Source organism: Falco cherrug, chromosome 7 (genome assembly GCF_023634085.1).
Source record: "Falco cherrug isolate bFalChe1 chromosome 7, bFalChe1.pri, whole genome shotgun sequence".
NCBI lineage: Eukaryota > Metazoa > Chordata > Aves > Falconiformes > Falconidae > Falco > Falco cherrug.
The window spans coordinates 33350452-33421958 of NC_073703.1; the positions used below are offsets into that span (position 1 = coordinate 33350452).

The 71507-nt window shown below is 43.9% G+C and overlaps 2 protein-coding genes across 5 annotated transcripts; one reads left to right on the forward strand and one right to left on the reverse strand.

Annotated features, from left to right (window-relative positions):
- The first annotated feature begins 1751 nt into the window (after positions 1-1751).
- On the forward strand, positions 1752-13882 carry CCDC198 (coiled-coil domain containing 198). 2 transcript variants are annotated; one of them, XM_005437915.3, is made up of 6 exons: positions 1752-2097; positions 5274-5350; positions 9219-9305; positions 9988-10086; positions 10502-10667; positions 13100-13882. In XM_005437915.3, the coding sequence occupies exons 1-6, from the start codon at positions 1881-1883 to the stop codon at positions 13342-13344; spliced, it is 891 nt and encodes a 296-aa protein (XP_005437972.1). In that variant the 5' UTR covers positions 1752-1880; the 3' UTR covers positions 13345-13882. The 2 variants fall into 2 exon arrangements, with proteins under 2 accessions (XP_005437972.1, XP_027659322.1); XM_027803521.2 differs by having other exon boundaries at positions 10595-10667.
- Positions 13883-32176: 18294 nt separating this feature from the next.
- On the reverse strand, positions 32177-53627 carry NAA30 (N-alpha-acetyltransferase 30, NatC catalytic subunit). 3 transcript variants are annotated; one of them, XM_055717241.1, is made up of 5 exons: positions 53532-53627; positions 52344-53249; positions 44740-44863; positions 42636-42691; positions 32177-35498 (listed from the first exon to the last, which is right to left on the reverse strand). In XM_055717241.1, exons 2-5 carry the CDS (start codon positions 53244-53246, stop codon positions 35361-35363), a joined length of 1221 nt encoding a protein of 406 aa, XP_055573216.1. In that variant the 5' UTR covers positions 53247-53249; positions 53532-53627; the 3' UTR covers positions 32177-35360. The 3 variants fall into 3 exon arrangements, with proteins under 3 accessions (XP_055573216.1, XP_005437971.1, XP_055573217.1); XM_005437914.4 differs by lacking the exon at positions 53532-53627 and having other exon boundaries at positions 52344-53489; XM_055717242.1 differs by lacking the exons at positions 42636-42691; positions 44740-44863.
- Between the last annotated feature and the right edge of the window lie 17880 nt (positions 53628-71507).

Below are 71507 nucleotides of genomic sequence, written 5' to 3' on the forward strand. Positions count from 1 at the left end.
GCGTTACATCAGCACCACCGGTATCCTCAGCCTTGGCTGGGATAAGATGAACATCCCTTGTTAATGCAAGTGACAAGCAGCAGAGAGAGGAACAAGCCATATTTCTTAGCGTTACAGATGCATAATAATGGGATCTATTAGCCACACCAGTACGCATTCCAGCCAGTGAAACAGTGCTAGATTATTTCATTGTTACAATTCTTTCTGCTTTACTCACTGAAGATTTGCATAAAGTCCAGGTGTTATTTTGGCAAAAATCCATGCCACCCAGCTTCCATCTCCTCCTGTGCCTGTGTCTTTTGTAATTTAAAACTCATTTTAAGGAGTAGTTTTAAGGCAGAGGCAATCTGCTCTTGCAGTTGGATGTGAGACTGGTGCCCTGTGCTGAATCCTCCCCCTGGTTCACCTTTGCTCCATGTGCAGGTGAGTAAAAAACTCTGCCCCTCCATGGGAAAATCACAGGACCCCAGCCTGGTGGGGCTGGAAGGGACCTCTGGAGCTCACCCAGCCCACCCCCTGCTCAAGCAGGGTCTCCTAGAGCGGGCTGCACAGCCCAGGCGGGTTTGGATGTCTCCAGAGAAGGAGACCCCACCGCCTCTCTGGGCGGCCCGGCCCAGCGCTCCGGCACCCTCACGGTAAAGACGTTTTTCCTCACATTCAGGTGGAACTCCCCGTGTTGCAGCGTGTGCCTGTTTAGGGATTTGCTGGGTGATACCGGTCATTAACTGATGCAGCATTAAGGTGTTGTGCAGTGCTGTCAGGCTAACATCCTTGAGGCACAGAGCTGTACTGCAGCAAGGGGGGTGGGACCTGGCACTCATGATCCAGCCAGAAGGAACTGCATCACCTTTAACTGCAAGGAGCATCTCTTCGCTCAGAGATTAAGTGCTTGGAGCAGTATCAACCCCAGGTATATCCGTCCCTTTGCAATTCCCTTCCCTAAATCACTGTGCAACAGGCTGTGGTGCCATCCTGCGTGGCAGGTGGCAAAACCCATATGGCTTGGAAAGAAACCTGGCCAAGAGGGGGGCTTCGGTGGCATGTGGAGCAGGGGAACCCTCCGAGGACTTTGGCAGGGCCAAGGCCACAGCATTGCACCCAAGGTGAAACACCCAAATACAGCACAACAGACACTAGCTTTAACATCCACGTAGGTTTTCCACTGCTCCGACACATCCATCATTGCATTTAATTCACAGTTTTCACAAGCTGCTTAACAGGAATTACCTGTTCTCAGCAGGGGAGGGGGAAGGAAAAATAGACATTAAGCACTGAGAAACTCAGGAGAAAAGCAGGGTGTTGATTTTGTATTTTCATTTGAAAATATGACTCACTTTGGCCTGGATTTTCAGGTGGGTTTGTGCTGAAGCTGCATTTTTTCTGGCAGGAGCAAGGGTGGGTGATGCTCCCTGGCCAGCCCCTGTCCCTAGACCGCTTCTCCCATGGGGGGTGGGAGACAGTTTGACCCTTCTTGTTCTTCAAGGATCGAATTTCCCTTCCAAACCCTGAAGATTTAGCAAGAGAGCTGCTTGTAGAAATACCTGCATCTCACCCAACAGTCAGCTAAGGTGGTGCTCCTGGTTGAAAACCACTTGCAGGTGAAAATCAAAGCTTCCCTGGAGCTTGGTGCTGGCTCCTTGAGCTGCTTTCCACTTCTCTGTTAGCAGCAGCTTCCTCTCGTCCCTGCGGGGGAATGGCCAGGGATGGGTCAATGTTTAACTGACCTGGGAAGGACGTGTGAGCATGTCCACTGGAGCCAGCCCCAGCCTTGGCAGGGAGCTCCTCCGGCTCCAAAGCTGCTCACAAAGGCCCCTCCATGTTCAGGGAGGACAGTGTGTGAGCGGATTTTCCTTCTCCTTTCAAAGCCACCGCCCTGCAGAATGGGCCTGAGCTCTTCCAAGGCGCACCCCAAGGTGACCAAGGTGGCACCAATGGGTGCTGGGGAGGACATGCCTGCTCTTGCCACCCCGTACCAGCTCCCTGGTGTGCTGGGACAGCCCAGCCTGCACCCGCCAGCTGCAGCAAAGTGGGGAAAACCCACCTTTCACCAGGAACTTCCACCTCTCCGGGAAACCTGGTATGGGAGAGCTTCTACAGGTAAGGAGGTCATCACTGAAATATTGCAAAGTGCAGGGCAGAGAACCAAGGGGGCTCAGCTGGGGCTGTTGGTTTGCTTGCTGCAGCATGGGCTGGGTGCAGGGGCGTGCACATGCCATTCTGCATCAGCAGCTTTTTGCCATTTCCAGGACATTTTAGCTTTGGGAAAACTCATTCCCCCAGACCTGTTTCAGAAAGCATCTGGGTCACCAGATTTCAGGATCCTTACTCCATCAGTCATCCCTCTGGGCATGGCCCCACTCCCCAGCATCGTCCTGGCACGCAATGACCCCAGCCTGAGTCTGAGCAAGCCCTTGCACAGCAGCCCCATAACTCTTAGCCATATATGCATCCTGCTCACCTGCAGCTGCTGGGTATATAAAATCATTAGCTTAATTAGAATTCGATTCTGGGTAATGTGCTCAGCAGGGTAAAACTCAGCATCAAAAAAAATCATAGCCATGTCTTGCACAGGGCTAATTTCATAAGCCAAGAGGCAGAGGAAGGCAGACACTATATAGCTGTGTGTGTTTTTCTACAAGTGGCGCTGTGCAGCCTCTCCTGCAGCCTTTCAGAGCAGGGTTTAAATTCCATCCATACCCAAGCCCTTCCTGGAGGTGAGGAAGGAGGTTTGGACCCATCTGAAAGTGGATGTGTAGCTCTGTACAACGAGTGGGATGGTGACGAACGGCCTCCCCAGCCGTGTTAGCTGGGCGTAGGGAGAAATGCCCACGAACGCCGGTGTGGTTTGAGAAAGGGCAGCGCAGAGGACGCAGGATCAGCAGCCCTAGCACCCTCCTCCCTGCTTTTCCATTTCCAAAAACGGATTTCTGACACACACCGAGCAGCATTAAGCAGTGCTGCTTCACCGGGGGGTAGATATTTCCTTCAGGGTCATTCACCAAGAGGCATCAGGTAAACTGTGAAAGCAAATAAACCTCTGGCACAATAGAGTGACGTTCCCAGAGCTGGAGGTCTTGGAGAGAATACAGATCAGGTCTGGCTGTACAGCAGGGGGCTTCAAGTACTTCATGACAGCAAGTACGACCAAATATTCCTGTTCTGGAAAACTATCATCACTGGGCATTTAACAAGTGCTTGTAAAGAACCATATATTTTTATAAAAAGTTTTAAAATCCCTCAATAAATGTCATTTTCTATTACTTTTCATTTTCAGAAATAAAAAGAGTATGCTCAAGAGTACTTGAGCGACGTATTAGCTTGAGCTGCTGTCTAAATAAGCAAAGCCTCCAAGAGAGTAAGTTTTGTTTGGTTTATGATGGTTCATCCTGACTTGTGTTAAATCCCACTTCCTCCAGTGGGGAGAATCTGCTGCTACTGGAGTGCAAGGGTGAAAAATAAAAGCCATGAGAACGCCTTCAGCTCGGGCTTGGCACTGGCAGCACGGTACAGTGAGGCGATGGTCTCTATTGCTGGCATCATGCAGGTGTGCCAGGGACCATCCCTGCACCAGGAACAAGCAGGTTCGGGGACAGCAAGTACTTGGCCCCCAGTTCTGTGTCTACAGAGGATAAGGGCAAGTCTCATACAAGACATAAGCATGGATAGAATGAGTGGAAATAATTTAAAACAAACAAACAAAAAACGCCAAACCAAACACACACAAAACAAACCATCAAATCTCACAAGGGAGAAATTCCCCAAAGCCATACCTCTCACCAGAACAACCTTCTTCCGAGTCCCAGCCCCTTGCCTGTGCCATGTTCCCAGCACCACAAGCCACCTCCTTACATTGTACTTCCCCATTAGAAATTCCCTATGCACCAATTTTTCCTGCAGATTGAGAAGCAATAATTTAATCACCCTCCTCTTGCTATTACAAGCTGCTGTTTCAGTACATGTTCCTCAGCAGCTGAAGATTGTCTATGGAGAAGCCTCCTGCACTGGAAATTTTCACTTCAGGGACACATTCCTGCATGTGTGGAGCAGCCGCAGCTTTGCTCAGTGGTTAATCATTGCTGGTGCTCTGCAGAGCCCAGCAAACATTTATCTGATGGAGTCACCATCTCTTCCCATACCCCAACATGCTCCTTCACCTCCTCTGTCTTGTCCAAGTGCCCTGCCTTGGCAATCTTCCATCGGGCTCATTTAAAGGGACCACTGAAGTCCCCATAAGGTCACCTCCAAATTATTCTTTTTAATATAACTATTACATTTAGCATCAGCTATAATGTAATTCCTGCACCTTATCCCCAAGTCTCCTCCCCTGTGGCCACCTTGGGGCTCCCACCACACGGGAACAGAAGCTGCTCAGCAACAACTCACTTGACTCCACCATATAAAATGGCATTTCAATGACCCAGGACAGTTTTTTTGGAGAGCAGATGGAATAGAAAAACTCTTTTGTAAGCCAAATACTTACTGCGCATGCAAGTATTTATTTGCGCAAGGGGCGGGAGGGAAAGGCAGCCAGCTGAGAGCATCAGTGCAGGACAGACCTGAGCTCAGGTCACATTCAGGCCTCAGCAAAAGCACTGCTTTAATAACTAACAGGCGAGTGCTGGGGGTGTAGCACCTTATTTCAGGCTGATTTCCAAAGATGAGGTTCTGTGATTGTACCACTTGTCCGACTGTAACCCACTAAATTCTGAGCGCACTGGCTGGCTGCATCCCAGTTCTGCTGTGGTTGGTAAAAGCATCAGAGATATTTTTTTGGTGGAACTAAGAAGTAACAGTTATAAAGTCTCAGGCACTGAGCAGCAAAGAAAAGACTCAAACTGCTGCCTGTTCCCTGCTTCAAAAGGGCAGGCAGTGAGAAAGGGGCAAAGCTCAGAGGTTTCTTGGCCAGCTGACGGTCACAGGTTGTGGCAAGAGAAAAGGACCCTTGGTCGCACGTGGGACCCAGGGAGTTGAGGAGGCCACAGGAGTTGCAGAGGATGGTTATTGTCACATACAAGATGAATGAGAGGTTGTAGAGGGAAGTAGGAGAGGCATGTGGCAGACATTTTTTAGATGCCTCAGGCACAGGTACATCCTCACTTTATTTCTGCAGCTAATAGAATAATTTTTATACCACATGTTCCTGGAGTACGCCAAGAGACACTTTAGTAGGACATGTCAACTAAAAAATAGAGCAGAAAAACATTGCTGAGTACAGCCTAGCAGCTGATGATCGCCCAATAGTTACTTCATCCACTTTTTCTTTCATCTTTAAGGGCCCCTTTCTTTCAACACCGTGCCAGAAAAGGGAGAAGCCAGCATCATTAAGCAGCACCCACCTCGAAGACCTCAAGTAAGGTGAGTTTGAAAAGCTCCCTATGAGTTGCTCTTATCGACCTGTTGACGTGGGCTTTCTCGGGGACATGGGCACAAGTCACAGCACCACAGAGGGGAAAACAAATACCATACAGTAACGCAAGCAGGAGGTCCTGCCTTTAGATGATCCTCCCTAGATGAGCTTTATCACCACCCAAGTTTGTTATCTGGGCCAGAGCAGATATACTGACCGCAGAGAAGTTATTTTTGGTTCCTTAGCACAAGACAAAGGCTACATCTTCTAAAACAGCCAAAGAGGGGCCAGTGCAGCCAGGCCCTGGACTTTGCCCACCTGCCCGACTCCTCGCTGGCCAGCCCTCACATGCTATGGAGGCACCCAGTGCAGACACATGCCCCAGCCAAATTTTAGTGCTCCCATGTGGCTGATGTGGCCAAGACTAAGCCCTTGGCAGAAGGGGTCCAACTTGCATCATGTGGGGCTGGGTTTGCCTCTTCAGGCCAAATATCCCACCAGTGTCTGGTACCAGCAGACAGACGCACTTTGCAATGGGGTCGGTGAAAATACAGAGCAAGTATTTTAGGATTCCATATTTGCTATGCACGCTATGTACCCACACATACCTTTACCTTCTCCTCTCAACAGCATGGTATATACATATGCATACACACCCCTGTATATCTAGAGGCATAAAAAAAAATCCCCCCCAAAAAATTTGTTCATTCCTCCTTGAATTCCTTCCTTTCCCCTTTTTACACTTCCCAGATCCCTTCCCCTCCCAGCCCTGAAACCCATGACTCTGCCTGACCTGGCAATTGGGCTTTCCCCCCCAGGAGTCACCATAACATAACTAGCACTCTAGAGATATATTTATATCCATATAATTTACTGCAGAGGAGGAAAGGAGACACAGCTAACATACCATGCTGCACAAAGACTAAAGTTGCTATTTCATTAAAAGAAAACTAAAAAACAACAGTGACAAGAAGCCCTCCACATGCGTTTTCTGTGCTGTTATTTTTCTGCACTGATGCTTACATACAATACAAAACTGGGGTGGGGCTCAGGCCTTGGAGACCCCCCACCATGTGCTCGCAGGGCCAAGCTGGAGCTGTATTACCAGGATCGTACAACTCTTGCCATAAATCCGGTTATTTAAAACCCAAAGCCCGAGAATCACACTGCTTTCTGTGCTCCACCTGACTTTTCATTGCTTCTCCACACCCTCCCATACCCGCCAGCACACCTTCCAACATTCAATCTCTTACCTGCTCATCACTGAGGATGCAAAGCTGCCAGAGTTTGACTCAGACTCAGTTCTCCCCTCTTCCCTATGTGCCCACAGAAGGTCATTGTAGACACCAGGTTCAGCCCTGCTCTGGATTGCCCCAGAGCTACAGCTCTTCCACTTTACTCCTCAGAACTTTCTCTTTCAGAACTCCTGCTTGAGGCTTTTAGCTGTGTTTCTTCCCTGCTGCTTGACCCAGGTCCAGGGGCTTCAAAACTGAGAGCAAAGAGGTCTCAGAGGGATAAAATCAGGCAGGGAAAAAGAACCACTTGTCCAAACCCCTCCAAGCACAGGTGCAGCAGGGTGTTTTACTTGGGAAACCACTCAGCTGCTGGAAATAACCACACGCCCCCACCCCTGCTCTCATGTAGGCAGGACTTTCAATTAGAAATTAAAGACCAATGTTGTACCTGCTGCTGAGACCACTCTAAAAGAGCCCAGCTGTAATGGGACGTATCAGCAGCCTAACTAGGCAGCTGGAGGGAGTCCTCGGGGTTGGGGGATAAATGGGGCCGAACACAGTTCCTGGCTGTTTAATCTCTGGAAGAGATGTACGTGTCCCACCTGGCTGTGTGCCTCTGTAGCACTCCCGTGGGTCCTGCAGCTTCGAGCAGCCCCGGCACTGCTGTGCGTTACAGCAGCAAAGAGCTGCCCACACTGGTAATCCTCCTTCCCAGCCACCTCTATTACCCCTTGCAATTAAAATCCTTAGGCAAACATCTTGCCTCCCTGCACTGCTTTGAGACACCCCTGTTTCTCCCTGAGAGCATCTCCGCTCTCCCAAAATTTGGTGACAAACCTGCTCCATATGTTGCCCAACAGCACACCTGCTGAAGCTGGGGTGCTTTGCTCAAGCCTTCCTTGAGGTGATTAAGGTCTTTTTACTATAATAAAGGACAGAATTGCCACCAGACAGGGTCAGTTAAACCCGCTCCACTTAGGGCTGTGGCTCTGGCCATGACTGGTCGCTTCAGAGAGCATGGGTGGCCACCAACTATTGAATAACATGTCCCTGGATTTGGTGGGAGGATGAGGCGGCAGCACCTGGAAGGAGCCCAGCTACGCCGTGTGAACTGTCACGTGGAATCACAGCCACCTTTAGAAATCTCCTAACTGCACGTAATTTTTTGTCATTGATCTTAATTCCATTATGGCTGTATTAATGTATTATTTAAACACTGATAATACTCACTGCAGGATGAAGACACTGTTAATCCTACCCCATACTTCTGCCGTTGCTGTTAGGGACTGTAAACAGCTCCAGCAAAAGGCTTTTTTCCTATGGGAATATTTTCAAAGACAGCAGAGCAGGATGACGTGTCCTTCTCAAGGACTTTTAGAGGATTTCGGTCAGAGCGTATTTGCAGAGAAAAATCCTGTGAGGTTCACAGAGATGAAAGAAAAGAGTCAGTTTTCCAGCCTGTGACAGAACTTTATCCGAAAGCCTAAAAACTGGCTTCCCTGCCAGGCACAGCGAGATGGGCAGATAGATGTGGGAGTTTCTGTGCCTTCAGTGACCTGCCGCTGGCTGCCTTGATGGCACCTCGGGAGTGATGCACAGCCCGGACCACAGTTTGTGGTGTCACATGCTGCCATCTAGTGCCATTTTTTTAAGTTTCATATTCAGTTTTGTGGGGTTTTTTTTTTGATGCTGAGAGACAGGTGAACTTGGTGTTGGCTAACGGGAAATTCCCCCTTTACATGATGCTGCTGACTTCTTTTCTCCTGCATTTTTGCACTGATTTAGAGGATGCTTCAAAATTATAGCTCAGGCTTTGGCAGCAGTTCAGTGCACGCAGAGACATGTCACCATTTATTGGACACTAGTTCGTATTCAAGGAGTTAATGATGTCCCTCATAAAGTGTAAGTCAGGTCTTACCGATGAAGTCCTTGATGCTCCCTTTAATTTTTACGGAAGCCGTACTGAGCTGCCATCCTAGAAGGGGACACCAGCAATATCAAGCCATGAAATGACCCAGTATCATCTAGTAGTTTGGCATCATCTAAGGAGGTAACTTAGCTCCTTAAGATAACAATCCATGCTCAGAGCAGTCTGTAAAGCAAGTCTCTGCCCACTTCCATTAGCCTCCAGGAAAGGCACTTTGTACCACGCACAGTTCTGCAGGGAAAGGTCTTAGGTTAATGTAAAAGAGATTGGTTAGACACTGGGGACGGTGCTCTGGGTCTCAAGTAACTGGGATCTACCCTTGGATGACCTGCTAGGAGACTTTCTATTAAATTATGATATGTGTCCACGCTTCAGCTTTGACATGAAGCAATCCCAGCTGGGGTATGTCTTCACCCTGGTCTTGGGCACTGTTGAGACTCAAAGAGAAATACCTACAGGCATGCAACTAGTGTCAAACTGGGTTTTTGCTGCTTTGACTGTAATGCAGGAGATCCCCCCAGTTTTGTCTTCTCCTGAAGGACCAAAGTGTTCATCTCGCTGAGCATCCACTAGAGATGTCAATCTCTTCCCTCTATTCTAAGCAGCTGGGCCAGAATTGGAGCTAGAAAAACGTCAAGGTAGTTTCATATCAGTTTTTATGATTGTATGGAACAACCAACGCTGAATATTATAAATATTGGACTTGCAGAGGCTTGAACCTGCTGGTCCTGTGCAAGCAATTGCTCCTGCAAAGCCCTGGAGTCAGCAAGAAGTGTCTCCAGTCCCCAGAATGAAGGTAAGCACACAGGTCAAGCCCTGTGCGTGAGTCATTGCTGGCTGCAGGCTCCTTTCCCTCACAGTTTGGGCATCCCAAGGAGTTCTGGTTTGCACTGGCTGCACTACTGTCCCTGGCTGAGCCTGGGAACTTGCTGAAACACTGGTGTGTGGGTGAAAGGAAACAAGGGGAAAGCTTCTGAATCTCCAGCGTGACAGTTGCCTGAATGAGGACCTGCTGAGCCAGGACCTTAAATATTTTTGAGGCTAAAGGTTTGAGGACCACTCTTTAAACCTGAGCAACTCGAACCCGTCACTTGCAGCTGGCAGGGAGAAGACCGCAAGCGCTGTGTGCTGTAACCACTGCTGGCAGTCCCAAACGTGCAAAAGTGTTTCCTTCCTTTGGATGATGAAATTTTCTTGGACAGCCGGCTCAAAGTAGTAACACCTTGGGGGGAAGAAGCATGTGTACATTGTTTTAATGACGATTTTTTTTTTCCATCATGCCCCAGAGCTGTGAGATAAACTGCAAGCACAGTGGAAATCTGTGATAAATTTCTGCAAGTTGGCTGCACAGGGAGATGCTGGCTGCCTTTATCTGGGGAGGCCCTGAGGGGCTGGGCGTGGGTTTGCAAGCTGGCGGCTGTTCCGTTCTCTTTCAAAACCTGCAGGTGTATTTATTTACATTTTTTAATACCTCGTAGGCTCTGGAGAAGAGGGGGCAAAGCCCAAGACACCTCCCTGGCAGACGTCAGCACTTGCACAAGCTGCAGATGCTGGACTTGACCCGCAAGCGCCGAGAGGTAATGCTGAGATGGATTTGGGGAGAGGCTGGGTATACACTCGTATGGGGGTCTGCCCATCCCCAGTGCCTCTCCCACGGACTGGGATGCTTGAAGCCTCTTGCTGGGAAGGTCAAACGAAGCATTCCTATGGCTCAGGCAGAGGAGAGGTGGGGAGCTTCCCCAGGGCCCCTGTATATTTGTGGATTTTCCAACATTTTGCCCTCACTTAGCTGCGGCTCATGGAGAAACCAAAAATCTCTGGCCGGCTCATGCTCTATCACATACCCAGTTTGGCAAATACTATTTGCTTGGGTTCAACTACTCAGCTGTGTAATTATTTTCAACGCTAACCCCCTAATGATATGCTGCATTGAGCTGTTAAAATGTGTTTGCTCCTCTGGTGCTTGTGTTGACGACTCATTTGCAAACCCAGGCAGAGCTGAAGCGAAATCTCCACAGGGAGGCAAAAATCAATAAACAAAAAATCAAGGAATTCAGCCCAAAGAAAGTTCTTGACACTTTCCAGAGAGGCAACAGCGCCGAAAGCCAAGACCTCGTCCCTGCTGAGCACAATCAGTGTTTTCACGGAGACGATCGTGGTAAGTAGAATAAATTTCCAAGGCAATGTAGAACTCGCTAGTCTCTTAAATGTCGTCAGAGAAGTTTCCCCATGGAAGCTGCTTGCACTGCTCCATCTCCTGCAGTGGCACAGTGCAAGTTCAAAAGACTGGTGGGGGGAAGGCGGAGAGATGTGTTCATAAGACAAAGCGTTGGGATGCCTCAGAACAGGACGCAGGTCTCTGGTCTGGTTCTCTGACAGCACCCAAACGGACCCAAGCAGATGCGAGTTAAGCGCCATGGACTGGCCATAGGGGCGTAAAACCAAAGTCCTTAGGGCCAGGCCCCTGCGGCAGCAAGTTCTCACTGACAGGAAAGTCTTAGCTTGTCCCACATGTCCCCTACACAGCAAACTAAGCATGAGGACAGAGGGTGTCCCTGGGGTCCCACGTCTGTGGAGAGTCAGGGAGTCCATCAGGCAAAACTGTCCCAGGTGGTGAACATACAGGATGCTGCAAAGGTGAGCATACACAGGCTGGGGGGAACCTCTGAAGCTCCACCAACGTAATGGCCAAAGGGATGAAGGAGAAAAAGAAAAAGGAAAATGACTGCCTGAAGACCAACCCTTTTACCAGGTTTTGCCCCCTGCCCTCTGCCCCAGCATGGGACACCTCCTGCCTGAGCCTGGGGTGTGCTCAGGTGGACACAGGCTGTGACAACATCACAGTGGTGACTCTGGCAGCATTGGCAGTCTCTGATTAAAATGTGCCCTGACAGCTTTCCTTCAAGCACAAGACATGAGTTACTCTGGCACAGTCTCCACCACAACACGCATCCATCCTCAGCTGGGGAGCTGAAGCCAAGCCCAGCCCCACGCTGGCCCATGCGGGCACAGAGCTGGTCCCTTCCTGGAGGGAGTGCAGGGCTGAACTGGGGCAGCTGCAGGCACCCACGGGTACGCAACTGTGCTGTTCCCTGGCAGACGTGGTGCACAGGGTGCAAACAGCCAGCTCACCTCTTCAGCTGGGGTCCAGCAGGGCAGGCTTCAGAAGATCTCTTCTACTGCACCAGGCTGGTCACATACCAAAATTTTCTGCTCTGAAAAAATGTGTGATGTATCCCTTGCCGCAAAAAGGAAACCTGGATGATTACAGATCGCTGGGTATTTTCAGGGATCTTTTGAGACTGTTTTTTGGCAGAACAGTCAGCCTTGCCTCTCCCCTTTGACATGCATGAAGGACTGAAAGAGGGTACCCACACAACACCGCAAAAAAAAATGTTCAACACCTTGCAGTAAATCTTCTCTGGCAGACCCTTGGGCACATTGGGAAGCTGGAACTGGGTTCAGCAGAGGGAAAAAAGTGGAGAACGGACTGCTCGAGCAACAGCTGCCAGAGATTTGCTCCTGGCTTCAGCATTGCGTGGTCCACCGATGTGTTGCATTCACATGCATGATGTAGCCTCTGGACATCTGCCATTCTTAAATGACCATGGGGTAAATGTTCACAGTCACTGAGGTTACTCACGTTTCAGGTTTAGTTTTATTTGGAAACCATTTCACACAGCCCAGGGCCAGGCAATTTCCATCGCAGATTTGCATCCCTCTGGGTGATATGTAATTAAGGTGAGATGCTCCCGGTTAGATGATTTCCAGCCATGGCTCCGTGTTACTTCAACATCTGATGTGAAAACGCATCAGGTACAATTCATTTAACAGTGACAGATCTCAGGCTCCCTTGGGCACGTGGTCCATCACAGGAGGGAGCATGGCATGGTCAGCGCGACGGTGATGCCAGCAAACACTGAGCAGGGGCTTTTCCTTCCCCCGCCGGCCCTGAGGACAGGCGAGCAGCAGGAACAGGGGTAGCGTGAATCTGGAGTGCTGACCTACCGTCCTTCGTGCTTGCGCTGGTTGATGCAGGCTGGGGGAGCAGCCGGGGGGGTTGAAGGTGCTAAGGCACGTAAGGTGACCTCACTGTCCCTAATGAAGGGGAAATCAAAGCAAATCTCAGCTGCCACTTTGTGCTGACATCCCCGAGGCACAAGCCCTGTTCTGCGTTGCTTGCACGTGACAACCTTCGGCAGAGGCTGGAAATGTATCACTGAGGGTAAAAACGCTTAAATCGGTGAAAAACTTGTCTGGCAGTGAACTTTCACCAGGAGAAAGGGGAACAGACTTGGCTGCTCCTATTCCCTTGTGTTTCTTCACCTCAGCTCTCTTCTGCTTGGGGATAAAACAATATTGCCTCTTGCCAGACTATAATTTCACCAAATATAATCCTGAGTATATTAAACCTTTATATTATACCTTACCCTGCCCGGCCCCGGGCATGAGTCTAGTCTTAGAGGGATCTCTCAGGATCTTCTTTGCACGCCTCCAGCTGCCCATAGCCATTTCCAGCCAAACTCTAGGGGACTGGGCATGCAGCTCTGCAAAATTATGACTTTTTTTTCTTTTTTTCCTCTCCTCAAGGGAATACGTGGGGTGGAGGACTCTCCAGGCAGCATGACGGGGCCGAACGCTCTCCAGGCAGGAGCAGGAAGGTTGACCTGTGGTTCTGCAGGGAGCCGCAGATGAAGGATCTGTTCTGGGACACCTCCAGCACAGGGTCTGAGGACTGGGAAAGGGAAGAGAAGATTCACCGCAAACCTATGCTTGTGAGAACCAAGACAGAGAGAATTTCTCTCTTTGATGACTTCTTTGACCGGGATTTCTAGTGGCATGGCTTGGGGCAAGAGAGATGTGCTGAAGAAATATGTCCCAGCAGCTCTGGTGGGGCTGAAAACCTCCCAGATGGGTGGACCGAGGGTGGAGACACAATGTTTGTTGTAAGCGGCATTTCTGGGAGTATGGGCCAGTGGAAAAGACAGCTGGAAATGAGGAGACCACTGATGTGGAGTAAATAATGACTGTCTGGGTTATGTGGCTGAATCAAAATATCTGAGGGGAAAAGCAGTTTGGACTGATCTGAGGGAAAAAGGAGCTTGGACTGAGCAACAGTGAAGTGGGGACAGAGGGAGGAGGAGGAGGTTGGCAAAAAAAACCCAAGCAGAAGCTGGAAAAAATTCTGGGTTAACCCCAAATACGAAGTTCCCACTGAAATGAAACGTTTTGCTTGCCTTTGGGTTACTCAACCTTTCTGTTTGACTTTTTAACCTTATATCCTTTTCTAAACCACAAACCCCCAGTTCAAAATATAAGGTAAAAACATTCATTTAGGAAGTCTTTAAAATAAATACTCTGGCATTTCTAAAATTCCATTTTTAACTTTTTTAATTATTTTTTTTTTTTTTATCTCCTCTCATCCCCTGCCCTAGATACAGAAGTACATGTACTTTCTTTGCTTCTAACCTCCCGTTCTATAGATAGTAGATAGTCTTCTGAAAAAGCTGGCTTTTGGTCACTTGTTTTCTCTGTTCAGGGTTCAGTGCTGCAAAGTGAAGGGTAGAAACTGAGGGATCCCCAGCGATTCCTGCAGACGCTACCCCGGTGGTGCTGGTCAAGGCTCCTGTGTCCACCCAGAGTTTGAACAAGCTGCCCCATTGCAATCAGACATTTCCATGTATATTGGAAAAGATGGTTATATGAAGGGTATCAGATCTATCGAAGAGATTCTTGCAGTTTCCATCTCTCCTAAACTGTATTTTTTCATAAAATTATCTGCTTTTCCTTATAAAGTCATTTGTTATCTGAAAGGGAACTTCACCCTGTGCTGTCTCCTATCTGGTTGTCTTCATAGGTCTGTAAAGGCCACTGCAGTAAATCATCAGCTTTCTGGAACACATTAAGTCATTCAAGCACATATATAAACCGAGATTACAGTTACACATCACGTAGTGATTTCAATGTGACAAACTGGATATGCAGGGCCCCAGCGCTATACAAGGGAGGGAGAGAGCCCACCACCAGCCCTGGCCATGACAAAAAGATCTGCCTGGTTCCCAGAGTCAATTTTGCTTCTGTTTGCAGTTGCAGAGCTGGCAAAGGGCATTCACTCTTCCTTGTGCCTCCTGCATGTCTCCCTAGGTTGCTTTCGTAAGCAACTGGTGTCTCTAAAACTATCAGGGGGTAAAACATCTTCAAATCAGCTAATTGCCACAGGGCAGGGACTCCAGGAGTAACAAATGCAATTCCCATCACAGTGACTTTCCTTTCCTTCAGCTGGAAATCTTATCCTCTAATTTTTCAAGTCGAGGCATCCAGAATAACTAGATCTGGAGTCAGTTCTCAATTATCCAGGACAGCACAGGGCTTGAGCAGCTTGGGATGGATGAAACATGTCCTGCATCACTGTCTCAAACCTGCACAACCTCCCACAAAGCTGTTTTAGATGTGTCTGCCCTGCATCCTCAGCTTCCTGGATTACAGAGCCAGAAAAAGAGCAGACGACACGTTTTTACATGTATTTAGGGGAATCAGACACCCGTGGCTGACTCAGTTTCAATGCTATTTAGCTCAAGCTTTATTGAAAATCCCAGGCAGAGCGGGAGTTGGAAATCACAGCCAAAGCCCCAAATCAAAACTGGAGCCTCCAGCACAGCTTCCCAGCACTGAGCTTCTCTGTCCTGATTTCACCTCTCTCTCTTTTTGACATCCCTAAATGTATAGCCTGTCTCTATGCTTCATGGAGAACACTGTTCCTTGGAGAAAGCCTGCACTTATGCATGATTTCACAGAAAAGCCAAGAAAACAAACCCCAACACAGAGAAGGAAGAAGAACAAAAATTATTTTAATGAGATAGGAGAACTGCTCGTGGCTAATGAGTCTGTGTGTTTTAAAAACGCCCTGAGAACTTCGCTGATAAACATGGTCACCATGTGTGAGCTGGAAATATCGTGAGAGCTTTGGATTCGACGTTGAGGGTATGCTGAAAAGGTCAATGATTTAATGGGCTGGAACAATTAATCTGGCACTTGTCTATACACCTGTTCTCTTAATGATGTGACACATCTCCCTTCTGTGTTCCCATCTGTCAACAATTAAGCTATAATTGGTGGAAATGCAATTTATTTCAGATAGAGCTGATTAGTTTTCCAATAATCATGTTGCCAGCCCTGAGGAAGAGTGCTGCCCATGGAGAAGTGTATGTGGACCAGTCAATCCATATCACAGACTGTGCAGAGAAGAGACTCTGAGCATTAATTTATCAATTTACAGTGTGCAAAATGTGCTCTAATGGAGGCAATAAAATCAGAAAACCCACTTCCTAATTCTGGTGCTCGACATTGTTTGACTGCGCTGCCCTCGGTTGTATCAATTCACCATAACCTGTAGAGGGGCAGATGGCAACTCATCCTCTTCTCATGTTTTCTAACATCCTTCCAGAGGCTGGAAATGAAAACGTTCTCTCTATTACTAAAGGTGAAACTTAGGCTTTTCTACAAATTACAGAAGATGGAAAAAAACCCACAACATGTGTGCTGCAACTCAACAAGGAAGACTTTACAGGGCTGTTTTTCTGTCGAATAGCTCCCGATTCCAAATGCTCGATATTAGCTCATCGTTTCAGGGTTGAGTCATTACAGTCAAATATGGAGAGGATGAAACTTGCCACTCAACAGAGCACACAGCTTCAATCCAAGTCACGCACCACAGAAACCCGTGGCTGTGTATCAGCAGACCCCCTCACCTTGATGCTCGCCTGCCCCCCGGGGAGGAGGGGCTGCAGCACTGCTGCATCCTGGCTGGCAGGCACAGGTGCAGGATGAGTTTTAAAGGATAATGATGAGGAAACCTGTGTAGGCTTTGATTTTGGTGGTGCAGAGCAACGCATAGTCAGAGGAAGAAGAGCCAAGAGGGAAGGTTTCAGAGCAGGGAAGTAGAGTGAGATTTGTCTGACCTAATTCTGGTTATCTAAGGGCTGTGAAGGTGATATAAAACAGTCACTTACTCTGTTTATAGCTGAGAGCGCAAGAGAAGGAGTAAGGGGTGTCTCCAGGGGTGAGGTTTCCTCTATCTGTCCTTGGATGGGGTGAGTTACCTGCTGGTTAAAAAGGCATTTGCGTGGCTATCTCACACACCCTCTCAGCTTTGAGGCAAGGCTGGACCCATCCTGCAGGTTAAACGTGTCTCCACACAGGAGCTTGCTGAGGCAGGAGCTGCTCAGCCCAGACGCAGCACCTTCAGAGAATTCATGTTTTCAGTTTTCACCAAAGTGGAGATTTTATGCAGTGAATGATGTGGCTATGGGCATCAGCAGACAGCACAGCCCTGAAGAAAGGGGCCATGTAGGCCAGGTAGACCCCTGCCCCAAAGCATAAGGGGCATTTGATCTTCCTAGTGGAATGGTTATAAGATATTTCTGGTGGTGGTATGAACATGGGTAAAACCAAGTTCTTCCCGGTCAGGATTAGCTGAACTGGTTTTACTGAAACCTTAAAACCCAATGATAATGCTCAGCCTGAAGCAGACAACTGAGCTGGGGGAAATCGGCACCAGCAGTCAATGTCTGGCAAGACCATTAGTAAATAAATACACAACTTATAAGAGGAGACATCAATGAACCTTACCTCTGTATTTAAAAAAGCAGCCAGGTTGCTGTAATATCTGTTATTGCTCCCGAGCAGAAAAAATATTAGTTTATGCTTACTAAAGAGAGTTAGGTAAATAAAGTTGAACAAAGCCACGCTGTAACTGGATCTCATAGAATAGTCTGGATTAATGTGATTTTCTAACCTCCCTGGGCTCTGTCCCACCTGGTGCTCAGAGTATTTGACCTCCTCATGAACACGAGTTTTCAGCATCCTCCCTTCCCTAACACACACACACACTCAAAAGCAGAAAAAACCCACTATCAAAGCCACGGGGATGTATCCACTAACCTTATTTAAACCTTTTATCTGCCCTGCCTCACTGGAAGGTGTGTGACAGGCAGCTGGGATTGCTTCAATCTGCTTACACAAAGCCGGGAGACAAAAGCACCCAAGAACATCGACTTGAGCAGCTCCATTTCAGGCTGTACATGAAGATTAAAGTATTATCATCAGCTTGAAAAATATCAGCCATGGCACGTTTTCATTTGTCTAAACAGCTATCCTCAGACTGTACTGCGATAGCACAGCCCTAAACCTGTTGCTTTCCAACGCTGGAAATAGCAATTAAGAATTTACGGTTTCCAGCTTTAAATAATTCCTGAGCAAGGTCAAGAGATGGCACAAGGGTCCCCTGATGAATTAAGAGGAGGGAGGCAGCTCCCGTTTCTCTTCTGAGCCTCTTTACCTGCTCCGGTATGGGATATTGCCTTTCCTGGGATGTCCTCTCCCTCCCAGCAGTGCTGGTGCAGGGATCTCTGGCCCAGGGAGAACACGCTCCATCTCCATCGATGTGACAGAACTGCCCACAGAGAACCTCCTGTTCTCGCAGGAGTGAGAAAAATATTTAATTCTTGCTTAGCACAAGGGTTGTAGCTTTTTGCCACCTACTGACACGTTGTGGGAACGGCTCATCCTGTGAATTCCTAAAGAAAGGCTTAATCACTTGCTGGCTCTGGCTGAGAGCACATTCAGCATCTGCTAAGTGGTCTGCAAAAATAAAAGAAAGAGTAAATACTCTACTTGGCACACTGACAGGAGGGCAATGTGTATTTGATCGGTTGTTCCTTGCTATAATTCCCTCCTTGCTCCATCCTTTGAGCACCTCGTTTCATCATTCCAGAGAGCAGGGACATGGCAGAAATCATGCATCACACTTGCAAAACAAAGCCTTGATTTCTTACCCTTCTATCTTCCCCCACTTTATCTATTCCCGGCCCCCGCCCCCCCCCCCCCCCCCCCCTTCATCTCCCTCTCAAAGCCCTGCCCGGCTCTTGCCTTTAACCCAAGGGACTTCCCTTCTTCCTTAGCTCTGTTGAAGGCTGGTGATCAATGGACAGAAGGTCCCTGCAGGACCCTGCTCATTGCTCAAGCTTAATTTAAATCTTGTTTTGATGCCTTCAGCAATGCTCAAAGCTAATAGTGCTAACACATTGCTCAGAGTGGACTTCAGCCTCTGTGAGGGAGCCAAGCGCACGTGTTCATGTCTCCTGCCAGAGATGCTGAACAAGGCATCGCCTCTGCAGCCGCAGTTCTGATGCAGCTCTTGTCCCCTCGCAGAGCTGCAAGGAAGCTCAGCTGACCTGACACCTCTCTGTCCTTACAAACACACTCACCCTTGGCCTCTCAGTGGCTCTTAACAGAAACAGGAGCCTTTACAAAGTGTCGTCTGTATTAAGAGATACCTGTGTCAGTCCTAGGAAGCCTTAAATCTGGGGAATCCTTCATCTGCTCAGAGCTTCTCTCATTTTGGTCCACGCAGCTTTTCTTCATGTTCACTCCCACCAGCGGTGTGCTTTGCCAGTGCACACTCGCAAAACTCTGTTGTGTTGCTGATCCAGCCTCCAATTTCCCTGTCCCTCCTAAGTCGCCCTGAGACGCAGCAGATACCCGTGCTGGCATTGGCTGGTAGTCCAGGCAGACTGTAAATGACCCGTTTAATTAAACCAGGTTTTATGCAGCACATGATTTAACATCCAAAATTACTTTGGTACTCAATTAAAATGCTAGATAACTGTTCTGGGAGAAAAGAGGAGCAAGAAAGTGTCAGCTTTGCAGTCACCCCTTGCAGAAACACACTTTTCATTAAACACTGAGAACTGAACACTTGCCTTTCACTGGTAGCCACTTGATCTCAGTTACAAACACCACCCAAAAGCAATCAAAGTGGCTCACAACTTATTCAGTACAGCAAAAAAGGGCTGAGCTTAAAAGCCAGGTGGTCCTTCTAGCTAACACACAAATCACCTCTGTCAGTTTAGCCGAGCTGACCTAAAAATACAGCTTTTTGCCACACAAAGCCTCCCTTCTGAGACTTGCTGGAGCTGATTTTTCTTACAGTGCTCCTCTGTCTGGAGGAGAAGCTACTGAAGCTTCATTTTGGTATGTCACACTACACGGGGACTGTGAGCCCATTACTGCTTCAGTGTGACGAGGACTGATAAAATAACACACTTAAAGCATTTTTAAGGTCAGATGGAGAATTAGCACACAGTGCTGACACAGTTCTGGATGTTTTTCCAAACTCAGTACTTAAAGAAGTAGATATTATTTTGAGCAAAATTAATTCTGTTCAAAATGTGTAAGGCCTGTGCAAAATGTATTTTTAAAATTGCATTTTTCCCTAAGAACTGGCCACTCTTAAAAAACCCCAAAAACCAACAACAAACCAAAGCAAAACAAGCTTAAGACCAGGGTTTTTGTTTGGGGTTTTCTCTTTTTGATTTATTGAAATCACCATTTTCAGCCACAAAGAGTTATTGTTGCTATTTTTGTAAAGTTAATCTGTAACAACAATCCAATCACTAAAATAATCACAAAAATGTGGAATAAACCATTGTGCTTAAGCTAGAGCAGAAAAAAAGACAAAAACTCAAGAAGTCCCTTCTATTTCTAAAACCAATTTTTGTAGTAACCCTTCCTTGCAACGTTTATTTTGAGTTCTCTCATTCCTAAGGCTCTCCAGGTCCACTTTGTGGGTGTGAGCAGGACTGGAAGTGGCCATAAAGCAAAAAAGATTAAAATCTGCCTGCAGACCCTGAATCTTTTTTTGCTGAAGGATTACCTGCCAAAACCAAATCACACCCCCCTTTTGAAGCTGAGGACGAGGAGCTGGGAACAGCCCATTGCCGCTCTGGGTTTTGATCACCACTTCCTTCATCCTTTGGGCACATCACGGTGCTCTGCCCTCATTTATTATTTTTTTGTTTTTCCTCCCTCCCATCTTTCAAAGAAGATGATACTTAATTAACTACCTGCAGGGATCTTGGGTGGCTTCGTTAATGTTCGGAAATTGCTTTAAAGGCAGCCAGCCTTGCACAGTTTCTAAGGACAAGGGGCTCCTCCCTTTCTGTTACACCCACACGCTGCTCTTGGCCCGGGGAGCCCACTCCGACCTCCCGCAGCATCGACTGGTCCTGCCAGGGCATTTGCAGCATCTCACACCGTGGCACTGACTCTTGCACGGTAAGCAGAGCACTTTTTCCGTGCTTAAGCAACCAGATTTCCCATTGAGATCTAATACAGAGGGATGGCTTCAGGCACAGACAAAACAAGCCACCTCCTAGAGAAAGAGCACGATGGGGAGGCAAAGCCGACGTGGCCCTGCCGATGCTGGAGACCTGGACGGTCTGGTGGCTCCAGCTCGAAAATTAGGGTATATGGGCTGGAGGCAGTCCTTGCCTTTTCTTCACCAGCCAGGTGCTCACTGCTCTGACTTACTTTCCCAGCTCTGCCCTGTGTTCTTCCTTTCTACCATCCCCTGGCAAAAGCCCTTGTCTAAGCCCCTGGTCTTTGGCGTATCAAACTTGAGGTTTTTCTCCATCTCACCTAATGGCCAGGAAAACAGCCAGGGGTGCAAATCCACAGTTAGGCTAAAGGCAAAGGGGAGCAGCTCTGCAGAGCTTGGGGAAACACTTCAATCTCTTTGGGGTTTTACTCCAAGACAGTGATACTGAGACACTGTTTCATCAGTTGCCTTCTTGCAACTTCCATCACCTCGGTACGGCAAAGGCTCGGGTGAATGCGCGCACCAGCTTCTGCCGATGGGAGGTCTCTAACGATGTGCAAGAGCAGGGATGAGCTTTATGGCCTCGTGGGAGCACCTGGCTTGTAGGGGTGATGGTGGCCCTGCTGGGTCTGTTGGTCTGTGAAGGTGGCAGAGGGCTTCCCTTCTAGTAAAGCAGAAGAGCCTATGGTTTTGCAGCTGTAGGGTCAGATGTTTGGTGCCCACTCTGTAGGACTGTGGCCTCTACAGAAAGATGTCACTTCTGGACAAGGGACTTGAAGGACCCGGGACACCGCCAGTGTGATGCATCTTCACTTACCATGGGGAAACAGATGTTCAGCTGCACGTAACACAAGGTTAGCCACAATCTTCGCTCTTTTGATGCAATGCACTGATGAGTTTTCTGATCCAGGTGTTTAAATTATAGAAGCCTGGTCCTCATCTGTGTAAGAAAGAAAAAAATAATTACAAACCACTAAACAACAACAACAACAAAATCTCATTAAAAAGCCACCCAGACAAGGCTACTAAGTATCTGTCTGGGTTGGAATTAGGTAGCTGCAAAGAGCGAAAAGGCTTTTGTTTATCATCAAGAAAAGTCATGTAAGTGGTTATGATGTGGAAATAGTTAGAACAAATCAGGTCTTACCTCTTCATTTCCCAGGTTTCAAGTGCTCAGATTCTGTAACTGATGTTCTGTTAAGCACAATAAGACCTGCCATTGTGCTCACACCAGGAACTGGAGAGGGGTGCCAAGATCTGGAGCAGCAAGTGAATCCACGCTAACAGAAATCTTCAAAGAAAATCATTACTCTTAACCCAGGTGTGTTCAGATTTAGGCCTTGTACTGAGAAAATGACACCTGCCTATAGCAACCCTACCTATTTGTTTTTTCTTGTTTGTACAGAATGAAGTCCTTTGCCTCTGGGGTTCATGGGCCAGGTGGTCGTTAAAGGCTGTTTTTGAAACAGTAGCGTTTTTGCAAAGAAGGTTTCACACAACTGGGGAGAAGGGCATTATAAAATTTGGCTCAATGTACCACAGTTCTTCTAATCAGATGGCTTTCGTCATAAGAAAAATAATGAACTGCTTTTAAGGTATTGTTTTCCCTGAAGTTACTTCCCTTCAGCAGCGGATTTTGCCAACCATATGCAGATTCCCCTATTAGACAACACTGGTGAGTCAGGTATGAAGTCAAGTCTTACCCTGCTCAGTGCTGGGCCTTCCACTTATGTGGGGCTGCCTCCAGTGACTGCTGCCAGCTCCCTGGGCCCATGGTTATCATCTTCTGGCCGCTCCCGAATGGCCTGCTTTGATGTCCAAGTGTAATACGATGCAGCGATGCTGGTTTCATTGATTAGCACACAAATCACACCCAGAGACTGGGTGCTTCCTGCCCTTCATCATCCACTTGGTGCATTTCAAAGAGCCCAAGAAAGATGACTTTTTTTTAAAAAAGACAAATTAAAAGATCCCAGACAGAAAAATAAAACAAACCACCGCCCCCAAACACCCAAACACCATCATCTCAGGTTTTCTGCCTATGAGTTACTCACAGCACAGAAAGCACCACCACCTTCCTGTTGTCACGAGAAGGTGTTACATTGGTGACCAGACAAATAAATGCACATGAAGCTCCTAACCTTGAGGAGAAATGTCCTTACTTTCAGAGGACAGCCAGTAACGCAACACCTGGAGAAGCAAGTGCATTACCCACACAGTTAAAGCCTGTTAACGTGAAACCCAGCCTTTTCTCCCAGATAGCTATCTCGGGTTAAATGTGCTGGAAGATGAGGAGAGCAGAGCCTGGTTTGAAAGAACCGCATGGGCTTTTCCCCCCGTCCCCCGAGGTGACATTATCAGAGGCTGCTCAGCTTCTGCCCAGGTTCCCAACCTGCAATGCCTTCTGCTGCAGTGATACATTTCCTAAAGGTTGGAGAGTTGTAGCTCCTCAGTCATTCATAGCCAACCTATTTCTCCCCATGGTGGTTTTTCAGAAATACATGGACTTGGACTCAAGTTCCCTCCACGGGCCTCTTGAGGGACTTTATGTCCTGGTTTCAGCTGGGACAGAGTTCATTTTCTCCCTAGTTGCTGGTACAGTGCTATGTTTTGGATTTAGTATGAGAATGATGTTGATAACACGCTGATGTTTTAGTCCTTGCCCAGTAGTGCTTACTCTAAGTCAAGGACTTTTCCATCTCCCACACTCTGCCAGTGAGCAGGGTCACAAGAAGCTGGGAGGGAGCAGAGCCAGGACAGCTGACCCAAACTACCCAAAGGGACATTCCATACCATAGAACATCATGCCTGGCATATAAACTGGGGGTGGGGGGGTGGCCAGGAGGTGCTGATCGCTGCTGGGGGACTGGCTGGGCATGGGTCAGTGGGAGGTGGGCATTGTGCATTACTTGTCTTGGGTTTTATTTCTCTCTTCTTATTTTGTCTCCATTTCATTATTAATATATAATTATTATATTTCAATTATTAAACTGGTCTTATCAGTAAAGTTGTGGCCTTTGTGAAGGCTCTGAGGAGCAAGCTCTGAGCATCTGTCTCCCTGCGATGCACTGGAGCAGACGCAGCTGGCTCAGGGGGATGCAGCCCACAGCTCTGGCAGTGGCTGCTCCTACCTGAAGGAGAAGGGGCTCTTGAACAGATTTTCATCATTTTTTCCCCATCTCAGTGACTGGCCAGAACCAGACAATAACCCCAAAAGCATTCTTAAGAAAGAAAAAGCTTTACTAAAAGGAGACAAGGGAGTTTTCAAACAGCAAATAGGATTTATAATTTCAGGTTTCCTTGGTAAAGCTTAATCTTATTTACCAAGAAGGATTTGGCAGGTGTAATTAATTCCCTGCTCTTAAACATGAAAACACTTACCTGCCTGCTTACACCACCCCGGAGTAAGCTCAGCTCTCTGTGTCAGAGCGCCCAGAGCATGCCTGTACGAGAAGGATGTGATCCTTCTCTGGGCACATGCATGTCAGGGCAGGGGACATGCTAGACACAGAACTTGGGAGCAACTTCTTGAGAAGTCCCTCTGCCTTCCTGCTCCTCTGGGGGGATTATCCCTCCCACCTCATGCTGAGGGAAGCAAGGTTAACGAGAGGGGGCTGGAAACCCAGAGGCTGAAGGGCAGGTGTTTTTGTTCCTAGAGGAGATGTACACAAGAGCAGGGTTTAATCTGGGTTTAAAATCTGGGTTATTTTATAACAGGGTTGGAAGCTACTCAATGGGAACACACCCAGGGAGGGCAGGCAGCGCTGCCAGCATTCAGCTGAGAGCTGAACCGTCTCCGGGGGGAGTTACTTGTGATGGCTGAGCTGCTCTCTTGGCTCATCACAGCTGGTACACAGAGGTCCACCTTGCCTTCCTTTGCTCCCAGCCTTTCCTCCACTAGCTGAACCTTTCCAGGAGCAGGTTGAGTTCACTAACCTGGCAGAAATATATTACAAGCCGTATATCCTTGCCAAGGCATACAATCGTCTGAGGAGGGCACACGCCTGGTCTGTAGGCAGGACTGCTTTTTCACCCTCTTTCTGTTTTTCTATAGGGTCTGGTAGCCTGTTCTGCAGCAAGAGATCAAATTTTTTTGGTTAGTCTTCCTCATGTCCACCCTCGACCCATTCAATTTTCTCCTTCTGGCCACACACAGCCCCTCAGGTGACTTAAATGTTGCCCTTTCTAATTTCCCATCGCTGCCGCCTTCTTCCCCTCATCACTCTCCAGCACCATGCCTTTTCCCCACCCCTGCAGGATAATTTGAGGGGTGGGTAACCAAGAACTTACTGTCAAGGAAGAATCTGTTTAACCAGGTTTGGTTAACCCTAGTGTGTTAAGCACATGAAAATATGGGACTTACGTGTCCTTGCCTTCCATCCTCTGCCCTGTGGTACCGCTTTATCCACCAACACAGCCTTGCCTACCTGCTTTTCCTCTTATTTCCCGATTAAAAACCAAGCAGAGAGATTAGACCTGTGTATCCCAACCTTCTCTTGCCTCATTTCTATGTAAAACTCTTATCAGACAAACCAGCAAGCCCAAACCGCTGCTGCTGCAGATTACTCACCGAACACATACAGGCTGGATCGTGCAGGCAGCAGCGGAGCAGACTCCCAGCAGAATCCAGACACACCGCAGATACTCCAGATCTTCAGAAAACAGCCTGGTAATACTTGTCAAACTAGATAAGAGCAGTGTGGGGCACAGCTGTAGGAGCCAGCAGCCTGTAAAGCAGTTAGAAGCTTTACAGAGCCTTTCACAAGGTGGGGGGAAATCTTGAACTGAGATACATTTTGTCTTTAAAAGGTACCCAGACATTAACATGGAGCAAAACCTGTTTACTCTGAACAAAATGTTTCTCTTGAAAAGACAAATCCTTTGTACCGGGTCCATATCCTGAGATTTTTGAGTGACCATCGTGAATCCAGAGCAAGGACATGGGAAAGTCTGAAGCCCCCCAGCACCGTATTCAGGTGTTCACAGCCAAACTGATGCTGGTGTGCTTGTGGTCAAAGGAGTCAAACAAGCCTAAATCAACCAAATTAAACATGTAAGCCTGTGACAAACAACAGTTTAAAAATTCACTCATACATCTGCAGTAAGCCAAGCAGTCAGAGACCAGCAAACACATAGCGCTTTGTCTGAGAAATGCAACTTTCCCTTAGCCTCTAAATTTAAAAAACAAAACAAACAAACAAAAAAAACCTTCCTATTCATTTCCAAGCAAGTTGTGCTGGTCTACGGAAAACTGGGCTGTGAGCACCATTTAAATCATGCATAGCCTGAGGTTTAGGAAAGGGGGTTTTAGCTTTCATTCACTGCGTAAAGCCAGGCGTGTGCAGGGGTAAGATGGCCTGGGTTTAGTGCAGCACCACGGTTTTACGCAGATTTTTGCGTATGAAATTCAGCTTGCCAAACGTACTAGGAGACCAGCAGATTTCTAAAGGAGATTTGACTTCCCATGAAGAGGATCTGCACATTTATCCACACTTGATACTTGTATGGTGAAAATAACCCACCAAACTCCCCTTTTTATTCACCTTCATACGCTTCTTCATGCTGCCTTTTGAAACCAACCCTATTCCCTATACCTGCGTCAATGCCTTCGCTGCCCAGGTCTGCAGGCACCTCAGTGAAACTTCTTGCTGGCCAACACAAGAAATGGGGCAAATGGCCAATACCCAGCTGTACAATTGCAGCTGTAGTTTCATGGCCAGGAAGTCCTTCTGCCGTCAGTGCTGGGTAAGGGGGAGCAGCACCCCAAGGCAGGATTACAGCCAGGTAGGCTGTGGGGGCAGCAGGGCCTTAGAAGGGCTAACTAAAGCTGTTGCCAGTTCCAGAAAGGTTTCAGAGAGCTGCCCAGGCTCAGACAGCACTTGATGTAGCTTCTATTTCAGGTGACCACTAAAGGATGGTTTGCTGTGTTACTGTTTTGTTAGCAAGAACTTACCGTCGTTCTTCATTTTTTGCTGAAGTCCTAATTTTAAAGAAAAACTTGGTTTGTTTGGTGAAGTGAGGCGGTCTAAACCTCAAGCCTCATCTGAGTCACAGGAGTCAGAGACCCCATCCTGTGTCAGGACCAGCTTTAAGGATTAATCCCTGTAGCTGCACAAAGTCCCCAGCAAAACCAGCTTTGGCACAGGTCCATGAGATCAGGCTTCTGTAACGACTAAGCACCAAACCAAATCCTTGCTTTCTGTTTCTTCCATGCGTTTCCCCCACCAACATATGACCCGGTGTTCTAAGCAAGCTAACGCTAGCTGAAGACATTCTTTCTTGCACAGAGAGAAGAACAGTGCGGAGGATGAAAATTGCAGGTTTCCTGAGGATACACACCCACAGTGTATCCCAAGCCTCCTGTACGTACAAGACTCAGACAATCCACATCCTCCAAGGCATGACAGCGCTCACCACCGAAGCAGCAGCAGTTCTGATCTCCAGAATTCATGTATCCAAAGGATGCCAGCGCACCCAGACTCTCCTGCCTCAGTTTCTTCTTCTTCTCCCTGGGGAGCGCAGCTCTCTGGTAACCTGTCCTAGAGCTGTTGTCCAATGCTGACCACATCTAAGTGAACACACAACCATGCTCTTTGCTCACGGATGAGGTGGGGTGGGCGCGCTGCCTTGCCTGCAGGAATGCAGTCCCCGCACAGCGGCAGCAAGAGCTTCCCAAAGCACGGCAACACGGCAGGGAATGCTGCAGGAGCAGCTCGGTGTACAACAGCCCCAGCAATACTGCTAGATTTCTGATGCACACTAACAGAAGATAGTTTCGAGGCTGGATACAATCGGAAGAAACCTCAGAAAATTATCTTTGATTTTCAAGGATCAGAAATTTGCAGCTTAAAGAAATTTAAATCCCCCTGGAAAATATTTACCAAAGAAAACTTACAATACTATATTCTTTCAATGTTAAAACAGGTTGAAAACCAAAAGTCTACAAAGCTCAAACAGGAGTGGCAGAGGGATGAAGTTGGCAAAAGATCTTTAAAAAGATATTTTTAAAATGTTTTTCCAAATCTTTGATTTTTATTTCCATGCTTGGAAGAATTTACTAAGCTCTTTAGCTGATGAGCAAAAAACAGGAGCAGTAATTTCCAGGATCTGTGAAAGAAAAAGGGTTCTTTCTGTAGGTTTCAAAATGTTCCTGAGATTTTGACACTGGAAAAGTGTTCAGAGCGCACTTCTTCCAAAGGACTTTCCAAGAACACATAGTTTACTGCCCAATAATAGCACAGAGCATTACCACATTCCTATTAAGAGATAGACAATCCATTTCTACACAGACAGAGCCAAAACATAGAAGTTTTACATCTCAGTAAATGTATTTTTGGCATATTTTCATAAAGGTACAGAGGATTGAGTATACTGAGACTATACAGCAGTCTCTTTAACTTTGCCCATTGCAAGGTAGCACCTATACAGATGCCTTCTACATATTGCATTTGTCAGCTTATGCATGAAACTGTCCAAGCGATTGTTGGTTCATTGACAGCCCAGAGATGGCCAGCTTTTCAATTTTCATTTCAATAAACCAAAAAACCCCAAGGAGAACACTTTCTCTTTTTAATCATACACAGCCCTGTTTTCTGTAATGAAGAACTTCTTTTCCAGCCCCAAGAGAGCAATTTTTTGAATGTCACTTTCCGATAGCAAGATAAAAATCTCTATTTGCAGAAAAGGACTCCGACTGTCATTTGCAGCTTGAACCATTTCCCAATTTATTTACTTTTTTAAGGCTGTTTACAATTTCAGACAGCCCAGCTCACTCATCCCCATCAAGCTTGGTTTAGAGCTGCAAAAACGCACTCTGTGCCAGCAGCAAGAGAGACTCTGGACCTAAGGCAACCAAAAGGCTTCTGGATCGAGTCATCTGTGTAAAATACAGGGAAGGGGAAAAAAAATTTAAAACAAGTATCACATTTTCTGGGGAACTGTATCACTGAACAGGCAGCACTAGCTACGTATGGTGCAAGCCCTTAATTAGGCAAAGGCAGCTTTACACACCTGAAATTACCATTCATTCCCTGGAAAGGTGCTGGACCCTCAGACCAGCATATCGCTGCTTGGAGAAGGGAGAGGAGAAAGGACATCCTTCATTTGGCTGAAGAGCAGCTGGCTTTCTTCTTAATATAATTAGCTCCTCCAGCAAGCCCTTATGCTTTCAGTCAGTGAGGCTGAAGCACACAGCACAATTCAGAAGTGACACATCAACCACTTTCATGAAACTCAGAGGGCTCATTTGTTTGTTCTTTCCAACGCTAAACGCTAATTTTGATTTAGACTAAGAACCTTTCCCAGTGCAACCATCCCTTGGGAGGGGGCCGTGGCAACACGAGAGTTTTCAATTAGTTATCTGCTCTAAATTACTCATGGAAAGGAGTGCGTTCACAGGGACAGAACATGTATTTTCAAAGTCCTGTCTGGGTGGGGGCTGCACAGCTAACAGTCTTGTCCCTCTCCTTTATAGTATCAGTAATAACTCTAGCTTTGCGTAAACCTTTCTTATTTTAGCAAAGCTGCTCAGTCACCTACTTTTTCAACCTTCATCTTTATTGGCATTCTACAAACAGAAAAGGAAGCAGCAGGTGGCATCCTATTGTAAACAGAAAGAAGAAAGTAGAAACCACTTACTATGAAGCTGCTATATCACATCAGTAGCCACTACCTCCTCTTCATCAGCTTCTCCCACTCTCCAGCAGCTGGAGAGATGCAATCACTTCTGAAATTATTTTTCCTGCTTTTTTTTTTTTTTTTTTTTTTTTTTAAGAAAACTCTAAAACTCAAGGCATTGGCTGGTATAAAAAAATGGGAAAAACATCTATCAGAAAAGTTAAAAAAACATTTTGGAAAACTTTGTTGTTCTTTGGATTAAGTTTTGATTTCTGGAGAATTTCTGAGGTCCAAAAGGGAACTTCTTGTTGATGTAGAGGTAGAATTTAAATCTGTATCTCAGACCTGGAGATTAGTGTTCCAGCTACCTGCAAGAATGGCTAAAAACCTGGAGAATCATTCGTTCTCCATCCCTACTTAAAGGAAGTAAAATAATGCGATTTAACACCCCCCCCAGGGAACTTAAAATTTCTGAAAAAGTTGTATTAAAATTTTTCAGTATGTTGTTCCGACTCCTCAGGTCTTTTAAAACCAGGAAAATATCATTATTTCCTACTCAATCACCTAAACATCAAGGAATAATCAACCTAAGACCTGTGTGTAACACAAACATACACGACGAAAGCATGCAGTGACCTGCCCTCGAGCTTTGGTAGAGAACTGTGCAGACCATAAACCACACACTGGATTCGACCATTTTCCTGTCTTACGTAGCTGAAGAAAGATCAATAGGCATTGCTGGCAGGGAGACTAAGGAGATGTTTCTTTTATTTAGCTGTGTTTTCCAAATGGTAACAGATGTTCAGTGAAGGAAGTAAGAAAACAATTGTATTTCAGCAATGGATCACCCCAAACGCAATCCTAGCAAGGTGCAAGAACTGATCATCATTTAACGAGGCACGTTAGAAAAATCCAAGGTCAGGAAGCACTTCTTAGTTGTAACAGGGTACTGCAACTTATCTCGGACCGTGCAGGAGGAAAGACCCCTGGCCTGGTAGGAAAATGCATAGAAAAGTCTATTTATCCCCAGAGCAGCTTTCCCGACACTGCACTGAAGCACAGGAATATTACAGAACAAAAGCACTGCTTCTACAGAGCTCCAGATACAAAGGCTACAAATCAAGAGCCTTTTCTGCCTCTAAGGCCTGCGAAGTTGGAAAGCAGCCTCTGTGAGCTGCCTGTGGTAGCATCGCTCTGTCCTACACTCGTACCCTGGCTCAGACCCAAGAGCCCATACAGTCCAGTTGCTGAAGTACTGGCTCCAAAACAGGAACACGGGAAGAGTTGCCACAAGGAGATGTCTTGGGAAAAGGACGGATGGGGCAAGTATACACAGCAGGTGATGTTTCACTCGGTGGTCTCCCAGCTGTTGAGGCATTTTCAGCTCTGGAAGCTTCCTGAGTCTCATATGGTTTGTACACTTAGCACCCCTGAACAGATCCCTCTTTCAAGCGTTTGCTCAGTCTCCCCTTGAATCCACAGAAACTGCAGGCATCCGCAACTGCCTCTGCAGAGGGCTCACACAGACCTCACTGAAGGGGGTCTGTCCTCCTGTGGAGGACATCAAGTTAAGAAGATCAATACCTTACCTATTCTACACTCTTTTGAATTTCACTTTTTTACCTTACCACCCTTAAGCATCACAATGAACAGCAATGATCAAGAGTAAAGTGTAGTCATAGTCCCACCCTCCCCACAGGGGGCCAGACAGCAGTAGAAGGGTAAAAGCCTCCACTTCTTTACCAAAAACCTTTCTGCATAGAGACATTTCTCTTTTCCCTGTACAAGTCATAGCTCAGGATCCCTCTGCACCGCATATTTAAAGAAATCACGGATTTTAAAGTGTGCATTGGTGGGCAACACACAAACCACTCAATTCCTAAAAATATTACCTAACCAGTCTTGTGTAGTCTGGACTAGCTATGAGAAAAATACTTCTTGTAATTTCACAGTAAAAGAAATGTTAGGCTTCTCCAAATCTATTTTAGCCCATGCATACTAACAAGATATAGCAAGGCTATAAATACCCTGCAGTGCAAGACAGGGAAAATAATTTAACCCTTATCCTGTACAGATTTCAATACTTAGAGAAATCAGAGGATTAAAAAAAAAAAGCAGCAGGGCTGTTAAGCACTGGTTTATGACTGGGTAAAAAAGTTACATGCAGCACTCAGTCCCTGAAGCTGGGCAGAAACTTCCATTATGGGCAACAGTTCCTACTACTGGGACAAACAGAAAAAGTGTAAGAAGTGATGCATCATCTGTGAAGCCTTAATTCAGAAAAAAGTCTGGCATTTAGATACCCTAGCTATAAGGAATCAGAAAAGAAGCTGGAAGAACAAAAGACTCGGGAGCTGCTGGCAGGTGAGCAGCAATTTCTAACAGAAGCTGGTTACAACTGTTACCTGCACACCTTTTCCAAACACACAGCCAAACAGGCACAACAGTTCCTGGCAAGTTCTCAGCAAGTTGTAGGAGCCTAATCGTAATTGTAGAGGGAATAAAGCACAAAGGATTTGCAAAATCCATGGCTCCTCCATACACTTTTAAGAGCGACAGTTCTCAGCTTTGCAAGGGCTGCAAGCAATTCTCAACTCCTGCTAATTACAACTGAAATAATAAAACCCCCACTCCTTATCTCCCAGGAAAGTCCAGAATGACTGCATTTTCACAGACATGAAAGAAGAATCCATTTTAGTTCAGCTATGACACTGATGTTCATACAAATGCTATTTGAGATGCTTCCAACACAAGCATGGAAATGAAAATCAAGTGGCAATAAACAATTTTCTTGTAAAAGTCTCTCCACCATTTCTCTCTCAAGAGTAAGTGTGTATTCATATTTTGTAGACAAAAGCAAAGCAATCATTAGAGCATTTCCATTCAAAAGGAAATAGATAAACAACGTAACCATTTATTTGACTGCATTGTATTTAGACAGCTTGTACATTTCATAACCCCACTGTTTTTGTTCTCATCAAAAAGGATAAAGGGACAGAAGAATATAATCCACTCAAAACAGCAGTCCAGTATTTTGAGATACACTTGGTAATTTCATAGATGCCCACCTGATACCTGAACTCCAATACAGGTTGTAATGTTTATACAAGACCTGAAAATTTTTCAACACAGCACTCAGTTTTAGCAATGTCTTGCAGTGCCCTCAAAAATAGTTTGCGATGTACTATGCAACGCCAATTAGATTATTCCTACTTCTCTTAAAGGTGATTAACCTGAACATTTCTTAAAAAAACAATATAATGCAAGCATCCATACTGACGTGTCAGCCAGTATCAACATTTGGGCAAATTTAAATATAAAAGTGATCAACTCCTTGGTTAGATTTGTCAATGCAAAAGGAGAGGGGGAGAGGACTGTGTTTTAGCAATAGACACAAGAAATAACCAACTTTTCATTGCTAGATTTCTTTTAAAAAATCTATTTTCATCTCTTTGCAAATTCAGAACTTCCCACTTGACATCCAAATCCCAAGCAACACAGAGACCAAATCTGTTTCTTTTATGACGAACCAACACATACAACTTCTGTATCTTCCGTAGTGAACTGTGTGTTACACAGCAGCAATATCAGAACCTTTCAGGCAATGTCCTCTTTTAAAAGAAATGTGAACCTATTTTGCGCAGTGTTTTCAAAACGTGCATGGCGACAACTACTTCTTACAATAAACAAACAGAATTGTATTTGAAGTTTGATCAGAAGCAACGTTTTTGGCAGTGCCTTCATGAAAAGTGATTTTGGCTAACTGCTATGTCGGCTTTTGAATCTGAAGACACCCACGGCTTAAATATTAACCAACAGAAAACTTGCCTGTCTGGCTTTTCAGTTTTTAAACATCAGCAGACATACAAGATAGCCTAGTTTGCAATTTGTGATACAAGTCCAACAGCTACCGACAAGGTATGAAGCCTCCCTGATCTGTCTCCTTAGTTCAAGCAAGCCAGAGCAGTCACTACGTCCTGGACCACTGGACCATGGCTGAGAGAAATCAGTTTTGATCGATTAAACATTGCCAACATTTAAGGCTTAACTATGAACGAAACCTCCTGAAAAGCCACCCAGAAATACTGGCAAACCTGAGGGATTGGGATGACGTGAACAAAAGGTTTTATCATGTCACAAGGCAGTAGTGGCAACATACAGGCTTTACGCTGAACTCCACACATTCTGAGAGTAACAGATTCCAGTTTAAAACACTTTTTCTCGGGCACCATTTCGAGTATGAGTTTTCTTTACCGAGGGGAACAAACCCCCTCAAAAGCGCAAATAGTGTCTAAAAGCAGAAAACTCAGAAGGGCCAATTTCCATTAAAAATCTTTATTTTCAAATACAACTCATAATTTGTACATGGTAAGAAATGTCCATCACCATGTACGATTGGTCTGTGCAAAATAAGGCTTTCCTTTAAATCCAGTTTTCCTGCACAGGGCTCTTTTCCAAATGTTACTGGAGGTAGGGGTTTTGTTGGTTTTGTTTTTCATTGTACAGTAATTAGCAAAAAAAACCCCCCGTGACTCAAACCAAACCCTAAATAAAAATAAAAAATAAAAAATAAAAAAAGAAAGTGTAGTAAGGCAAATCTGAAGAGTATGCTCAACTAAAGAAGAGCAGATTCACTGAGTGTTCATCCTTTTCACAGATTACATAGGTGCTTCCACAAGTCAATTAATACCTTTTTTTTTCTCCGAACTGAAAAAAATCCAACTGATTCATAGAACTGGGCTATATAATCACACTGAACAGGAAAGCCTAGACACTGTAATTACTGAAAAAAATTGATGGGTATTGGTAAAACCTATGTAAGCCCAATTAAAGAAAGGAAAAAAAAAAAAAAGAGAAAACAGAGCAAGAGCAGATGCGAGAAAGAGAAAGAGAGAAGTCCTTCCCCGCTGCTTTGATTTTAGAGGGGAAAAAAATCCCCCAATAATTTAGCTCATGTAAGTCTAGAGAAAATGAGAGCAGCTAAAAATGCATACAATACACCTTGAAATTTATTTCCAAAACCAAGAACCAAAGATTGAAGCATTTTAGAACACTGAAGCAAAGCAATCTGAATCTGAAAAAAAATTGTTCCACCTATCTTAAAATAGCTGTTTTTCAGAGCTTCTATCAATAATTTTGATTAAATAAAATCATACCAATTTACATTAATTTCCTATATCTTCTTTTAAAAGTCCCTCACTCTTTTAATGAAAAAAGTGCATCTAAAACCAGCAGAGATTTACTGGTGACATCAGGTTCTCTTTTAGCAGCTACTCAAGGTTTTCAAAATAGCTTACACTTCTTGCTATAAGAAAAGAAGGGCCTTCCAAACCCTCATTTGGGAGAAGTATCCAAATTATAAAAATCTGAAATAATTTATTATCAAATCCAGAATTTAAATAAAAGCAGAAATTTTCTTGCAAAGACAATTGAAGAAAGTAAAAGAACAAAAGCATGCACTCCAAACTTAGAGGTGAAGACAAATATACTTATCTATACAGGCACTGGCAGACGCAATTTAATTGTTACTGTTACTCATTGTAACACACACCCCACCCTACAATACATTTTTTCATTCACTAATCACTGAGGTACCAATATTTAAGAATGGAAAATTCAATATTGAAAAATAAAACCTAAAATTGAAGCCTTTTTCCAGAAAACTATGGCAATTTTTGTATGAAATGTTAGTATACTTATAGAATTTTACAATCTACATTGGCTTTTTTCTGGAACCAAAAGTCGTGTTCCACATACAGGTTCTTTGATAAAATGTTCACTGTGTATGTAATACAGTCAGTAGACTTGCAAATGAATGAACATTATCTTGGCTATCAACTGGCACATCTTGCTGGTACCAAAAGAACTCGAAGTTTGAAACAATCTGTTTTAATTCTGAACAAATGCGCCATGCCAAAGTGCAACAAATATGTGCGACACTCAATGAGACACTGACAGATTAAGAGCTGCATGGAAATTACTAAGTCCACCTGCAAAGCAATTTTATACAAATTGCATTGCATGCAAAGGACAACTCTGCGCTGTTGAGACGTCAGTTGCTTGATGTGATGGTTTCTTTTAACGCAGCCATAGTTTAAGACGCAGTGCATCAACTCCATTTAAATAGTATCTGAACAGCCTCTTGTCTCGCACAAAACCAAGGTTTTCATAAAGTTTCAAAGCAGACTTATTTGTGATTTCTGTTTCCAATACGACCTTTAAGGAAAAAAAAAAAAAAAGGAAAAAACATCATATTAGAAAGCAGTTGCAATTACATGACTACTGAACCAATTTCAAAGTTTTTATTTAAAGGTACACTTACTAGCAACAAGTGGAATTAATTTCTTCTTGTTCTGACTTACTCAAGCAACCCCCTTTCCCTTCCCACATTAAAAAAAAAAAAAAATAGCAGTTAATCAAGAACTGTAACTGTAAACTACTTCATTCATATCAAGATTTTAGTTCTTTGCTGTAAACAGCATTTCAACTTATTACCTAATAGCCAAGGTAAAAAACAAACACGCACAAACCAAACAACTCCTTCCTCCCAACATCCATGCCCCCCAAAACCAACCTGCAAACCAGGTTAAGGTCCACAATCCACAATACTTTAAATTTTGAATGAACAACCGAACTTTTGCATGTTTCTCAAGAACTTGGCATAAGGTTTTTTTTAGTCATTTAATATCATTGACCTCTAATTCAATAGATTTAGGCCTAGATACAAACTTAGACCTAGATACAGCTAGCTGTGACAGCCAGTGTTTGCAACAAAACAAAGCACAACTTGTGTTGTGCTCAGCACAAGTATCCCAAACTCAAATCAGAGCACAAACCAGGAAGAAAGAACAGCTTTTTCCATCTTTTTCCCCCCTGTGTTGGTATGATCCCAGTTGCAGAAAGACCTGTCATAAATAGCTCAGACCAAACCCAAGCATGAGAGTAGTCCAAATTAAGTCTGAAGTACATGCAAAAAACCACACTGGCATTAACCAGTTAGTTACAAAACTGCCAAAATATGTCCCTCTGTCTCCCCCTCTTTTCTCCAAATGCACTGAATAGAGCTCTGCCATAACTGGTAAGCCATGCACCCACTCCATATGATAAAAACTTGTTTTGCCTCTTTACTGTTGTCAAACTCCATTATTTAAGGATTCTGCTATTAAGGGCAGATCACAGCTGTACAAGAACACAGGCTGAACTAATAAGCTGACTAGACTACATACAGTCCCGTAACAATGTACATTCACATATTAAACAAGAGCTGATGGACACTGCAGAAAGACCATATAATGAAAATACAGCCTAAGCAATTTCTGCAAGCAAACCAGTGATCACTGCTGGTGTTAAGTCCACTAACAGCTATTTCTAAACCAGCATTTGATACCCATTCTGGGTAGTTAGAACTATATACAGAAAACTCCCCGAGTCTTAAAAAAAAAAAAAAAAAAAAAAAAGTCATCTACCACACTGCAAAACTCAGGATTCCCTTCTCTTCCAATAAAAAGCAAGAAAACTGGTTAACATCCCCCACAAACCAGAAACAAGACGTTACCCTGTATTTGTAGAGCAGTTTAAGTTATCTACTTCATGGACTCTGTGGCCCCACTGCCTTCAGGCAGACATTTCCATTCCCCCCTCACCTCTTCTGTCAGCTCACCAGACTTGTTGCTGACCTACTTCAAAAAGCAATCTGGCAGAAAACCTTTCCTTTTTCTCTTCATCAGGTTCATTTTCTGCAGTCTGAGGAGTGGCTAAGCCGATATAAAAGAGGGAGGCAGCCAGTAGTTAGACCGGTCACCTTCAATAAGATTTAAAAATCCATTTAATGTATATATTTCACCATTACTCAAGTTTCAAGCCATTCTACACTCTAACCACATTCCAATGAATAATTCCCCCTGCGCTTCTCAGTGTAAGAATGTTGAAAGAATACCAAACCTGGAGGTAACAACCCAGTGAACAACGTAAGACTTAGAAGCAGTTTGATGTCTGAAAAGGAACTAAGAGTCACACATTAAAATATTAATAGTCAAGAGTTCTTATATTACAGCAGGACAGTCTGTTGTACCCGCACACTTAAGACAACCTAATTCAATTCTTAGTCTTATGGCAAGAATTAAAGATTGAATTTCTCTAGCTGGCACCACACAGAATACTACTATCAAGTATTTTGACTTGATGAAGTAACACTCTTAATTTATTAAAAGGTGTAACTATTAATTTATAACAAGCTATGGAAGCACAATAGTTTTCCTGAAGAGTGCCATTTTCTACATGGTTATACACATTGTACAACTTACTAATTCAAACTAAAACAAAGCATCACACCAAAGACGAAATCTGACCCATTTAAATCCACAGTGTAAGAGACTAATTATTCTAAGTCTTAGCTACAAATGCCATTCACTCTCAAAGTGTAGTAACCTGGCAGAGTGATACAACAGGTCTGCACCCAACTGCAAGCTTGAACACCTTGCAATGCTAAAAGACTTCCAACACCACAAATCACTGAATTTAAGGGAGTGGTTAAATGTTGAAATTCGGGTTTGCTGGAATCCCGCTACCTGAGTGAATGCTCATCTTGAAAGCAAATGCAAGAGATTTGCTCTGGTATTTCTAAGGGAGACTCAGCACAATGAAAAAGAATTCCCTGATCTCAATACATTGCATTTATTTCAAAGGGGTAAAGATGTATTTCTATTCTCTAACAAGGAAACAGTGTCGTATTTCATCCAAATTTAATCAGTTTTGTTTTGTGAAGGATGCATCTCTTTCTGTGTGATATTTTTAAACAAGCTGCAAAACTTCAATGATGACATTTATTTCTGGTCTCATAGGGTCTATTTTGTTGTACACGTATGCCTGTTAAATCCTCTAATAACACAATCACATCCTCCCCTGGAGACCAGCAAAGGTCTGATTGGATTTAACAGCATTTTCTGCACAAGCTGCAACTTCCTGAAGGCTATTACTTTCTCTTACGTCTTAAATTTCATAAACCTAACATTTTATCTCAACTCTCTAATTTTAATTGAGTCTAGAACCAAGAAATATTCTATAGTGAGAGTGGAGTGAAATGTTTCTTATTACCTTTCCATACCTAGAATTTATTCCTAAACTAAAGAGAAACTGAGAGGTCAAGCTTTCTTACTTCTTTAGTTTAAACTCCGACTGAACTCAAGTTTAGAAAACAAGTAATAGAATGAATACAGCCAAACCAAATAAGCAAATGAATAAAGTACTCTCTCAGCACTCACAGAAGAGGTTGCTATTCTTACTTGTAAGTCTGACATACCATCAGATTCAAGTTATGGGCGCTTATCCAGGGTCCTTAATCAGTTTAACTGCCTTAACTTTTAAAGAAAGGTAGTACCCAAAAAAGTAACAATATCTTAGATGATTTCTACATCAAGAAAAAGCTGTCAGTGTTTGATAATTTCAAATAGTATTATATGAAAATAGACATTTAATTTTTACTAGTGTGATACTGAATTAAAATGACATAGCCTACTAGTGTGGTTAAAAAAGTCCCACTTTAAATCACCCTAAGTTCTCAATGGAAAGTCTCATGAGAAGTTGCAATTCCTTTTCACATTCTACATTTTGTTTAAAAAAGCTCTTAGAAGTCCCACTTCATAGGGTCTTGTTTTGATTAGTTACCAGTTACATGGTACGTTATTTCAGTAATACAAAGTGAATTAATTGTATGCAGATTACTTAGTAATTTGTTACAGATGGAAAACCTACAGATGAATGAACAATTCCTCCTTTCTAATTGTGATTAAAGGATATAACAGTTCCACAAGAAGGTCTTAAGCAGTACAATTCTTGAAAAATGTCACTGGGAACTAAGCAAATGTACAAAACCCAGCCATACACCCAACTGGCTGGAGTTAGCAGATATTTTCCTTTTTTACACTGGAAGAAAAATCTCTTCAAAACTTTGGAGATGGGAGCAAAACTATTCACCCTCATCCGATTTATTTCCACAGTTCACAGCGGAAATATTTTTGCAGTTTTCTATGCAACCAGCCCATCAAGTTAATTCTACATTATTGTGACCTGTTGGGAACTCAGGCCATTATAATCTTGGAAACCTTCAGTTCACTACCCCAAATATTAGAATTCATTAACATCAAATGCCTGAGAAAGTCACCATGGTTAAAAAAGAAAAAATAAAAAAAATCAAAGATCTCTCAAGTTTTGTGACACTATATGCAGACAGTCCAGCTCAAAGCATGCTGCTGACTACTTTCTTCGGGCTTGAAGGTTATTTCTAGTTCAACCACCCACCCCAGCATCAAATCACTTCTCTCGTTTCTATCCTAATGTAGGCCATGGCCAGCTCCATGACCATCTCCCCCCCTCCACACAGATTCCTTTCCAGCCAATTCCCTTCTTCACTTACTCACCCCATAGCTTCCTCAAGCTGAGAAACAACCTCTGGCTGGAACGATACTGCCTCTCAGTTTTGAAGCATGGCATACAGCATAAACCACCTCTTAGGCAGCTGGCTGACCACACAAGCTTGCACTGTAAATCACTTGTCCCACAGGCCTGGCTTAGTTTATTCCCACTAAAATAACTTACAGAAAAAAGAATGTCCTTAATCACTAAAATACTGCAGCATACTTCGAAATGCCAGTACATCAGCAGCAATTTTTCAAGGTTTTCATCCATGGTGCTGGATAAATCCTGTATTTTTCAGGACTTGGTGTTGATACCTCATAAGTCCAGTCTACAATACTTTGAATAGTAACACACACAACAAAGCATTTATCAGATTATATGCCACAAGTTATTAAAACTAAGCACATTTACTGCATCTATTCCATAATTAGGTTGAAGGGAAGAGTTTCCAAGCAGCTTTTGGAAATCTTTCATGACACCCACAGCTGCATATTCATGTTTTTAATCCTATTCCAAGCAAGTTTCAGAAAATAGCATTTTTTTAACCGTAGTTCATCTTATATCAAGTAGCAGCATCCTTCTATTTTCGTCATGCTTCTGATTTTAAGAGATGGAGAAAAATATCTTAAGAGCAGCTGAGATGAGGTGTGTAAATAGCTTAATCATGAAGACAAATTGCTGTGAGGCACTACCATGTTTGATCAGCTCTAGGCATCGATTAGAGACTGTTCTCCCAACAACTGTTCTAAAAAGTGGCAAGGGCAAGTGTCTTGGCTCTGTTGGATAGAGCTTTTAATGGGAAGCTAGTTGGATTTTTTCAGATTCTGGTCATGACTGAAAACTCAGCAATTCACCATGTGGTACAGGTAATCAACATCATCATTTTATACCATGTATATCTGGAAGAAGCCTACATTTGGTGACAAATCAAAAAAGTAAACATGAAATTTGGTTGGAGAAAACCAGTATGTGAAAAAGAAAAACATAAATGTATCAAATCAACATGGGTATGCCTCTGCTGACTGGTGTAGAAAGTCAGAAAACCACTCTGCTTGCACTCCAAACTGCCCAGACATAATGGGCTCCCATTTAAAAATTCTCTGCCAGCACAAGACTCAGCTGATGCAAAAGCCCCCAAGAAGCAGGGCATAATTGGTTCAGAATCATCACCCCACAAACACGGCTACACAGCTTCCAAATTGGAAATCAAACATGCCTACACCCGTCCAGCACACACTTAAAGAAGCTGGAATTGTAGTGCCTTCGATTAAAGAGTGACAGCAAGTCTCTGATAAATGCCCTCTGCACTTAGTACAAAGCATTTATACAGCACCATAGATGAAAATCTGTGACTAATACTTAATGAGGTCTCACTGCAGACTAGCCTGCAATCCTTATCAAATGTATTTTGTTTTTAAACACAAAATGGTAAGAAGGGCTCTTGGACTAGTATTACAGTGGTAGAAAAAAAAAAGAAAGATGCACATAGTGATCTCTCCTGTATACTTGTTAGATGGTCCAATTTAGAAATGAATTTACATGAGCAGTACACAAATTCATAAATCACATGGTAATTATTGCAACTCTGGCAGCTTGAGTAGAAATAAAGAGTCAGTAGCAAACTGGCTAACAAAAGCAGGCAATTCACTTATCTGCATCTCAGTTCTCCAACTGCAATATAAACAGTGTGATACTATGTCTGAATTATTTATTTTTAATCTTCAATACTCTAGCAATGGCAAATTAATTCAAGACCACGGTAGAAAGCAAGGGCAGTGGGGTGGGGGGGTGTTAAAACCTCTTTTTTTTACTAGTTCAGTATAGCAAGTAGTAAAACAGATTAGAGCAAAGCATATTATATATGATGACAACATAGCAAATGATGACAACATAGCAACAAGCAAAACCAAAGAACTTGAAGAATTACAAGACTATCAGATTGCAGTATACTGTCTGAGTACAACATAAATTGGGGGGGAGACACCACTAAGCACATGCATGAAGGAACTTGAAAGGAAAAATAAATAATCTCAAGCAATGAATGAAGTCAGAACATATGCAGGGATGCTGCAAGAGGCACAACACAAGTGGAAAAACAGACCATGTGCCAGATGTTCTGTGACAAAAATTGTAGTTTTGCGTAACAAACTTCACCACACCACAGTAGAACAATTGAGGGAGCAGTTGAAACAAGGTAACAGAGAGATCAAAGGATCATTAACTATGACATACTGAAATGACACAGTACTCACGTATCGGGAACAAGCTAACAATTGCATTGTAGCAAGGAGATGAAAGTTAAAGGGACAGATAGCCTGATTAAGGAGGATGGATGTAGGGAGAGTTGCTCACAAGCTAAACATGGCACAAAGATAGTTACTTCATACATATACAACCCCCCCACCCCCAACTAAGGACTGTAATCTGGTAAGACTAATAATAGATAAACCAGAGAAAGTTTGACAGTGATTCAGTCACTTCCCTTCCAAGTTTTCGTTGACATGCTTAATCATTAGAGTTCTGTTAGTGCTACTTAATATAGCTACGCACTGTCAGAACAGCCTGATGACCTGCTGCGATAAAACCACATTCTGCAATACTACAGCACACACTGTTCCAGTATCTTCGCATATTCTTAAAGTATGGAAGTATTACACAGGTCAGCAGCACCTTAAACTAGTCTTTGGAGGAAAATGTGCCTGTAAGTGAAGGCTTCGCAAAAAACCCTAAAACACTGAATTTGAACACTTATGATAAATTTAGAAAATCCTTCTCCTATTTGTGCCATACTTTTTTTATTTTTCCTTTTATAATAAAAGGAAGAGCTTCTTACAACCCATTTCCCACCTAAAAAGTCCTGTAGAAGCAAAACTGTGAAATGAATCCACGTATAGGAGAATGCAATTTACATTACGAAAGTTTTTGATTATGAAATCTTACCTCATCACAATCTCCTTCAACCATAGCATAAATAGCTTTCTTAACCAAGTTTGTACCTGAAATATAGATTTCAGTAAGTGTCAGAGTTGCAGAGCAAAAGATGCTAGTTTATATATGACTAACATGTCTGCTACCTACATGACGTGACGCCTGGGGAAAGCAGGGAAGAAAGAAAGAAAAGAAACAAGAAGTTGCAGTCAAGTTGCAGTCTCAAGCTTGAACATTAAAATAATCCATAGAGTTATACAGAGACTCAGCTTAAGTGCAGGATTCTTCTAACACAAGGATATTAGAAACAGGCTTCTATGTTTAACATAGTGTTATATATAGCCTTCCAAGTTGTGATTCATTCCTTTTTGTTGCATTTAAAGTCAAAATCTGCTGGCACGTACTTGAAGGACATTCATCTTCCAAGGGAATTTCCTCTTACTAAAACAAATACTTCTATTAGTAACAGAGCTTATGAAACCACTTTTCTTGTGGCTAACTCCCATTTGGATTTGCTAGTATCTAATAATATGGTTGAAGCTCATCCCTTCCCCTCAATCAAGCATTAATTTAATTCTTTATCATTATTTTTCATCTAGTTCACAACAGTTCTACAAATGTAATATCCCTACCTGTCTGTAGAATTGGGGTGAAATTGAAAGTTGATTTCAAAGTTATTAGTGGAAAAAACTGCTGTTCAATGAAATTGCATAAATCTCACTTCCATAAGAAGGCTAAGGAAAAGGAAAAAAAATCCCAAGAAATCTAGAGAATGTTTTAAAGTATTCCTAAAACTTTAATCAATTAAGATTTTCATTGAACGTATGATAAAACTGTACTACATTTAAAACAATTCGTCAGATTAACAGCACACTTTGAGAAACAGCAAGGTGGCAAATGTAGGAAAAAGTCAACATACATAATGCTAAAGTAAGCAAGGCTTTAAATATGAATTCTATTTACGTAATTCTAAAATAACAAACTGACTAAAGCAAGGGAAAAATCTTGCAGAGATCTTCATAATAACAGCATTAGTTCTTATTTACTTATGAATCCAAGCACCTGCAATTAAATTATGGCAGGCTCCTTCATGACTCAGCTAAAAGGAAAGGAGACGCAGTGATTTCTCAGTATCCTCTTCCCTCTGCTCCACTATAGAAACCAACAATGGCTTTTGAATTGCATTGAGAGAAGAAAAAAATGCACGTTCTTAAATAGTCATGATAATACATAGTGTGTCAAGTTTGGGGGAATTTTGTTTTTTTTAAAGGAGAACACACAATGGTACCATTCTGCAGTGTATCACCATATTTTTCCATTGCAAGTAATTTTTCTGTCTTTAATCATGAAGGGGTGAGCTGTTCAGCGTGAATAAGTGGTGAAGCACATTGCTAGACTTTAAAGCTGACATCTATGTTTTAAGTTAAAAATGTTACAAAATGTGATTTTACAATAACCAACATAAAAAAAAAAAAAAGTTCTGTAAGAACAGATCTTTAATTAAGCCAACTAGAATAACTGGTATTAGAATGAAAATCTCTTCATCGGGGCAAAACTGATTAACAAGGGAGGGCAAACTCCTTGCCAAGAATGATTTCTTTTATGATGTAACTTCCCAACAAAATAGATCTCTCTTTCAGTCATTCAAATGGCAATACACAACTATTTTTCTTCACTTATTAATACAACAATGAGCTACATACATTCTCCCCAGTGACCAATATACATATAACCGATAGGGGAAAGCCAGGGCATAAGTTTACTGAAAAAAAGAGAAGACTGAACACGACACAGAAATACAGTGATGAGGGCACATATAAAAATGCAAAGCAATTCCCACTGTTGTTTGACAGTTGTGGTAGGCAGAGGTAAGGGGCTGCTGACTGCCTTTCTTTTTAGCTTTATTGCATCCCAGACATAAATCTCCTAGGGCATTTCAGGTTATTTTAACAAAACAAAAAAAAAAGCCACTAGGGAGCTTATGTGGTCAAGTAAGGCAGGGATGACAGACAAACCACCACATCTAGAAGTTCAGTTCTGCTTAAATCTTTATGACAGCTACAGTTATCCCAACCACAGGATTTAAATAAGAAATAACAAAAAAGACTATTCTTACCAATTCCTTTTCTTCTGTATTTGGAATCCACTGCTAACATGGCTATATAACCTCTGCGGAACATCTTTTTGTGCATATCCAGCTTGCAGACGATGGCACCTACACACTCCTCACCTACCATGGCCTTAAAGACAAACATACACGTATGCATTCTCAGTTTGTGATCTACAGTGCTACCAAAAGTAGTAAACCAGTTCATTTTAAGTGAAACAGCCACCCAAAATTTGTTCGCATAAAGCTATTAAAAAATACCTACATAAATTTTAAAAAAAGTCTCCAAAAGTATAAATAAGATTAAAGGACTCTAATTTCTTTATTACATTCAAATAAAGTTACAAGGCAATTAACAACCAATGAATTGTCCTGGAGAGAACCATATTATTATTACACAAAGTCTACAGGCAAGGACACATGGCAGAAAACGGAGAATTAAAAAAAAAAAAAAAAAAAAAAAAAGACCAGGTTAAGGCATAAATCACCATTCCACATGAGCTGCTGCAGAGGACAAAAAGTCCATCCCCGTTTTATAGTGATCTGAATTTTCACCTACAAGGGCTATGGTAGATAACATGCTTAATTTTTGTCTGGTTTTAATGCCAAGGCCACAAAGGATCAGAGAAAAATGTTGCTGCATTTAATCTTTAGAAACTGTCATTTTCAGTCATATGACACCCAAAGAACAAACAAAAAAGCACACAGTTAATTTCACACATTTTAACTGTTCAGAGATTTCATTTGTTAAGAGCTATGCGCTGACAGTTAATCCCACTGGTATCGCCACAAAAAGCATGGTCAAGGAGACACAGTCATTCTGAAACATTAAGAAAAAAAATCCCAAAAAGAAGAGAACCCAACTCCTCCCCGAACACATATCAAACCACTTGCACAACCACTCACTGTGTTCACCAAAATGTAATATATTAGGGAGTGTAAGAAAAACTAAGTCATGTGTTAACTGAAGGATTAGGCAGCATGAGAGATTAATGACATTATAACCTGCAGCAGTAAAACTGAATAATGCTGCAGAGTAGGATAGCATCCAAGGGGAGAATGAATTACTATTCATTCAGTAAAGATTGACAGAGATAAAAAAGAAACTCATAATTGTACGTATGGGTGTATAAGTGGATCCACAGACTTTGACAGACCTGTATCTGCAGGGGGGAACTAGCCTTCGGCTCAAGTGCAGCAACTAAACCAGGCCTACAGCCCATGATTGGCACCAGCATCTGCTGGCAGAAGCGCTTCTAGATAATCCAAATTTACAACAGTAAGGCACATCAAACGAAAAGGACCTGCCAGAGCCAGTATTGCCAGGCCTCAGTGCAACCCACCTGTGAACCAGTGCTTGCTTCTCCAGTCTATGGTATATACCCTATAGTCTCCAACCACCCGAACCTTTCTGTACACAGCTTGTAGGCTATGACTCTACAGACAGAAGATTCATTCCTGCAGATCATATTGCAGGCACAGACACACAGGTTTTTTGCCCCAAGAAGAATAATGTATTCTAGCATCTCTACCTGGACAGTGGGTTATTAACCAAGTTAGCTGTCAGTCAGGAGCTGTATCAAAGGCGAAACAAAGCAACCCAAAATGTATGAGCTGCAGTTCCAAAGCTCTATGATACAGCGTGATCCTAATGCCATTTCTAATACAGTTTAATCTCATCAGGCAAATAATAATTATAGCTAAGTTTTTATTTGGCAGGAAAACACATTTTTTTAGCAGTATCCAAGAACAACCCTAAACAATCTAAAAAGGTTTTTTGAAAACAACAAATAAGAACTGTAGCATGATCTAAATGGACTGAAATACACAGCCTCTAAGGAGTCTGTCATTTGTTCCAAGACATAGTTTATTCCATAAAAAAGAAAAGCTGTACTTATACTAAAACTGTGTATGCAAAGTGTCAGCTCAAGGCAAGTTTTGTATCTTGGCTCAGACCTGAGAGAACCAGGGAGTTAAATAAAGAGTATCATCAGACAGACTGTTCATAACATTGCTATAATTATGCAGAGTACCTAGATGTAATCTTATACCTCACTAAAAAAAAAAAAAAAAAAAGCACACCACAAACCAGCATGTTATAGTTACGCTTTGCCCTGAAGCGAACACGTGCAAATTGTTGATTCTAACAGTCATGCAGAGAATTTTAAAGATATATGTGTGGGCTTTTTTCTTTTTATGCACTTCAAGAGTAGTGACATTCTAGACATTGACTATGTTCTTTCTTGTTTGGGGCAGTTTTCTGAAAAGTTCATGAATCATATTTAAAACGCTCAAGGAACAGCACAGAATTTTGTTTCAGTGATCAAAGAAGTAAAATACCCACTGGTTTTACCACTGTTGCCAGAAAGCTGAATAAAGTATGACTTTGTTACCAGTTCCCCAAACAAACCTATTTCTCTGTCTTTAGGCAGGTAAGTCTGCCAGTTAATCTACAGTTGTTCCACTTACAGAGAGCATTCTGCATTTCCCCCTCAACTTAAGGCTGGAGAGAAGGAGAAAGGAGAGGAAAGGCAACAAAAACCTCATCTAAAGCGGGAAATGAACCTAAAATGTGATGTAAAACTTTGTCATTTACTTCCTTGGAGAAGGAATATGTAAATAATGAAAAGAAACAGACTGAAATAGAGTGGGGAGGAGAGAGAAAAAGTACTTCCCAGACAACACCATGTATGAAAAGACAGTCATGGACCAAATTTCTTGTCAGGTATATGACACTACTTCTAAACATACAAGTTTCTACGAACAGAATTCAGCTCCAGTTACTATTATATATTATAAACCCTGTGGAGTACTATAAGATTTACTGCCATCCTAAATCATTAGCAGGATTAACATGTATGAATTCAAATCAAGTATTTGCAACATCTTTGTTCTTATGAGTACATTTAAATGTTTAAAACAAACTAGATTCCAATGTCTTCATATTGCAACCGTGTATTACTAGAAGAGTTAGCACAGAAATGTAACTCAGCAAGAACATTACATTTCATAAAATTAAGCAATTGGCATTAATTTCATTAGCAGAAACTGCAATAAGTCTGTCAGCCACAGTGTGAGTATGCATTTAATACCTACATCCTGTGACATTTCTTCCCATTTAAAGAAGATTAAAACTACTAACTAGCCCCAGAAAGGGAAATATTTCGCAATTCAAATGCAGTAGAACCTGCACTACTGCAATACAACATCCCTTGTGCACATGCACCAAAATCCATCCCAAAGTTTCATAAAAACAGCTCTGTATAAACCCTTTGGCTCACATTTAGCGATCATGTTACTGAATGCCATTAGAGGATACATTTAGGCTAATGGTTTTAACCTAAAGTCTGGCAGTTCAGTCAGAGCTCTTTAGGATACTGGGCAAATCACTAAGTCGCTGTTTCCACTGAAACCCGACGCAAGTAACTCCCTCCTGTGCAAAGGCATTGCCAGAGTAACTACACTAGCTGTTGTTACCTACTCATATGCTGCAAAGAGTGAAGTTTTCACGAAGTCGCTGACAGTGAGAAGTAGCACAGCAAGACTATCTGAAACCACCGATCACTTCTAAGAGGAAGCTGGAATACAGAGAGAGTTTGCTAATTGGGAAAGGATGTTACAGAATTTCTTCCTACAGGCTAGGAAGACTTCTCAGTCAGTTTCCTAACTTGACTGGTTCTTCTTTTATGCCCCAAGTTTTCCGCAACTGAAAAACAGGGACGATGTCCTACAAGTCTTAATTTCAACAAAGTATGCTCAGACTCTTGAATAAAATCCAATTTAAAAAAAAAAAAAAAGGCAAAGCATTAGTATAAAACAAGACCTTAACTGCAGTCATTTAGGATTTACAACACATCTAAAACCACTTACATGGAATTAATAGGTTATTTTTAAACTTGTGAAAGTTTAAATTATAAATGCTGCTATAGCTAGTGGCAAAGTTAAGAACCCAATAAAAGCCCAGATTTTCCAGATTTTTCTTAAAAGGCAGCTGAGCGGTGCAGTATTATGAATTACAAGAGAGGTTACAACACTCAGCCAGAACTCCGCTTTTATTACGTCCTGTCTTATACTAACTTTGGCACAGAGCAAGGTTTCCTAAGCTCACCTCTCCCACGCTAAAGTATTTTGAAAACAATTTTCTGAAATATTTAATGTAACAGTTCTAAACTGAAGTAGAACTTTTAACACTGCTAAGACTAGAAACAGCAAAAACACTTTAAAGGAAGCTACAACTTTGAAACTGCATTTACAATCCATATGGGGACACAGCTGTAGCGATGCTTAAAAATGCTTCATGTGAAACAAAAGATACCCTTCTCCTCTGTAATTTTTTGACAGAGCAGTGGTTATCATAGGTCACTTGAAGAGAAACTGGGCTGACAGCTCCTGAGAATAAGTGAAAAACAGGCATTTACAGGACATCCACACCTAGCACACAGTGCAAACCTGCTCTTCCAAAGACAAGCGAAACCGGAGTTCAAGCAGACAGTTGCAGTTTATGGAGAAGGTTATTACCTTGCAACAGCTCAGATAACGCTGTAGTGTAACGCATCAGAACTGATCAATCAGCCAACTTGTTACCCCTAAAGCCAGGAAGACAGTTACACAGATGAATTTGACATTAAAATGAACAGGTTTTGAAGACTCCTAGTATCTCCAGGTCCTTTTAAAGTGAATATGAACTTGTTTTTTTGAGCGTACAGCTAGGAAGGGGTTTGATACAGCAAAACATGCTAGCAGCTATTTAGGTTTGGTCCTATGCCTCCTCTCCAGCTGTGCATTCTCACCTTTTCTCTGGCACCAATAGCGGTCCCTGTGACATCCTACTGTGAATATATCTTGAGCCATAAACCAACAGAAACCTGACCATAAAACATATACATGCATACGCACACACACAGTGTATGTTGTTGTTGGGAGTGCTGCCAACATCAGAGAAACACAAGGGTTGACACAAGCCAGGAAGGGGCAGTTGAACAGAAACGAAAAGCAAGCAGCCCTTTTGGTTGCACTAGCCATTAGAGCAACAGTGCACCTTGGCCAAGCCAAAACTCAGCCAGTTTCAAACCCATGAGATAATCATCATCAGGAATAATGTCAATAATGACCCCAGAAAATAGCTCTGCATTGTCAGGTATCCAGAATGCTAGATAGCAAAATTATGGTGTTTAAGATGGTTTACTGAATAAATATCAGCAAGGGACAATTGCTGGTTGTTTATGGAAAATATACATCCCACCTTCAATTTAAATGGTTTGAGTACTTTCCCCTCACACCTTGAGAAAGGGAAAGGAGCCCTTGACAGTGCAATGAAGACAGGTGACATTGGAAGATTTAAAAAATTATGATAGTAAAATTCAGTAAAGGAACACACTGAACCACTACAGATATTCTTTCAAATACAATTAAATTACAGTCTAACCCCTCTCCCCAAGAGCAATCAAAACCTGAAACCAGAAGGGTGTGAGGCCACAAGGTATTGAAGACAAATGATTCTGTGAGATTAGGCACCATGCTTCTGTTCACCATCCTGACACTGCTCTTGCTAATTGGAATATGCAGTCCCTGACTGAAGGTAAATATTTTAAAGAGACTTATTAGATAGCAGTAGTTCAGGAATCCACTAAGTGCAGGAACAAATTAAATTTTATAGAACAGAAAGTCTTCAAGACAGCCTCTAAAAAACAAACCTTAAAAATACTAAAACCAGTCACAAAAAAACCCCATGCAATTTGACACACGTAGTCCAAGGCCTTCAAATTATTAGGTAGATAACAATTTGCTAGCTTTAGACATTCATAGTCACATATTCTTCTCTACAGTTTTATGTACTTTACCTTCACCTTTCAAAAAAAAAAAAAAAAAAAAAAAGGCAAATAAACAGCCTTCAAGTAAAGTTGTGTTGATTCTTCAAGGCTATTAAAAAGGAAGCTGCCACTACAAAATAAGCTTAAGAAACTTTCTTTTCCTTAAGTCATATCTTATTCTTTGAATGCACTTATTAGAAATCACCTGGTTTAGTGCTCTGTCAAACAACTTGCCATTGCTCTTTTCAAAAAAAATTCTCATTACTCCCTGACAAAAAAAAGTTTTTAGATTTTTAGATTCCTTTTTAGATTTAAGAAAAAATCTAAGAAAATTTTTTTTTTTAGATTTAAAGTCTAAGCAAAGGCATTGTGATCTAATAGTATCCAACATTACCTCGCCATTACCAGTGATACACTTGATGCTGAAAGTATGGATATTTGTAGTTCATGGGCATTTATTTTCAGTATGAGTTACACTAGTCACACACACATAGCTCAGTGCTTGAAAAACACCATTCTGCTCTGATCAGCATCCTTATAATGGCAAACATGACTGTGCATCAAACAATGTTTTCAAATATTTTGATATCAGAAGGTAATGCTTTGCTCAGCTTCCTATAATCTTGCTGTATTCCCTCTTCAGGGTTCTAAGAGGCACAGTTCTGAAAATCCTCCTATAAATCATATAAATCCCACTATAAATTATAGCAGACTAAATCAAGAACATTCAGGAAGTTTAAGGCCAGATGGATTCCATTAGTCTCACCTCCTGTACTCATATCCTATTAAAATTTTACAGAGATGCTCCTGAATTGAAGGGTATCTTGGCTCTGGCTAAATCATACCTTTCAGAGAGGTGTCCAGCTTTGATTAAAACATCAGGAGAGAAGTTTTCATCATTTACCTTAGCAAGGAAGTGTCATACACTCCCATAATGTTCTGTTTTGCACATTTAAGTTTTCCTATGAGTAAATCAGAAACAGCTGAGCTCCCACTACACACATACACACCTCAGGCCAACTTATACTCAGTTCCATATACCTGTGGATGGACTATCATCCTAAAAGCATGCTTTTCAACTGAGACAGAAGCTCTTCCATAAGAAGTGCTAAACATTTAGAAAGACAAGGTGACAACTCAATCATTCTTTTCACTAGTGCAGTAGAAAGAATATAAACCTAAATACAACACTAGTACAGCAAGACAATCAAGCAGCATGAGAATTTCTGTATGCCGCATATGGTATCACATCTGTAAGAAGCAATACAGTTTTACTTGTCTTTTTCAAAGTAAGCTCACAGATCAAGAAGTCTACAAAACGTTTCAGTGTCTCTTCATGTATCATTTAACATTTATATGCTAGCTATGCTGAAGTCTGTTCTAAAACCATTGTGTAAGAATTACTAAGCACTCATAAGACACTAGTGGACTAAGTATTTTCTTTTTTAAATACAAATCTAGAAACTGAAACAGAATGATAAAACAAACTACCAAAGGTCACAAAAGTCAATGTCAAAACGAAGACTGGAAGCCTTGAATTCCTGGATCCTATCTCTGTGCTCAACCCCTTTCCCCACCACTTAAAACATAGTAAGAAATGTAGAAACTTCAAGCGCATGCTTTACTTCTGCATGTATAGGTCACAAGGGGACTTCATTAGGAAGACAGGTACTTCCAAAAAAGCTTGGCCTTATCCACAAAAGATTACTAGAAGTGTTCCCACAGATGTCAATCCTTTAATTGCCTCCCCCCCAACCCCAACCACCCCCAATTCCTGCCCTCCCTGCCCCCTCCAGCACTTACCAAAAAGCAAAGTTGTGGCCAGTTGTGGATAAAATACCTATATGTGTAAATGGAGTAGGGTTCAGACAGATCTTTGGTGATCAGTCTCATTATATCGGGCATCTGCAGCTCAGACTCATATCGGACGTATCGTATCGTTAGGTCCTCCTCGGGCTGAGAGTCCGTTCCCGAGCCTTTCAAACTGCAAGCTGCTGCTAAGGACCTGGAGAGTAGCAGCGGGGACTCCTCCTCCTCCCCTCCTTCATCCCCCTCCTCCTGCTCTTCCTCCTCCAAGCCAGTCTCTCCTTCCAGTCCATTGCCGGCTGCAGTCTTAGCAGCAGTCGTTGTTGTGGCAGCAGGCTGGCTCCTGTCCTCTCCTGCTGCTGCTGGGGGAGAAGGAGGAGGAGAGGGTGCAGTCCTTCCCTGGGGAGGGAGGTGGTTGGTAAGCGGGGATGAGCACGGTGCCGTGGTCAGGGGCGATGACTGCTGCTGCTGTCCAGAGCCCATTGTTTTGCTGGCTCGCTTGTTCTCCAGCCCCTCGGGGGCTGCCCCTGCCTCCGAGCTGAGGATCTTGCTTTTGAGGGAAGCCCGCAGGTGCCGCAGCTCGGGGCTGATGAGGCCGTTGAGCTGGTGGTTGTGGTGCGGGGGGTGGTGGTGGTGGTGGTGGAGGCGGTGCTGCTGCGGTCCCCCCTTGCCGCCGTCGCTGCCTCCTCCTCGCTGCTGCTTCTCCCGTCCGCCCGTGGGTCCCTCCTCTTCCTCCTCCTCTTCAGCCTCCTCGTCCTGGGCACCGATGCAGGCGGCGGCGGCAGCAGAGGAGGTGGAAGAGGAGGAGGAAGCAGCCCCCCCTCCTCCTCCGGGGAAGGGGGAGAGCGTGTCCCCCTGCGGGGACAGGACGCTGCTAGGCCCCGGCGGTACCTCGGCCATATCCTACGGGAGAGACCGACAAAAACTCACCGAGGAGGAGGGTGTCAGACGAGACGGGGACGAGGGGGACAGGCGACGGCCTCACGGGCCGCGGTCGGGGCCGGGGGGGGGGCGCGAACAAAGGCAGAGACGGTGTCCGGGCCCCGCCTCGCCACCCCGCCGTCGCCTCTTCCTGCTGTCCCGCTCCCCCTGCCGCCGCCGCCGGGACCCTTCCCCAGTCCCTTGCGGGCCCCGGCCGCCCGCCCGCCCGCCGCGGCCTCCCCGCCCGCCGCCGCGGCCACTCACCCCCGCGTCTCCTCAGCGCCGCGGCTCCCACTCTCCGCTCATCCAGCGGCCGCCAAGCGCGGCCGCCGCTGCCGTAACCCGCGGCCAAGTTTCCTGTCAGCCGTTACGACACTTCCTCCCTTGGCGGCGGGGCCTAGCGACGGCGGGGCGGGGCGGCCGCGCCATGGGCCCGGGCGGGACGGGGCCGCTGGCAGGGCCCGGCCGCCCTCACGGCGCCGGCCCGGCCTAGCTGCCCGGAGCTCGGCGTCTTTGCTCCGCAGGGTCCTGCCGCCCCGGGGGCACGCTGTTACCGCTGGCCTGCCCCGGAGGCTCGGGGCACCCGCTCCCGCGGCTGCTCTGGGGTTCGCGGCCTGCCCGGGTGAGGCCGGCACTGGGATTAGGCTCGGGCCTTGGGGCCCGGTCGGCCTTGGCCGGTCCTCCCGCTCTGCCTGGGCACCGGCGTTGGCGGGCGCACGTTTCGCTAGTTGCGCCTATGAATACTCCAGCAACGGCACCGTTGCCCTGAAGTATCTCACTTTGCCGAGACCGTCGCGGTAGTGCTTTGTTTGATCAGCCCAAACGTGACTGGGCAGAGCTGCTGCCCACACGGACGCTGCCAGTGGTGTTTAGTCTAGGGAGTGGTGCCAGCAGTGTTTTGGTGATGCTGTGTTGCAGACCACAGAACGGCACAGGAGCTTTTGCTCTCCCTTTCAAAAGCAGCATGAGGGACACTTGCGTAGGCAATGTCAGGCCTTGGACTGCTTTGTGCAACTGATAAGAGCAAAACTCAGTAAGACAGAGAAGCAGTCTCAAGCAATCTCCGCTGCTGTTGGTGTTAAATCTCTGTTTTAAGAACCCACTGCTAGTAGAACAGCAACAAACAAATCCTTCAGATGTGAGGTTTCTATTAACATGCACACATGACCCCTTAAAATACAGAGAAATAGTGGATTTTTCCTTTTATTAGGTGAAGGCTTTACAGGACTGTTGTACGACTTGCTCATTTTCATTTGCTAGTTATTTTTCAAGGAAGTGACAGGTCTGGACTTAAAAAGGAAAATCCAGCAACTACTCTACATGTCCTAATAAGATTCTTTAATTAGGAAGAAAATAGACTCTGGGGTTACAGGCTTCCATGTATGAATTGCTAAGTTCTGAAATAAAGTAGGAGAGAGTAAAATGCCTATTTGAAAGTAAGTGAATGATAAGGGTTTTATCCAAAATAATGGTGGAAATACATAAATTTTGATAATGAAATTAGTCTCTGTATCCTTTTAGAGATATTTTTTCTTTTCCAAGACTCTGTTCAGAAAGATTAATGCATATTTCTACTTAGATTGGCTTTTTGTGTCCTGCAGTCGCTCTGCAGATCTGTTTTTAGACACTTCTATCTGCTCTACAGAAGTGTTCATACACATAATTTTGTTCAAGTGTTTAATGGGGTTTTGTGTGTGTTTTCAGGCACCAAAGGACGCTTGTGGGCCTGAGCAGGACTGCTGTGGCCTACTGACAATGCTGTTAAGTTCACTGTCCTTGGATATTTCAAACAGCAAGAGGAAATAAATGTCTTGTCAGTGTAGTGATGTCCCAAATTCTGTTCTCATTTGCCACGTTGCAGCAGTGTGATTGAAAGCGTCTGAGCTGCAAGTTAGGGCGATATCTGTGCTGAGAAGATGATCCAGCACCAGCAAATGTTGTTAGAGAGGGTGAATATGATCTAACATCATGAAAACGCTTACCTACGATGAGGTTGCAGGTACCATGGAAAAAAGTCTATTTTGTGTGCTTTCTAAAACACTGCTGACATTTTGTGCTCTGCTTCCGATACTGTTGAACCACTTCCAAACTCAGAAGGTCCTAGTTCTGATGTTGATCTTAACAGTTCTTTGTCCATAGCTAGGATCTGTCTGACCAAAGGTACTTATGGTTAGGACAGACACCTCTGAGCTGATGCCTTTGATGTTGATGGAGAGGAAAAGGCATTCCTGTGATGGGATTCAGCTCATCCTAAAGTAGATTTCTAAAACAGGTGAGGTGAATTGTGCTTTGGAATTGCCATCACCCCATTAAATATAAGGACTTCAAGCATAATTTGTTCATCTCAGAGGGGTAACCCCACTGTCACTCTCTGAAGTTAGGTGGAAGGTGTCCTATGGCCACGACTGAGATGTTCTCAGTCCGAGTGCCAACTGTACCTCTTAGTTGTCCTATTTATTGTCTTTATTATGACAACAGCTGCTTTTACAATGGATGTTCTGAACCAGAAGTGGCACCTTTCTTTAAATAGCTTTAGGTGCATTTTATTTCTTAGATTTCCTCACACTGCTTTTTGAACCGCCAGCAGCCCTGAGCACCCTCCTGCCATTGCAAACCACACCTTCTGAAGTAGGAATGGGGCTTGAACACAAGCCTCATTGTTTCTAGTTCTTTGTTCAGTAACTCTGTGACCTTGGGGGTTTCTATGGCTGATTTATTTATAAAGAAAACGGCACTCAGTTATGAAGCTTAGTTCCATTATCTGTGAAAAGAAAGAGAGCAGTTGATGGCCTTCCTCTTTTTCTCCTAAGTATTTAAGGCAAGTACCTACACATTGATTTAATTTCATGGTTGCTCTACATTAGATCTGAACTCAAAGAAAACCTTGGTGGAAAATGGACATCAAATCATGCTGCGTTCCCTGTCATAATAAAGGTGACATCCCAGCTGCACCAGAAATAAGGATGTTGGAGACAGAATATTGAGTTGTACTTAATCTGGGCAATAAACCGTAGGAGCAGGTCAATGCTTAACAATGAAGCATTCTTTTGTTTTTCTCAAAGAAAGGGAAGTAGTCTGACATGAGTGTTTGACATTCAAGTAGAATTCCTTCCAACTAAAATGTTGTCTATTGTTCTTCATTTATCAACAATGATTCTTTAAAAAAATTACCCGGTATGTAACAGTGACCACATTACTTGAACTCCAAGTTTGGCAGCAAAGCAATAATAAAATTATGTCTCTTTTCCCTTTCGACTTGTCCAGGTCAAGAATAAACGAGATACTCTGGAATCTGATTTTTCAGGTAGACAAGTAAAGGTTTTTCATGGGCCTTGTCAGTATTACGGCCTCAAGGGCATCCCCCTTCCTGGGGGTTTGCCCATTTGGGCTCAGGGACAGCTTTGATGTTGTGCAGTCGATGGCTGACCAGCACAACCATGCCTGCTTCACCTTCCACTTACCCCATCGCCATGGACTTGTCTGGCGATCTGACTCTCAGCTGAACCTGGTCACTGTCACCAAAACATCTCTGCTTGCTTTGCTCAGGTACTGTTGGGCTGTGCCTTTGGCAGGGAGGCCACCCTGCTGTCCTCCCCTTTCCCACGCAGCCGACCTTGCTGTCACGCTCAGTCCCCGGCTCCCCTCCCCTTCTGGGCCAGTGTCCAACTTTGCTGTTTCTTGACAGCTGGGTGTGAGAGCACGCATGCTCCTTGTGATGGAGAGCAGGGATCCCTGTGCTGGTTTTCTTGTCTTTGTGATGCTTTAAGGATAAAGAGGGGGTATGAACAAGTGCCTGGGATATGAAGATTCATGAACCCAGCTACAGGATTCTGTTCCCAGGCTGAATGTCCACAGTTTTAGTACTTTGAGTGCTGTACTCGTGCAGCTGTACTGGGTCAGGAGCTGAACTAGCACCTCCCCAAGGCTGCTCCAGCTGCTCTAGCTGAGCTGGGATCTCTTCAGAGCCCAGTCATGAACTGTGTGGGCAAAGATGCTGTCATTCAACTAAAGCAGCAGCTCAAATACAGACAAGATGACAGCAAGGATATACATGCAAGTCTGAAACTTCTGCACTGAACTCTGCATTTCAGGAGGAAATGCAATGTGCTGGCAGAGGTGGAAATACCAACTCTGTCCAAGTTCCTGAAGCTATAAAAATTATACAAGGTTATAGGCACAGAAAGAGAGGAATTCAGTAAAACCAAAATGTATGTGTATGCATCAAATGGTGTTGTTCAGTTCCCACTGAGGAAACTGGCTGTTTAATGGTAGGATTGGTGCTCAGAAAGGGGAACCTTCCGTGTAAGATGGTCCATCTGGAAAAACTGCGGTTTAGAAAGTGTTGTAACAAGAGAAATCACAAGGGGGTAGTGTTGTACAGCACTCCAGCGTCTCTGCAATTCCCACAGCAGCGACCCTGGGCCATAAACCAAGTGTATTTTACCAGAGGAAGATACAAAAGTCACTGCCTGCATCTCTTCTGACAGCAGTCCCTGGGAGGATAACATTTTTCTCCGGGTGAGACAAGGACTTGTAGCGTCAAGATCAATACAGCATCAGAATTGCCATCTCCATCTTTGTAGCTATGTTGAAACCAAGTGTGAAACGACAATGAGAGAGGTTTGCCAGGTTAAAAAAAAATCCACAGAAATCTGCGAAGTATGAGTCAATCATGACAATATTTATTACATTTCTTGGTCTTACCTTTTTTTCCCCCTATTATAGGTATAATCGTGTGACTTTCTGATAACTAACTGGGAGCTGACTTCTCTTTCCTGTGTCTACTGTCAATGGCAGTAAGAAATCATGACTCAGCAGGAGGAGTAAAAGGTGTGTTGGTAACGTAATTCAAGAATGCTCCTTCTAGTAAGGAGCTCTTGAGCTTTTCAGGAAGAGTTTCTTTCTGTCTTTGCTACTCTGCCAAGATTCCTCACACTTCTCCCAGTCCCATGGGACACAGCAGCCCTCAGTAGTATTGGGGGGAAAAAAACGGAAAGAGCAGAGGGAATCTCCCCACCTTTCTGTTGAACCTGGGCTTGATGTGTGCTTAGAAACCCAATGAAAATGTACTTCAGAGCAGAGATGCTTATTTAGAGGTGATTTCATAGAGGATTGATTCCACTATGTCTGGCATCTGGCCTGCAAAGCTAATGGGGAATGATTAATTTAAAATGATGTGCCACACTGTGAATAGCTGGAGACAGCTCTTCCCAACCTTCTATTGAAAAGGCACAGAGAAGGAAGGGTTCAACGTGCAACTGCAAATGTAATGTACAGGAAAGCTCAATGTGTGGCTGCAAAGCTAAGTCGGTAGCTAGGATCTCAGCTGGTGTATATAGACCCAACTCCACTGAAAACAGTCCCTGGCACAGAAGGGAAAGTGCTGTGAGAATTATGCATGTTTGGCTTTCTCATCCAGCTGGTTGCTCGTTCCATCATTGTTTGGTGCTCTCAGTATTGCACAAGGAGATGTTTTCACTTGAGCAAGTCAATATGTTGTTCTTCTTGCATGAACTGCTCACCCACACATGCTGACCCATCCCACTTTATTGTGTGAAAGGAGCACGCTGGCAGGAAATTCAGGCATACTTTCTTGCAATAACAGCCACCAACAGTTTTAGGCTCAGTTTGATCACTTCAGTTGAGTTTGTTTTGTAGCTGTCAAGCAAAAGGAGAATATAGTTCCAGTGTATTAAAAAGTCATGTGACACTCTCTTTAAGTGATCTTGCTAAAAACTGTACAATAGACTGACTAAAACTACAGCCTTTTCAAAAACCCAGTAGTAATCTACCTGAAACCATTTAAAATATCATTTAGCATATTTGTTCATTGAAGTCTGATAACCTTTTTAGAAGGTCCTTTGCTAGTTGCTGGTTTTCTTTTGCTGATAGTCTCCCTACAGTATGAAATATTTGGTGGAGTAAGTGCCCTTACAAACTGTGGAGGATGTAGAAGGTGGGGATGGAAACTTATTTTAAAAGTGGAGGATTGGAAGGAGGAGTTAGGAAATTATAGACACATCAGCTTATCTTCAATTTCCTGAAAAATCCTTGAACAAATAAACAATTTGTAAGCATTTAAGAGAAAACAAGATTAGTGACAGTCAACATGGATTTGTCAAGAACAAATCATGTCAAACCAATCTCATTTCCTTACATGACAGGGTAACAGGCTTTCAGACAGAGGAGAAACAGTTCAGGTTGTAAGTCTTGATGTTAGTTAGACTTTGGTGGGACATTCTCCTAAGCAAGCCAAGGAAACGTGGTATGCGTGAAGTTTTAAAGGACCGAGTACAAAGTGTTTCAGAGAATAACGCTCAGTGGTTCACCAGTACAGTGTAACAGACATTCTATGAGATCTGGTGTATTATTTAATATTTTCAATGGACCAGAAAGGATATTTTTTATATTTGGAGGCAAAGCCATGCAAGAATGGCTTGCAAAGGCAGGGCCAGAGTTGCAAAGGATCTTGAGAAATACAGAAGTACACTGTGTTAAGGATGAGCACAAGATGCTAGGCTTAGGAAGGAACAGCTACACAAATACAGGCTGGAGAAGAACTGGAGAACAGCTGGAGGTCTTTGGAAAAGAGCACGAAGAGGAGCCCTTGCTCTCCTTTAGCTGTCAGGAAGCACCAGCTGGAGCCCAGCTTTGGGCTTTGCTCTAACAATGGGGGCTAATTCAGAAGCGTGCAGAGTAGCACAGAGCAGTGCACAGAGGGCTCTAAAACAGGACCTGTGAAGGAAAGCCAAGCGTGCTGGCGTTCTTCAGCTTATGAAATATTCAACTAACACTGCACACCATCATCTTTTCTTCATGTCCATGGTGGACAGGACGAGAAGTACTGACCAAGAGAACGATGGAAAATATGTTAACTGTGCGGACAGTGAAGTCTTGCAGTGAGCTCCTGGAGAGAGTTATCATGGAAAGGTTTTAAAAACAAAAAACATAAAGCTGATCCTGCCTTGTTAAACAGGAATAGATTAGAGAAGGTTCTTGAAGTCTTTTCATATTCTTTTATTAAAAGTTCCAGCAATATAATAATCTTTTATTGTCAAAAGTGGATTTTGCATCACAGACACGTGGTCAAAGAGGAAGCTAACACCATATCACTCACTACATTAACTTCACTGTCAGGACACTGAGAACAGAACTAGCAAAGTATTTTGTGGCAGCTAATGTAATTATATTAGAAGTTACATTACACTGAGTATTAAACAAATGTTTCAGTGTAAAATGGCATACAAAACTGTTGCTCGCTTCTCTTGTATGACACTTACAGGGGCAAACTTCCCCTTCAGCAGGACTCCCTCAGGGAGCAGAGAGGGAGAATAGCTGGCCTGGGAAGTGAAACTCCCGCTTGCTCCACACCATGCTGCGGCAATGCTGATCTTGCCACTCTCTCTTCATCATGGTGTAGATATTTAAGATAACTAGAAACAGAAACTCCAAAATGCTGCGGGGAATTAGGCAACTTAAAACATCATCCTTCTTAAAATTTATTACTGTGCATGCCTAAACCCATTTTTATTCACTTAAGATCGGTACATGCAGTACTTGTATTTGATTTGCGACTATTCATGACCTTAAGCTTAGATGTGGGTTTAAGTATATTGCTGGCTGGGATCTCAGTTTTGCCTTGATTTTTCTCCCATTCACACTGAATCAAATCCTGATGCTGCTGAACAATAACTTAGCTCTGATTTCCCTGGGGCAAAAATTCAACTCATACTGCCTATTCTGCACTGAGGCTTAGCTGGCTCATGCAGGGCTAGAGATAGGCAGTGGCATTTTGCTTTTAGTGAGGAAATACAAGTTTCCACATTCCTTTCTGAGGCAGAAAAGTGCTGCCTGCAGTGCTCAGAATAGTTCAAGGGAATTTTTTTAATGCTTTCAAAAATATCCTCCCAGTGAGTCTTGGCAGTATCTCCTGCACCACCTGCTAGTGATACTCAGGAAATCAGGAGCAGCTGGAGGAGGATGGCTGGAGTAAAAGTTGCCTGGGAATCTCACCTTTACTCTTGTTTTGATGGTCAGCAGACCCAAAATTCAGATTTAGCTGAATGTTCAATCTTGTTTCGCTGTGTATCCTCCCTGAAAGGAAAATAACAAGACTCTTGATGTTTTTACTCTGTTCTTTCACTGATGCCCTATCATGACTCTGGGCAAAACTGTTTCAGTTACGGTCTTGATCTAAAAGTTATGCATTGGGAAAAAACCTGACTGCTCCAGCCTTTGCAACAAACAGATGACATTTAATGGTAAAGCTGTCAACACAGCAGTGGACTTGTACAGGGTAAAAATCTTTCTCCACTACATGACTGCTTGTTTTAGTCTCTTTCCTGCTTTCTTTCTCCTGTCCTTTAAAAGGGATAGCAGCTTCTACATTATTCAAGGTATTTTGAATATATATTCTGCATTGCCTAAGCACTGAATGAGCACTGCTAGCCAAAACCAAAACTGTGGGCATTTCAGGGGCAGATCCTGAAAATGTGATGGGGACACGAAAAAGGAGAACATAGCTCATTTTAACCCATGCTAATAATCTATTTAGCCCCATGTTTGCATATAAAACCTCTGCCTACTGCTCTCCACTTCAGTGTGCATTGCGTCCCGTAATTCAACAGAAGACCAAGTAGCCAAAAGTCTGACTGGAGAGGTGCTTAACCAAAAATCTTAGGATAGAGGATGGTTTGTTGATCCTTGGCTTCCTGGATGATCTCTGCATACCAGCTCTGCTTTGTGCATGCACAGGGTAACTATCTAGCACAGCTTGCACAGTGCTTCTCCCCAGAACATCAGAGCTATGAAACACGTGCTTGGTGAGGCCAAAGGGCAGCCAGAAAGCTGCGAAGCTGAACTTTGTGTGTTGCATTGGCTCAGCAGACAGGAGGTGAGACTGAGGGCACAGCTGGATGGAGAGCAGCTGTTGGTTAGAGGTCACGCTCAATGTGTAAGCTGTGTACAAGTTTGTCAGGATCCTTCATCAAGAACAAGGTCTCCAGAAATCCCATGCAAACCTTAAAATCCAAAAGGCCAATAATGCTGCAATGTGCCTTTGAAGAAATCGTTAGAAGATAGCCTTATTCAAGAGGTAGAGATCTAAAATCACTCTTAAGCCTCTTCTGTAATTACAGTTGGAAAAGATTTGGATCCAATTTGGTCTATACGTCATTTTCACATTTTTGGGTAATGGCTGTTCTGCTCTGTGGATATGCATAATGATAACAGTACCTCTTGTTCCTTGGCATAGCAGGAAGTCATCATGCAGCAGATAGTAGAACAAGGGATAGTTTATCCTGCAACATAACCACTTACTAGAAAGCCCGTTGTCAAAGTCTCGTTAGATCCATTGGGAGAGCACAGGGGAGAGCTTTGCAGGCAGTGGCATGGTGGCAGGGTGGTGGGACTGCTGGAGCCAGTGTGATTCAGTACTCACCACCGGCTTGACTGGAGGGAGCCTTCAGGAGGGTTCAGGGTGATGTCCTGGGAGCAGTAGTGACAGCCATTCCTCCCTCTGCCCCATCACTCAGTAAGGATGAAGATTATGGATAGATGTTTAGAGTGGCCCTTTCATTCTGAGACTGGAAGACAAGGGCTTCCTGCAAACAAATCCTCATTGGGATTTATCCTGTGGGATGTGCCAGAAGTGGAGTTTGCAGGAGATATCCTAGCGAGGCTTCAGTGCATGTCCAGTGTAAGTACTGAAACTGAGATACAATGCAAGGTAAGTTTTACCTGTGCCTAAGTGATAACCCTGCTTACACTACAAGATAGCAGTTGGTTTGTCTTAGGCCATATATCGACTATTATATGGCACAGAGACACATGAGAGTATTTTGAAGTGAGATCAGGAACTGCAATTTCCTGATATGTGGGAATGGCCAAGTGTCTGCACCAGAACTGGCCAGGTGCTTTGGTGCTATGAAGGAGCGTTGGATGCTGGAGGCACCAGCCGCAGCTACACAGGAACTGTCAAATCCTCTGCAGGCTCACAGCTCCTCCGAGCTCGCCCCAGCCGCCGTGTTGAAGGATCCTTGATTATTGCCTAATTTGAGCCTAGGGAATCAGCCATAACAAGTAGGTGATTGAATGAATCATGCCTCGCTTTTTCTTCCCCAACACAGCAATTGACTCACATGTGTTCATTACACAGACTTGTTTGGCAAATAATTTATGCACATAATTTCAGGTCGGTAATTCATTCATATGCAGCCTGGGTGACTATTTAGCAATTGAAATGAGAAAGTCAAGATGTTTTGTTTGGGCTCACAAGTTTTTGTTTCTTGATTAAACTCTCAAAAAGCTCATGTCAGTGAATTCAAGATGTAATTTCTGCATTTATCCTCTAATACACACATATATTCATGATGTCTTCAGTTGCTAGTAAACATATTGATTGCAAAGTCTGTGAAAAGAAAACAAAAAAGGAGCCTAAATTGAACTAATTATTTAAAACAATAAAACATACGAAAAACTAACCTGTTGTATGATTTTTTAATTCTGCACAAAAGAAAAAAGGCTACACTGAAATCTGGCCAAAAAGTAAAGTGATAAAATGAGTACTGGATGTTTTCCAGCATCCTCTGAAACATTCAGGGTAGAAAATGTCAAACTTCCTGAATTTGAATCTTATAAAGAGAAAAAATAAGCATCAGAAATGTAACCAAAAAATCTCCTGAACACAGATGCTTACTAGAGGAATGGAAAGTGATGTGACACCAGATTTTAACATTGTTATGTCATGGTGTCATGATGTAAATCCATGACTCACTCCATCTTGAGTACCTCAGTTCTGGTTCCTTTATGGATATAGAGGGAGGTAGACATACATCTATATGTATAGGCGGGTGGCAAAAGGGTGTAGATAAAGTGTAATTGTGAATGACAACAGTTTATGTGGCTTCAAGAGGCCAAAGAGAAGCATTGACTGAGGGTTTCTAACTATCTGCAAGCGTATTTGGCTCAGGATGTTCCCAAGAGGCAAATTGTTGGAGACTGAGATAGTATCAGAGGAAACATCACTTTATGCTCATCCTGTTCCTGTACTTTTCCTAGATGTTCACTTTGGCCAGTGCTGGAGACAAGATAAAAAGCAAGCGTGGGCTGGATCAGTCTGATTCGGTGTAGTTATGATGCTGGGTGATGCAAGGGGTACCCTGGAAACCACAGAGTGGCAGGTCCTGTTTCTGTAGCAGGCAAATTGGCAAGACATATCAGCCAATATTACAGTAGGATACCTGGAAATATTGGAGAAGATCAGTCACTTCAGAAAGCTTTTTAGCAGGTTTATTGCAACAATTGTTTTTAAAGAAATGACATTATTGTGGGGTAAGAGGGAAGCCCTGTCAGGAATTACTAGTTGTTTAAAGAGAAGAAAGAAAATATAGAAATAATGGCCATTTTTCACCATGGAGAGGTTATCAAGCAGGGTGCTCTAAAGGTCTACTGAAACTGTTGAGGAGCTGACCAGAAAAGAAAGAGATTTCTGAGGGGCCACAGCTCGCTGGTAGTACACAGTTACGTGGGATAGCTGAAGCTAAAGATCTGTGTCAAGGGAAGAGAATAATTCCCAACGCCTAGTGACTGTAAGGTAAACTCCAAGGGAATTCTGTGTTGATAAGTACCAAACAATGAACATGGGAAAAAGTAATGGACTACATATATGTAATGATAGACTCTAATGCCTATTATCTTCTCAGGAAAAAAAATCTGGGTGGCAGTATTGATAAGTCTGTGGAACCAAGAATTCAATTTCCAGCAAAACTCAGGAAGATAAGTAATACACTAGGCAGAGAAAGAAAAGGCACAATCTGTGTCCTAACATAATCCACACTTTTTTTTTTTTTTTTTTTTTTAAAGACCATCAGAATAACTAATAGGCATTTAACACTCAGTTGTTTTCAGCCTCATTTATATTCCAGATGTCGGTGTTGAATGTAACGGTTGCTCTAGTTCGGTGCTGTTGACAGCACTACCTCATCTGTAAGGTATAATTGGAGATATTCAAAAGTAATATATACTTATCTATATGGAAGAATATTTTTCACCACGTTTGGTTCATTGCCTACAATATGTGACTCTTGTATAAGTGGGATGAAGGAAAGAAGAACTGTCCAAATCTATCCCTTGCTGTGAGAGGCAAACTGGAGCTGGAAAGCCTGGTCAGAATATGCTCCCCAAGTTTGCTGCATCCCAAAGTACAGGGAGAGAACATTTAAGTGCATGCACAGAGGGCAACTGTCACCTCCTCCTTTGAAAGGCCCACAGAAACAACTCTGCTGAATTAATACAAAAAAGCTGTTCAAAATGAGCTTATTTGAGAAGTTCAGTAGATGAAGGGCAAGGAAAACACTGCTAATGAAATAGCCAGGTAGCTTCCAAAATGTTTTCTGTTCTCATGTTGTCATAGCACGTATATTATGTTCAATCCTCCCACCTATACGCATAAGAAAAGGTGATGTCAAGACCAATAAACAGATAGGGCAGGTCTCCAGTCCCATTTTGGAGAGGTAAGACAGTGGACCAGGAGGTACCCTGGCCTTCAGATGAGCGATGTGTCATTTTGCTCCTGGTAGGCTGTGAGCACTTTTTGAACCAAATGTTTATCTTGGCTGTCTTACTTTGCCTGGATCCCATGCAGAGAAATGGCAGTGTCCAAGTAGGCTGATACAGATGGCAACTGCCGGCAGAGTTTGGTCTTCATTCACAAATGGAAAATGACAGGGAGCTATTGCCAACCCACATCCATCTTCCCCATCACCTTTACTTTGAGGGAGCTCTGCTTTGCACCAAGCCCAAGACTTGGCAGCTTGGCTTGATTCCTACAGTGGCTCCCAAACAGCTCTATCCAAATACCCATGGACGTGGGAGTGTTCAACTCCAAATCAGACCTCAGATCCTCAGTGTGAGCCCACCATATGGAGCTGGGTGCTGTGAAAACTCTCAACCCTATGGAGGTCAGCAATCACTTTTATCCGTCTGGTACATATGTCACCGTGAATTTAAAGGCACAGGGCTTTACTCTGAAGCCCCTGCAGACAAAAACCTCTTGTCTATGTGTTGGGCCTTGCAGATGGTGTTGGCTACAGAAGGCTGCCCATCTGTGCAGAAGGCAAAGCCATGCAGCACTGACTCACCACTCTACCACCTCCTACTTTTGGCAATAATCGGTATGAGCTGATTCAGAGGACAGTGGTGAAACAGAGTCCTTGTAGTAAGGTGTTGGAGTTGATGCTCAAATGATCTGAGATCAAGCCATGCTCAGAGCAGTCATTCCCAGATAAGTGAGTGATAGCACAGATATGAGCAGTCCTGCATGGAAAGCAGGTCTCAAACAACAGGACTGTATTTCCAAATCAGTTTGGCTTCCCTTAAAATAATCCTCCAGGTGATAACCTTACCCCAAAGTGTCATACCAACACATATCATATCCAGATAATGGTGAGATTTACTGACCGAACAAGTGCCGACACCTATAGCTGGACACCCTTGACTTCCTTTACATGGGCTGAAATACGCTTTTTAATCCTGCAGTCCAGGCTCATCCTACAGCCAGTGACTGAAGCAGTTCAGATGAGTCTTGCCCTAGAAATGCCTATTTGTAATAAAGGACCTGATTAACCAGCTCAGATGAAGTTAGCAGTTAGAACACCCCTTAGAGACTTGTGAGAAGAATCTCACCCTGCAGATGCAGGGACTCATCTCGAGAGTTTACAGCTTTAAGGAATGTTACTGATGCCCAGTGCTATATGCCTGGAAATAAAAAAGTCTTTGAGGCAGAAACCCCCTATCCAGACATGTAACAAAAGACAGTTCTTGCTCCAAAATCCTAGTTCTTCTCTCCAAGCCTACAGAGGGTCATAGCTGGTCTTTAAGGAGAGGAGGACCAAGACTCCCCCAGGACAGCTTGACCTTATCTTAATGCGTCGGGCAAAACGCGTTTTTGCAGGGGGCAGAGCAGGTGCAAGATGGGGGGAGCAGTAATGGTTGGAGGCTGGGAGAAGCAGGGTGTCTTCCAGAGAGGACAGCAATGATTTAGGGGATCCCGTATGGGTAGGAGGGTAGAGCCAGAACCCTTCTCTTGCAGGTGAGGAGGAGAACTTTTAACATCATCATAGCAAAATGCTAACATTTTCCCAAAACTGTGGTCCAGGCACACTCTTGTGGTTAGAGAAAGCTAGTGCAGACTTGAACGAGGCCATTTCTGCACACAGCAGCCCTGAGGAACCATCACCCTGCCTGCTGGAGGCCCAGGCTGGCAACGGGCACTGAACCCACCCCACTAAGAAGGCACCAGCTAATACATCTCAGCCACTGCATCCATAATGATCAAGGCTATTGCGGTAACCCCCAAAATGCTTTAAAAGCCTAGCATGCATGCTTTTATCCAGGTCGGGTGTGTGCCCTGAGGCGGTTAATAATTTAGCACTGCAGATATTAACCCTTCTGCAGGAATGAGCCTGGTCCTTGGAAAAGGGACACCAAGCTGCCGGACTGAGGGTGGGAGTTTGGGGTCCCCACTTAGTTAAGAAGACTGGGATTCACGTCACCCTGTGCAGGGCATCCTGGATGACTTAATTTATCCTGGGAACAGGCAGCTCTGCCTACTCATCCTCCCCAGGTCAGTAGCTTTGGATGCTCTCCATCTCATACCCCGCAGCCTTGGCAGTTGACCTGGCTGTGCTGAATATCCTCTGCTTCTGCTTTTTGTGGTTTTGCTGAAGGAGGCTGCTTCTTTACTGGCAGCTTGGGTGAAGCCCGTCATGCCTGCTAGTACCTGAGTGATGAAAAAGGTGTTGGCACTTGGCTGTGAAAATCAGAAAGTCTCAAAGTGGTGCTGAAAGTGGATTATTTTTTTCCCCTTTGCTTCATGCTTTGCTTTTTTTTTCCTTTGCTGTGAGGACACATAGATCCCATCCAGGAGGCTCCACGATGCGCATTGTCTGAGGTCCTGGAGTCCATCAGAGACATCATCTCTCTCACATCCATCAGTGACCACACTGAGTTCTCTGTAGTCTGAGCAAAACTTCATTTTTCCCTGCTTTCGGGAGTGCCTGGGGTCAGGAGGACTCCCCTTGGTTTGTTGCCTCCTTCTGACCTGCTTGCCACATCTCCCTGTCATTTGGAAAACACGATGGTGGTGGCCTTGCTGTACCAGTTATATGGGCTGTATATATCTCATCCAGCCTCTCTTATTCCCAAAAACCTTCTTGGTATGGCTCTGATCTGTGGCTTTTCAGAGCAGCCTGTGTAAGAAGAGGGATCCCCATGAGATCAGTGAGAAAAGCTGTCTCATGCTTCCAGTCTGAGCTATGTGTATACATGAAAAGAGATGTATGAATGGGAAATAACTGGGACTTTAGTGTCTTTAATTCATCAATATTGCTGGTTGCTTCCTATTTGTATTTTGCAGGTAACCTTAGGTAACCCCTGAGGGTTTGGGTGAGAGCTGCACTAACTCTTCCTCAGCGAATGGCCATTGTCACTGGCTGCGTAGTGCTGGGCATGGCTCTGTTGTGCTCTTAGCAGGGAGTTTATATCCTTCCTAAGCCCTTCCCTCTGATTCCCCACTCCCTCCTGGGTCTGGGCTGAGGGCTTGTGTGCGTATCAGGACAGACTGTCCTGCCCTGGTGCCATACAGTTTCTGAGATGACTGACTCATGGAGAGAAGAGAGTCACCGAGTCCCACTGCTCCTGGGAGATGCCATCAGAACTGGGCTGAGAGGCAGCAGCACCCAGAGCAGAGAAAAAATTTAGGATCCCTTAGCTCTGTCCCATTTCAGACCTGGTCATGGTGATTGCCACTCAGGCTGCAGTCATCTCCCCCAACTCCCCACCCCTAGGGCTGACTCTGAATTACAAATGCCAGCATCAGTTACCTGGAATACCTTCAAATATATTCTTCAACAGCAGGTTGTTCTCTGAGAGGCCCTGGGTTATTTCTCTGCATCACCGTGCTCCTGTTCTGCCCTGACACTGGAGAGATCATTTGAGAAAATGGCATTTAAAAATCACCCCCAAAATATAAACTACCCAAATCCAAACCATCCCTGAACTGTTTGTTGGGGCTGTATGATGGTGTTACAGAGAAGTACTTTGAACGACGGCTGGACTGGTGCCTTGCTGGAAAATCCCAGAGACCCCAGATCATAGAATCATGGAATGGTTTGGATTAGAAGGAACCTTAAAGACCATCCAGTTCCAACTCCCGGCCACGGGCAGGGACACCTCCCACCAGCCCAGGTTGCTCCCAGCCCCATCCAGCCTGGCCCTGAGCACTCCCAGGGATGGGGCACCCACAGCTGCTCTGGGCAGCCTGTGCCAGCGCCTCGCCGCCCTCACAGTAAAGAATTTCTTCCTCATATCTCATTCTAAATCTGCCCTCCTTCTGTTTAAAGTCATTCCCCCTTGTCCTGCTAGTCCATGCCCCTGTAAAAAGCCCCTCCCCAGCTTCCCTGTCGGCCCCTTTGGGTACTGGCAGGTGCTGTCAGGTCTCCCCGCAGCCTTCTCTGCTCCAGGCTGAACAGCCCCAACTCCCTCAGCCTGTCTCCACAGCAGAGGGGCTCCAGCCCTCTGAGCATCTCCGTGGCCTCCTCTGGACTTGCTCCAGCAGGTCCATGTCCTTCTTATGTTGGGACCCCAGAGCTGAATGCAGTACTCCAGGTGGGTTTCTAAACGTTATTTTTTTATTTTCTTGCTGATGGGAAACATGGCATATTTGAATTTTTGAGCCTGAATAGTTTTAATTCAGTTTTTTATTGTACAAGCTCAAGAGGAACATTTACTTTGTTTTCACTGATTAGTTATACAATTATTCCTTTCAGATACCACATGAACCATGAACCATAATATTGTATTCTTTGCTAATACATTTTGGCAGAGGTATTTACATGAAAACACAATACATAAATGTAATGAATTTTTCAAATGAACACATTGGTAATATAAAGTAATCATAGGGTTTTTTTTCCATACACCAAAAATTCATTAAACTTTTCTCAATTAGCAAACTGACTTTTCTAAATAAGCTGCTGATTGAGCAAGAGCTAGTCACGCAAACCAGCTAGATTTGATAACGTTGGATGGTGCGTGTCGCTGGGGAGCTCACGAGAGAGAGATTATCTCTGCCGGCCGGAGGCAGGCATCTTCTGCTGGATCGAACACCAGTTGAAGGGGGTACTACTGCCAGCTGCCACCAGTGAGAAGTCTGCTAATACCTAAATAAGTTAGCTAATACCTAAATAAGAATAATCTTCTGTCTAGGAGGTGAAATGAAGTCCTGGGCTGTATCCAGCCTGTAGGCTTGTATCAGCACCCATGGTGTGGCCAGCCAGGTCAAGGAGAGGATGCAGTAGAGAATGAAGGAGGAGAAAACCTGGTTAGTTTTCAGCTGGATGGGGGGGCACATGTGGCTGTTCACATCCCTGCAGCTGCGCTGGGAAGAATGAGGCCCAGCCGCAAAGCAGACACATCTCATGTACTGCAAAATCTTTTTTCCTGGATTCAGAAGTCTGTAAAAGTGTTAGATTTCTTTTTTTTCCTGGGTGTGAATGTGAAACACATGATCATCTGGCTCATCTCAGGTTTCCTAGGCTGGGTCTGGTAGAGCAACAGCAATTCTGTTCAACGATGGCATGAACTATTACAGATTGGGGAAATTAACTCATCCTCCTTCTGAAGTCATCACTGTGCTCCAGCTCTCATTCACTATTAATTTATTTATTTATATATAATTTTATTTGGGTGATTTTTCTTTTTTCCATACTTGGACTCATTAAAATATTAACTGCACAAACCAGTGGATGATGCTGAAATCTTGGTCTCACTGAAGTTAGTGGGGAGCTTGCTACTGGCTTTGTTGGGGAGATTTGACTCTGGTGGAGTCTTTTCATATGAAGAGGAATGAATCTGTCAGGAGTGGAGTGTCTCAGCACAATGAACACCTCCCAGTGCCTTTTACATAGATCATACTGTTATATCATGTGCCTGACCTACTTTGCTTTAATAAGCTCATCTGTGTGCAGTGAAAGATAAGCAAAACCAGTCTTCTGACACTGAAAATCCATCCTGTATATTGATACACATGTGCTGCTGTTGGTAGGGGCTGATCCTGTGCTGATAAGGGCTGGTTTTCCCTCTCATGCAAGCAGAACTTCCACTGGCACCCTGTGAAGCTCATACTGGGAGCACTGGGCCCTGTTACAGCCGTGGGAAGGACAAGCAGTCAGCTTCGGGGCC

Coding starts and splice junctions, on each gene's coding strand:
- CCDC198 (XM_005437915.3), top strand. CDS start 1,881: ATGGGCCTGAGCTCTTCCAAGGCGCACCCCAAGGTGACCAAGGTGGCA. Junction 9,306..9,987: donor CTCCAGTCCCCAGAATGAAG/GTAAGCACACAG, acceptor AATACCTCGTAG/GCTCTGGAGAAGAGGGGGCA. Junction 10,668..13,099: donor TTTTCACGGAGACGATCGTG/GTAAGTAGAATA, acceptor CCTCTCCTCAAG/GGAATACGTGGGGTGGAGGA.
- NAA30 (XM_055717241.1), bottom strand. CDS start 53,246: ATGGCCGAGGTACCGCCGGGGCCTAGCAGCGTCCTGTCCCCGCAGGGG. Junction 42,692..44,739: donor ATACAGAAGAAAAGGAATTG/GTAAGAATAGTC, acceptor TCTATATTTCAG/GTACAAACTTGGTTAAGAAA. Junction 35,499..42,635: donor TTGAAGGAGATTGTGATGAG/GTAAGATTTCAT, acceptor TTTTCCTTAAAG/GTCGTATTGGAAACAGAAAT.